General features: G+C 35.2%; 1 protein-coding gene across 1 annotated transcript; it reads left to right on the forward strand.

Annotated features, from left to right (window-relative positions):
• Nucleotides 1-23,611: 23,611 nt before the first annotated feature.
• On the forward strand, nt 23,612-25,743 carry LOC149813211 (protochlorophyllide reductase-like). Its single transcript, XM_089990999.1, has 5 exons — nt 23,612-23,771; nt 23,883-23,978; nt 24,221-24,755; nt 24,861-25,219; nt 25,423-25,743. Exons 1-5 carry the CDS (start codon nt 23,712-23,714, stop codon nt 25,576-25,578), a joined length of 1,206 nt encoding a protein of 401 aa, XP_089847125.1. The 5' UTR covers nt 23,612-23,711; the 3' UTR covers nt 25,579-25,743.
• The last annotated feature ends 46,346 nt before the right edge of the window (nt 25,744-72,089 follow it).

Here is a 72,089-nt window from a genome sequence, read left to right on the forward strand (position 1 = left end):
GCTGATACTGCTTACGTGTTTGCACTATTCATCTGCTTGCATTGCTTACCTGTTTAACTGCATATCTGATTTAAATTGCGTAGCCTATTGAATTAAATATACTTAATTCAGTTCCTTGTAGTCTCTCTTGTGCACCTACTAGTTTTTCGCGAAACTAACCCATTCTATGGGTACAGGTGTTTATTAGGTACACTACGGGCGATGGCACGATTGCAAGATGGCTTCAAGACTTCTTCTTCCTGCTCTTAGCTCGCATCCTGGACGCTTGGGTTCGTATCGGATTTCCCTTAGGATATCCGAATCTTGTCAGTTTTGGTTCTTTTAGCTAACGTGCCCAAAGTTGTCAGCTTGCCTTATGATTTATCACAGACAAATCTTCCGCTGATTTCATAAACAAACTCTGAAGGAAAGAGATATTTCTAGTCTCTTGCCTGTTTTTTGAAAAGGGTTCGCAAGTTTGAAATTTGGGGCGTTACCAAGTAAGGATTCTTGACCATAGAGCATTCGCATCGCGCTGTAAGTATACCATTTTTCTTATTTTATAGATGTTTTTAGCGTTGTTAAGCTAAATGGCTTGACATGTTATGCTTATGTACCAGCATTGCTGGGTTTTTTGTGAACTACTCATGTTACGCATGAATAATACGAATGTTTTTGGCTTCTTTTTCGAGTTTCCTCAGATTTTGATCTTTGGTATCCCTTGTTTACATCAAGGATGGTAAAGAACTCGAACTAAGTTTTGGCTTATGAATAGTCAAACATTGGGGAAAATTACCCTGACTTGTATTTTTACTAATGTAGGTCAAGGTAATTTCGCGGACGAAATTCTTTTAAGGGGGGTAGGATGTAATAACCCGTGAAAAAAAAAATTTAAGTTAGGATTCGGGTCAGATCCGGACACAGACCCGACTCGGACCCAATTGAGGCACCGCCTCCCTCGTGCCTTCTTTAGAAAATAAGGCAAGGGTTTCAAATACGAACCCCCCCCCCCCCCCCCTCGTTGTCTCTCTCCCTCACCACCTCCCGACTCTCCCTCGCTCGTCTGTTGCCGCCACTTGCGACCCCCCCTCCGATGCCGCCGATGCCGGCGACTCCCCAGGTACGCTTCTTTTTCTTCTTCTCTCCTCTTCGTCTCCCCCGACCCTCCTCTTCAAGGGTCGGTGAACCAGAGCCACCAATCGTGGTGGCACTGGGTCTGCCAGGAAGGGAGGTGCTGCGCACCTCCCCTCATTTCCCCCCCCCCCTTTTTTCATTTTCTTCTCCCTTCGTCGACTGACAGGGGCAAAAGCCCCTGCCGTTTGGCCTATCACGGCAGGGGAGGGGCCGAGCCCCTCCTCCCTGCCTCCTGCTACGGCAGAGGAGGGGCTCGCCCCCCTCCTCTCTGCTCCCTCTATCACGACAGGGGAGGGGCCGAGCCCCTCCTCCCTGCCTCCTGTTACGGCAGAGGAGGGGCTCGGCCCCCTCCTCTCTGCTCCCTCTGTCACGGCAGGGGAGGTGCCGAGCCCCTCCTCCCTGCCTCCTGTTACGGCAGAGGAGGGGCTCGACCCCCTCCTCTCTGTGCCCTCTGTCAAGGCAGGGGAGGGGCCGAGCCCCTCCTCCCTGCCTCCTGTTACGGCAGAGGAGGGGTTCGGCCCCCTCCTCTCTGTACCCTCTGTCATGGCAGAGGAGGGGTCGAGCCCCTCCTCTCTGCACCCTTTTAGGCAGGGGAGGGGCTGAGCCCCCTCCTTGCTCTCTGTTATGGCAGGGGAGGGGCTGAGCCCCCTCCCTGCCCTTTCGTTCGGCAGGGGAGGGGCTGAGCCCCCTCTCTGCTTCGTGATACGGTAGGGGAGGGGCTGAGCCCTCTCCGTGCTTTTTGTTTTGACAGGAGAGGGGGTTGAGCCCCTCCCTGCTCTTTGTTACGGCAAGGGAGGGGGCTGAGCCCTCCCTGTGTTTCTTTTCTCGTTAGGCAGGGGCATCGCCCCTGCCTTCGCTGTTTTTCGGCAGGCCGGGGCAAGCCCCCTTGCCTCGCTTTTCATTGGCATCGGGCGGGCCTCCGTTCGTTGTTGAAAGGCAACGTGCGGCCTCTTGCTTCCCCCTTAGTGGCTCGCAGGGAAGGGCCTCGCTTCCTTGCTCTCATGGCTGGCAGGGCGAAGCCTCCCTCGTTGGCTTCTTCGGGCAAGGGTGCGACCCTCTGCCTCCCCGTTGTTCGCTGACAGCATGTCAGCAGGGGCTCGTGGCCCTGCCCCTGCTTCTTGCGCTTATAGCAGGTGCACATGTGCACAATGCCCCTGCTTTTGCTTCCCTTACGTCAGGACGGTGATAGTGCCCCTGACTTTCTATTTTGGTATTAGCTTGCTAAGATCGTTACTTTTGCAGCTCGTACGACGGATCCTGCTCGCGCTCTGCGACCAGAGCCGCCAATCGCGTACACCCGCGGACGACAGCAAGCTTGCAACTCTCAAAGGTAGGGGAAGATTGCACAGAAGACTTGGACAATTGAATTGAGTTCAATTAACTAAAAAGGACAATTAAATATATATATATGTATATATATATCACATATATTTATACGAGTACACATTTAACTCAAGGACGCGGTTTCGCGATCCTTGTCCTTTACTTTGCCGTTGCGCATCGCGCACAGGTTTTGTGTTGCACTCCTGTTTATAGTTCATTTACTTTGCCGTTGCGCATCGTGCAAAGGTTCTGCGTTTCACTTCTGCTTATCGCCTTTACTTTGCCGTTGCGCCTAGGCTCTTGCTTTTGCATATGTGTTGGTATTGCATTACTTTTGCAGATGACGTGCAGGTTCTTGCTCTTTGCGTATGCCTTAAGGGCATCCTCGTGGAGGATGCAAGAGACATCTATCACTCACTCTTGCGACAAGAGTTCACTTGGGAGCTGACGATACACCTCCGTTTAAGGAGAGGGATACCTCGCAAGGATCTTGGCTCTTCGTGTGCGCAGTCCTGCAGAGTCAACTTGAGATTTTAGGGAGCTGCGCAAAAGCATCAAAGACTACTCCAAATCGAAGCATTTGGAAGGATGTGACTGGCTGGCTTTGCTCGCCTTCTTGGCTTATCTCGGGTGATCCCGAATTGGGGGTTCGAGCGAACTTCTTAGCGGGTGTTCTGTTGAGAAACCTGTATCCCGTCTATCGAGGCCGGTATCGAGTCATGCGAGACATGTAGATACCCCGATAGCGGATGTGATTCAAGATAATCACATGCATAATGTTGGCACAAGGTACTGTTGTTTCAAAAGATAGGGTAAAGTTGATAAACTTTACATCTTTGTGAAACACTCCTGTTGGGGCTTCTATTAAGGAGCTACACCCCCTTCATCCTAGAGTACTTGTAGTCGTGCATGACACGTCTAGTACTGCGATGATTGGATGAGACGGTCATGCGACCTCGAACAACGCTAAATGCAAAATGTTGTAATCACATAAATGGCCTCACATTCGCTTTCACAGGCAAGATGCTCGAGTGTTTTAAATACCACAGCATAAAATGGGTCGTTAGTTAAGCAACCCCTAACGCACCCATTCGCTTCTAGTTGTCTGTCAAGGGAGAGGACAGATCGGTACAAAAACTCCAATGGACAGGTTGTTGACAACCACCTTACGGGCAAAGATCCGGCCTCCCCAGTCATTGGAGTTAGGGGATAGGGGCTACACAAGTTAGCTCAACACTTCTGCAGAAGTTGGATGCATCCGTGGCACTGCTTTTCAGCCTCTGGGGAATCCTCTCTCGGCTAATGCCATCCCTTTTGGAGCGGACTCAACTGTTGAGAAACTCGGTTTTGATGTCACATAATATGATACACTGTCTTATTTAATTTTGTATGATATGATAATATGTTCTCTTGAAATAATGTTATATTATGACTAAATATGTTTTGCCTTAAATCTAACGAGTATTTGATGCAAGGATATCTCACCCAATAAGGATGGAGACTTCCTGTTCAAGTACAACTATGGTGCAATCATACTCCTTGAAGAAAAAGCTTGATGAGCCATGCTTTCCTAAAGTTCAAATGAAGAAATCGGCTACCTCAAGTTGAAGATTTTTTCTTCTTTAGAGTCATATGTAACAGAACCTTCAGGAACTTGCATATTGCATATTACATACTCATTCATACATACTATATCATAAAAGTATACGATAGTTTCAAAAAGGTTCTTTTTTGAAAACCAACAAGTGTACCTTCTTACAACCTTTTTATGAAAAAGATATTTTGTCATATAATAATTGTACCTTCTTACAACCTTTTATGAAAAAGATATTTTGTCATATAATAATTGTACCTTCTTACAACCTTTTATGAAAAAGACATTTTATCATTATACCTTACACTATATACAAGACAACATAAAATCGGCTACATAAGAAGAACAAATAAAATATGTTTTTTTGAAAAGACTTAAGTTATCTTCTTTAATGAAATGTTTCTTAATACAAGAAGAAGACAAAAACATAAATCGGCTACACAAAAGATAAACAAATAAAATATGTTTTTTAAAGGACTCTAGTTACTTTTTCTCATAACCATAGAATGTCGACTTACTTGAAGTCATCATTCTCTTTACAAAGCATTAAATGCCTTCTGTAACAAATCCCTTCTAAATATCCTTCCCAAAGAATGTCGACCTTCTTTTTGGGTCCTCATTCTCTCTGGAGACTTTAAAATACACTACATAAAGAACATACTTGACATGACTATGTACAAATGAATATCTCAAAGCACTCATAGTACTTACACTCATTTAAAGTAAAGAAGTACTAATGTACCTCAAATCATTAATTAGAATAAAGACAAAACTACAACCCAACGTTCAAATGTACTATTGTAAGAAATAGACTTTCTTACATAAAATATGTATTACCTAAAACACTACAACGACTAGTGTACCCTCTATCTTACTCTTCTGGAAAAAGGCATTCTCGATCTTCTCTAAAAGATATTTTTGAAAAGACATAATATTTCATATTTCAAAAAGTTACAATTCCAAAATGTAACGACTACTTTTTATAAGCTATATAAACACACACACATAAACTATTCAAACAAGAGGAATAAAATAGACGTGTGAGCTTACAAAGAGAAAAATATTCTATTCGTGATTTGAAAAGAGAGCCTTGAAAAAGAAAGAGAAAAAGAAAAAGAAAGAAAAGAGAAAAAGTCAAGTCCAGCTCTTTGACAAAGAGTATCTTCTGAGTGACAAACAGAACATTCTTAGAATCCTTCATTTGTGCATTCATATCATTCTGAAGGTTCTATAGGAAGTATTGTAACTCTGTTTATTCACTGTACTCCTTCTTTGTTTAAAGAAGTAGACCTCTGTGAAAGAGGGTGTTGCCCTTCTCTGTTGAGAGAAGAAGACCTCTTGGGAAGAGGGTGTGCCCCTTCTCTGTTGAGAGAAGAAGACCTCTTGGGAAGAGGGTGTTGTACTATTTATCCGGTAACTCGGATGTTATAGTGGAATCTCAAGTGGTTTGCTTGGGGACTGAATGTAGGTCTGGAAATTGACCGAACCAGTATAACTTCTGTGTTTTATGTGTTGTGCCTTATTGCTTAATTATTTTATTTTATCGATCATAATCATATTTCACTATTCACCCCCCCCCCTCTAGTGGAGTTTCATTTGGTATCAGAGCAGGTTTGCTGGTTTCGACGTAACAAGTCTTCCAGCACAAATGGCATCTACCTCTTATGCTCGTGATATTGAAGGTCAACACGCATCTCGTCCTCCCTTCTTCAATGGCTCCAACTATGGATATTGGAAGTGCAGAATGGCTATCTTTCTCAAATCCATAGACTTTGCTGTATGGAAAATTGTTGAGCATCCATACACATCTCCATCCGCAGACTATAACTTATGGTCTGATGAAGAAAAGAAAATGGCAAACTTAAATGCAAAGGCTATGAATGCCTTATATTGTGCCATTGATCAAAATGAATTCAACAGAATATCTATATGTGAATCTGCATATGACATTTGGCATTCTTTGGAGGTGATTCATGAAGGAACCAACAAAGTTAAATAAGCCAAAATATCATCTCTTGTTAGAAAATATGAGTTGTTCAAAATGAACAAAGATGAACTCATCACAGAGATGTTTACCAGATTCACCAACATCACCAACGATCTGAAATCTCTGGGTGTAACATATTCCCAGACTGAAAAGGTGAAGAAAATCTTGAGATCTCTCACAACTGATTGGGAGAGAAAGACCACTGCTATTGAAGAAGCTCAAGATTTATCTAAGCTTACATTGGACGACTTAATAGGCAATCTTATGGCCTATGAAGTCCACATGAAAGAAAGAAGGGAAGAAGAGCAACCAGTAAAGAAAACTCTAGCTTTCCCAGCCCTATCTGAGAATGAAGACTCAGATAAAGAATCAGAAATTGCGCTACTTACCAGAAAATTCCAGCGCTTCATGAGAAGGAACCGGCTTCCAAACAGGCACAAGGAAAGAAAAGATCTTAAAGAAGATCCCATGTGCTTTCAGTGTAATAAGCCAGGGCACTTAAAACGTGACTGTCCCCTTCTCAAAAGAAAGTCCAAGACTGAGGAACCAAAGAAGAGGTTCTTCAAGAAAAAGGCTCTGCATGCTCAATGGGATGATTCAGAACCATCCACTAGTGAAGAGTCAAGTGATGATGAAGCCGAAACTGCAAATATGTGCTTCATGGCAAACGAAAGTTCGGTAAGTGAAATCTCTGATTTTTCCTTTGAAGAACTTCTAGATGCTTTTCAAGAACTATTTGAAGAATCTAGAAAATTGAGTTTCAAAAATAAAGCTTTAAAATCTGAAAATTTAGAGCTTTCTCAAGAGAATGAAAAACTCAGCAGTGAAAACTCTGAGTTGAAAAAGAAAAATCTTTTGCTTATATCTGAAATTTCTTCTACTAGCTCCAAAACTAAAGATATGCAAGTAGAAGTTTCAGAGCTAAAAAGTAAAACTGAGAACCTCATGAAAACGGTTTTCAAGTTTACTAAAGGTAAAGAGAACTTGGATAAACTCTTATCCTCTCAGAAGGTCTCCTTTTACAAAAATGGGATTGGCTATTCTCATTTCAAAAAACCTTCTTGTATAAATCAAAAGACCACATTTGTGAAAAGTTCATCTGAACCAAATAAGGAGTATTATATTGATAATCTTTTTAACTCCTCTAAAGAGATAGACAAACCCAAATCCAAATGGATATGGGTTCCAAAGTCTAACAAAAAAGGACCCGATTGGGTACCAAAAAGAAGATTTACTTAATGTTTTGCAGGCTTCAAAGAAGAACAGATGGATACTAGATAGTGGATGTTCAAAGCACATGACAGGACATCCAGACCTTTTTGTTGTTCTTCATCATAAAGAAGGAGGAACCGTCACCTTTGGAGATAACAACAAAGGTTTGATAATTGGTATTGGAAATATTGGTAACATAGACAAACCTCTTATCAAAGACGTTCTCCTTGTTAAAGGCTTAAAACATAACCTACTAAGTATCAGTCAAATGTGTGACACAAGTTATAATGTTAGCTTTAATCATGATGCATGCCTCATAGCTGACACAAATGAAAACATCATCTTAAAAGGTATAAGAAAGAATAATATATACGAACTATACCTAGAAAACATCACAGAACATTGTCTTATAGCTAATAATGACACTCAACATCTATGGCACATGAGAATGGGCCATGTCAATTCAAAATACATGTCCAAACTAGCTAAAAATAAATTAGTACGTGGGTTACCCAACATATCTTTTAAAAAGGATTATTTTTGTGATGCATGTCAATTAGGAAAATTGTCAAAATCTCCTTTCAAATCAAAAAATGTCATCTCAAGTAAAAGACCTTTAGAGCTTCTCCACCTGGACCTTTTTGGTCCTTCTAGGGTAGCTAGCCTTAATCATAATAGATATGTTTTTGTCATTATAGATGATTACTCAAGATTTACTTGGGTAATATTTTTGAAAAACAAAAGTGACACGTTTTGTCAGTTTGAAATCTTATGTAAAAAATTACAAAACGAAAAATCATGTTCTATTGTTAAAATCCGTAGTGACCATGGAGGAGAATTTGAAAATGAACTCTTTGAAAATTTTTGTAACTTGCATGGTATTTCTCATAACTTTGCCTTCCCTAGAGCTGCACCTCAAAATGGTGTAGTAGAAAGAAAGAATAGAACCCTTCAGGAATCTGCCAGGACTATGCTCCAACACAATAATCTTGTAAAATCTTTTTGGGCAGAAGCTGTTAATACTGCATGCTACATAACAAATAGAGTTCTCATTAGACCCTTATTAAATAAAACTCCCTATGAACTATTCTATGACAGAACTCCAAGAATAGACTACTTCAAAGTCTTTGGATGTAAATGCTTTATCCTAAACACAAAAGATAGCCTGGATAAGTTTGATGCTAAATCTGTTGAAGGCATATTCTTAGGATATTCAAGTCATAGTAAAGCATACAGAGTTTTCAATAAGTGTCATAATACTATTGAAGAATCTATGCATGTTAGTTTTTGTGAATCTATTGATCAATCTGTTCATATACAAACTAATGATGATGTTGAAAGTACAAATTTATTTTTAGATAACACAGCTAAATCTAATGAAGATGATCACCAAAGAACCTTTGTCGATATCAAAGATCATCCTCAAAAGCAGATTTTGGGAGAACTAACAAAGGGGGTTCAAACTAGAGCTCAGCTAGAACGGATTGCAAACATGGCATTCATTTCTCAACTTGAACCAAAGAAGATTGATGAAGCCATCATTGATGAGTTCTGGATGCTAGCCATGACTGAAGAACTGAATCAATTCCAAAGAAATGACGTTTGGGATCTTGTGCCGAGACCAAAGGATCATCCAATCATTGGGACAAGATGGATCTTCAGAAACAAGCTAGACGAAACAGGTAATGTTATAAGAAACAAGGCCAGACTAGTAGCTCAAGGATACAACCAGGAGGAAGGTATTGACTTTGATGAAACATTTGCTCCTGTTGCTCGACTTGAATCTATTAGAATGCTCTTAGCATATGCAAGCTATATGGATTTCAAATTATTTCAAATGGATGTTAAAAGTGCCTTCTTAAATGGTTTTATAAATGAAGAAGTCTATGTAAAACAACCTCCAGGATTTGAAAATGAACAATACCCAGATCATGTTTTTAAACTCAAACGTGCTTTGTATGGTTTAAAACAAGCACCTCGTGCTTGGTACGAAAGACTTAAAACCTTTTTATTAAAAACTGGTTTTTCTGTTGGCAAAGCAGATTCTACACTATTTGTCAAAGTAGTGGATAATCATACCCTAATTGTTCAAATCTATGTCGACGACATCATCTTTGGATCCTCTAACAACACTCTCTGTGAAGATTTTTCTAAGTCCATGCAGAAGGAATTCGAAATGAGTATGATGGGAGAACTCACCTACTTTCTTGGACTGCATATTAAGCAAACCAAGGATGGAGTTTTCATCAACCAATCTAAGTATGCTCATGAACTTCTGAAAAGGTTCAACATGAACTCAACTGCTTCAAAATCCACTCCTATGAGCACTACTACTGTGTTGGACAAAGATGAAGATGGTAAGACTGTTGATACAAAGGTATACCGAGGTATGATAGGATCACTTCTTTATTTAACTGCTAGCCGTCCAGATATAATGTTTAGTGTTTGCTTGTGTGCTAGATTCCAGTCAAACCCAAAAGAATCACATCTTAAAGCTGTAAAAAGAATAATGAGATATTTAAAAGACACAGTTGATTTTGGATTATTCTATTCAAAATCCTCTACATTTGATCTAATCTCATACAGTGATGCTGACTTTGCTGGAAGTAAATCTGACAGAAAAAGCACAAGTGGAACATGTCACATGCTAGGGCACTCACTGGTATCATGGTTCAGTAAGAAACAGAATTGTGTATCATTATCAACTACTGAAGCCGAATACATTGCTGCTAGCCTAGCTTGTACTCAAGTTATCTGGATGAAACAAACATTAAAAGATCTTGGTTTAAATTTTGAAAATACAACTATTTTTTGTGATAATACAAGTGCTATAAACCTATCTAAGAATCCTATTTTACACTCACGAACTAAGCACATTCAAATAAGACACCACTTCTTAAGAGAACAAGTCTTAAACAACATAATTAAACTAGAATTCATATCCACTAATCAACAGTTAGCAGACATATTCACTAAACCATTAAGACATGAAGACTTCACACGAATTAGAAGAGAACTAGGAATATGTAAACTAAGTGACTTATAAATTAATCTTAATATAATACTTCTTATAAGTTTTGTTAAAATCTTATTTTAAGTCTTTTTCTTCTTATCGATTTTTGTTAGTCAAACTAGGTTTCCATATTCACGTATACTCTAAACTCTTATAAGACACATTCTTTGTGTCTTTCAACTTGTCATCTTTCAAGTACACATCCATAATGACTCCTTGTCCTATCTCCTTTCACTCATATCCATAAGAACTAATTATATTAAAAGCTATCATGACATTGTTCACATCACTCATCTCATATCTCCTTTATTATTTGTTGTCCTTTTGTGAAAACTTCTCTTACGATAAGTTGATTCACCTTCAACATGATAACATATTATTTTATGAAAAATCTTACTTTTCAAATTTTAGTCAAAATCGAATGATTTTTTTTGGTTCTTTTTACCCTCTTCTTCTAAAGATCTAGTTGCTATGTTTTTACGTATAAATTTTACTATATCATTTGTTATATCATATAGTATGTACACTCTATTTTTATCATGTCTTCCTTTCATCCTATCGACACTTCACTAAAACATTAATGCCCTTCATGAAAAATTTAAATGATTATCCTCTCGTACCACCTTTCAAGTTATTATATTTCACATAAATTTTTACTATATCATCTATTATATCATAGCCTAAGAACAATCTATTATCATCTCTTCATGGTTTACATCTTTTACGAAAAAGTATGATAAAATTCTCTTTTCAAAAACTTGTACTCCACTCATTAGTACGTTTTGTATCACCATTTTATCTCTCTCTCTCTCTACATTATACGAAGTTCCTTTTCATCCGTGACCATGACTCTCTCATATATTTTATATCTCTCTCCAATCGAGATTCATTAAAACTTTGTCCTTCACTCCACTTTATGTCATACAATTTCTATCCAACTTCAACTGATTGGTGTCCTTTATGACCACTCTCATTTCTTTTACATATCCGTATCACCCTCCTTTATATCTATTCACACTCCTTTCACGTATATCAAAATATACACTTCTTAAATAAGAAATTATTGCATTTCCTTATACTCTCATGTTTGTCCTATTCCAAACTCCCTCTTCACGATTTTGGAATGCTTTCACATAAAGTAAATTCTTGAAAAAAGTTGTTTGTTCTTATTAGGCCATTATTCACTCTCTATTTTTCATGATCTTCACGAAAAACTTTAAAAACTCTTGAATCATTCTTTCTCTTACGTTTAATATGACACTCCATACTCAATTCATGACTATTCTCACTATCCAACAAGATTGACCATAGTAAATTTGTTACATATATATAGAAAAATTATTTCGAAACTATGTCCTTCTTAATATCTATGCTAATATAATACACTTTCTTCCAAAATTGATTTGATTTGTCATTCACAAGTCTCTTATTTTACAACTCACGCATTTCCTCATTTCATATCAACAATTATTTTCTTCCTTCTATTTAATCAATTGGTTCATCTCCTACCATTCCATTCGATCTTTTCTATCCTTATACAAATTTTCTCTCGGTTCTAGCTCCTTTCTCTCCTACTGCTTTATTTTCAAGACACTCGAAAATGGCTTCCTCTTCTACCAATGTGATCACCTCCGCCGATCTAAGGTATCCTGATTTGTTTCACACCTACACCTCACTCTGCTCTCGCCCCATTCATGAAGGAAAATTGATCAACTTTGACGACTTCATGTTCTTCGATTTAGACACCTATCTCCCCGAACTCAAACCTCTCATAGGATCTTCATCCCCAGCCGCCTATTATCCTGAACTAGTTCGACTGTTTTATACCAACTTCTCTTCTGATCATGAACAAACCTCAATCACCAGCAAAGTCCGAGGACAGTTGATGATTTTCAATGCTTCCGACCTAGGTAGAATTCTAAATCTACCTTCCACCGGTACCGACCTTAACGCCATAGTACCAATCGACCGATCGGTACTTCGAAAAATACTTCTTTGCACCAACTGCTACCAACTTCCGTGGCACATGAGGAATCTCCAACCTCAAGCTCAGCTACTTGCCCAGATTCTTCTCCACAACCTCTATCCCAAGCATCCCCGCCAGGGATTAGTTCCTCGAAAAATCTCTCTTCTTATCTACGCAATCCTTTCTTCTCTTTCGATAAATTGGTCATCCATTATTTTCGACCTTTTTATTCGTTATCAGAAATTTGAGCCTCTTCTTTTTGGGTGTTTTATAACTTCCATTCTCAAATACTTCCAAGTACCACTTCACAACGAAGTCATCCTCCGACCCCCTCACGTCCTCGATGCTACCACCTTCAATCTAAGGTCCCTGCACATGCCCGGCTCTGATGAAGTAGATCCACTATCCTCCTTCAATTACTTTTCTGCTATGATGGATATCGAGCAAACTCAAGATCGAATCCTTCGTAATCAAGCCCTGTTGCAGCAGACTCGCAAGCGGAATCGTGCCAACCGGACAACTTCACCTTCTCCACCTTCGAGATAGACTCATTTTTTATTATTATATTTGGTCTGTAATAACTTATTAAATACTTTCGGTCTGTAATAATTTTTTATTACTCTGATCCCTCCTTTTTGTCCATGACAAAGGGGGAGAAAACCTGTCTCTTTAAACATTATTTCACCTTTTTTTATCATATTATTATTTCTATGCATAATGTCTTTTTGACAGGGGGAGCATATTTTGTCATCATCAAAAAGGGGGAGAATGTTGAGAAACTCGGTTTTGATGTCACATAATATGATACACTGTCTTATTTAATTTTGTATGATATGATAATATGTTCTCTTGAAATAATGTTATATTATGACTAAATATGTTTTGCCTTAAATCTAACGAGTATTTGATGCAAGGATATCTCACCCAATAAGGATGGAGACTTCCTGTTCAAGTACAACTATGGTGCAATCATACTACTTGAAGAAAAAGCTTGATGAGCCATGCTTTCCTAAAGTTCAAATGAAGAAATCGGCTACCTCAAGTTGAAGATTTTTTCTTCTTTAGAGTCATATGTAACAGAACCTTCAGGAACTTGCATATTGCATATTACATACTCATTCATACATACTATATCATAAAAGTATACGATAGTTTCAAAAAGGTTCTTTTTTGAAAACCAACAAGTGTACCTTCTTACAACCTTTTTATGAAAAAGATATTTTGTCATATAATAATTGTACCTTCTTACAACCTTTTATGAAAAAGATATTTTGTCATATAATAATTGTACCTTCTTACAACCTTTTATGAAAAAGACATTTTGTCATTATACCTTACACTATATACAAGACAACATAAAATCGGCTACATAAGAAGAACAAATAAAATATGTTTTTTTGAAAAGACTTAAGTTATCTTCTTTAATGAAATGTTTCTTAATACAAGAAGAAGACAAAAACATAAATCGGCTACATAAGAAGAACAAATAAAATATGTTTTTTTGAAAAGACTTAAGTTATCTTCTTTAATGAAATGTTTCTTAATACAAGAAGAAGACAAAAACATAAATCGGCTACACAAAAGATAAACAAATAAAATATGTTTTTTAAAGGACTCTAGTTACTTTTTCTCATAACCATAGAATGTCGACTTACTTGAAGTCATCATTCTCTTTACAAAGCATTAAATGCCTTCTGTAACAAATCCCTTCTAAATATCCTTCCCAAAGAATGTCGACCTTCTTTTTGGGTCCTCATTCTCTCTGGAGACTTTAAAATACACTACATAAAGAACATACTTGACATGACTATGTACAAATGAATATCTCAAAGCACTCATAGTACTTACACTCATTTAAAGTAAAGAAGTACTAATGTACCTCAAATCATTAATTAGAATAAAGACAAAACTACAACCCAACGTTCAAATGTACTATTGTAAGAAATAGACTTTCTTACATAAAATATGTATTACCTAAAACACTACAACGACTAGTGTACCCTCTATCTTACTCTTCTGGAAAAAGGCATTCTCGATCTTCTCTAAAAGATATTTTTGAAAAGACATAATATTTCATATTTCAAAAAGTTACAATTCCAAAATGTAACGACTACTTTTTATAAGCTATATAAACACACACACATAAACTATTCAAACAAGAGGAATGAAATAGACGTGTGAGCTTACAAAGAGAAAAATATTCTATTCGTGATTTGAAAAGAGAGCCTTGAAAAAGAAAGAGAAAAAGAAAAAGAAAGAAAAGAGAAAAAGTCAAGTCCAGCTCTTTGACAAAGAGTATCTTCTGAGTGACAAACAGAACATTCTTAGAATCCTTCATTTGTGCATTCATATCATTCTGAAGGTTCTATAGGAAGTATTGTAACTCTATTTATTCACTGTACTCCTTCTTTGTTTAAAGAAGTAGACCTCTGTGAAAGAGGGTGTTGCCCTTCTCTGTTGAGAGAAGAAGACCTCTTGGGAAGAGGGTGTGCCCCTTCTCTGTTGAGAGAAGAAGACCTCTTGGGAAGAGGGTGTTGTACTATTTATCCGGTAACTCGGATGTTATAGTGGAATCTCAAGTGGTTTGCTTGGGGACTGGATGTAGGTCTGGAAATTGACCGAACCAGTATAACTTCTGTGTTTTATGTGTTGTGCCTTATTGCTTAATTATTTTATTTTATCGATCATAATCATATTTCACTATTCACCCCCCCTCTAGTGGAATTTCATCAACTAGCTATTCGGGTTATCGAAAATACATAGAATAACAGACGCCCGAACTAGTCTCAGTTGTTTCTATGTTTTGCCTGCGCGTACCCGCAGGCCAGTAATTATCAAAACATAAGGTCTGTTCACATTGGTCATGGGTCGTGAGATTCGCTTGCACTACTGATTCACTTGCACTACTGCTTCACTTGCACTACTGTTTCGCTTGCACTACTAATTCGCTTGCTTGCTCGATAGTTCGGTATGCTACTCGTTGAACTGTGCACGCCTGTGAAGGCGTTACTCTAGTTGGTTAAACTGCTTACGCAGTTCTTTACGGAGTAATAAGGAGTTTCTCATACTAGTTAAATGCTTATAATAATAGCATTATACCAGTTGCTACATATTAGCATGTGACTTGCTTTATCCTTTGGACGAACTGTTTGGTGCTTATTGTAGCGTAACACTTGTTGACTTGCATCTCTTATGATTGATGTGATTGCATACAGCTTGTAATCTACGAACTGGTGGCAACTAGGATTGATGTGGCCGCTTGTCTTATAAGCTGCTTACATATTGTGATGTAATTGTTGCCGTATGATTGCTTATGAATGGCTTGTGATGTAATGGTTTATGCCTTACGATTAATTTAATTACTTGTTCATGGACTGAGCCATTTTATGGTAATTATATGTTTTACGAGCATTGTTATGAGTGCTTGTCTTATTCAGTTGTTTTATTTGGCTGACGAGTAGAGTTAGTTACCCTTCGCCCATAGAATCAACTGAATTGCCATATCTGCGCGTTCTCATGTGTCGGTTACACATGCTTTGAGGGCCTATTTGAGGATTGCAATATTCCTCGGGGCAATTATACGATGCGTAGGATTATATGCTTCTGCGCGGAGTGATACAATGCATATTGCTGATATACATGCTTGTGCCCATATTGTGGATACTGACCTCGAGAGCAGTCAACTGTTCGGAGCAGTCAATTGTATAGATACGTGTATCACCGAGTAGGGTGTCTGACGAGCACCTGATCTCCAAAGGATTATCTGCGAGGGCGTATATGATCAAGACCAGGTACCCGACTAGAGTGGTAGATTCTCTGTGAGGAAGTGTATGGTCCAAGATCAGGTATACCATCTAAGGCGGAATTCCTTGTGAGGTTATACATTTCCCAGACCAGGTGATCCGGCGTTGATCTTGTTGTTTGTATTAGTAGCTATCGACCCCAAGAGCGGTCTTTTGTTTTGATGCGTGTATCACAATGATTTTCATTGGATATGGCATATGTTGGGGGATCGGTTTCCCAAAGGTTTCACTGTGAGGTTATACATTTCCCAGATCGGGTGACCCGGCTAGAGTGGGAGATCTCTATGAGAATGTACACTGTCCATGAACGGGTAGCTGCAAAGACGGTGAACTTCTGTGAGGAAGTGTAGGGTCCAAGATCAAGTATACCCTCTAGGGCAGTAATTCCTTGTCCGGTCGTATATCTCTTGGACCGAACGATCTGACGTGGATCTTGTGTTTTCGCTTAGCATAAAAAGTTATGGTGAGCTGTGACGATCTTCTGAGATTGTTTGTGATAGCCAACTATGAATTCATAGTTTCGGCTTTCTGTTTTAGCATGATTACGTGCATAACTCAGGTGTGAGAATCAGATCGTTAGTGATTTGAGTTAGTGATCATGTTTTGGACCTTCTACGGAAGGGTGAGCTTCTCTGAGAAAGTATGACGCCTTAGTGCGTCATAACCGGTGACGGTTAGCCGCGTAAGACTTTGAGAGATGAGGATAGATTAAGGTTGTTCAGGACAATGCGTTTGTTAGAAATAGTGAGCGACAAACGATGTCCTAATGGTGATTAGATGCAGAGACCTCGTTCTAGGAACGAGGACAAGCTTGTTGCATAGTAGTTCTCAACTTACGATCAAATGGATCGTATGCTGCGTTGGTCAGTTGCACTGCTTACTTGCTTTGCACTGCTTACTTGCTTTGAACTGCTTACTTGCTTTGAACTGCTTACTGTTTGTACTACTTACGCATTTGCACTACTTACTCGCTCGCACGCCTTATTCGCTGATACTGCTTACGTGTTTGCACTATTCACCTGCTTGCATTGCTTACCTGTTTAACTGCATATCTGCTTTAAATTGCATAGCCTACTGAATTAAATGTACTTAATTCAGTTCCTTGTAGTCTCTCTTGTGCACCTACTAGTTTTTCGCGAAACTAACCCATTCTATGGGTACAGGTGTTTATTAGGTACACTATGGGCGATGGCGCGATTGCAAGATGGCTTCAAGACTTCTTCTTTCTGCTCTTAGCTCACGTCCTGGACGCTTGGGTTCGTATCAGATTTCCCTTAGGATATCTGAATCTTGTCAGTTTTGGTTCTTTTAGCTAACGTGCCCAAAGTTGTCAGCTTGCCTTATGATTTATCACAGACAAATCTTCCGCTGATTTCATAAACAAACTCTGAAGGAAAGAGATATTTCTAGTCTCTTGCCTGTTTTTTGAAAAAGGGTTCGCAAGTTTGAAATTTGGGGCGTTACATAAAATATATTTATTGTTATAGTTCGACACGATTTTAACTGATCTGATGTTATGACAAGTATAATGACCATTAGATTAGTTTTAACGTACATCTATAGCAGATGATGTTTGACATAATTTTGACTAATATTCTGATGCTATGACTAGTACAATGGCAATTAGATATTGATGTTAAAATTAAGTAAATCTATTGCCAACATTGTCCAACTCAATTTTTGTTGATGATGTGATGGTACAAGTTATTGATATTGCTTAGTTGTTGAAAGGCAACGTGTAGATGGACGACCGATTAGATTTCTAAGCAACATAGAAGAAGGATATTTAAGAGCCTTTCAAGTGTCATAACCTTGTACAAATCCAAGAAAATATAATACAACACAATTGTGCGTGATGATATTTCCAAACTTGGCAAACTTTTCAGAAAATGATACTTAAGATTATTCCAAACAACTTAATTTTGTATATGAAACTAGTTTAAACGACCAATTATATTATAGAAAAAAATTGTTAATTGGTTGGTGATAAATTGCACTGTGTTGGGCAGACACCATAGCTGTTGCACCTGGGTAGGTGTTGTAGATTGGGATGAGTCTGACCTCAGCTCGTCAACTAGACCTAGGTGACCAGCAAGGTGCGACCTTGCTGGCACACCACGGTCGGACTACAACAAGCTACAGGTGCCCAATGCCTACCACAACTCAGATGCAATCCTCACGTAATGTTTTAATTGTTGTTATGGAATCTGCATAATAACCGAAAAGAAAAGAAAAAGAAAACAAATATTATGTTGGTTGATACTTACCTATTTGATTAACACTACCTACGTGAATGCGGTAACCGACTTGACATATGTTTGGTAATTTATTTATACCTTCTTTGTTTGAAGGAATTTTTATGAACAGTTTGCTGTGTTGGAAAGCTAACAAAATTTTACATAATCTATAAAATCTTGGGCTATGTTCTCAAACTGTGCATAGAACTGTGACAGTTAAAATAGAAAAGCATAAGTGAACACTAAATATGTTGTATCTCTCTCGTTTAGAGGAATTTTTATGAGCAGGTTATGGCATCGGAAAGCTGACAAAATTTTTTACATTCTGTAAAAGACTGAGCTTTGTTCTTAGAGCATATACAATATTGTGATAGTTGTAACAACAGGTGAGTTTGAGGACCCAACGAGTCTCGAACCGACTAAGGACCATAATAACAAGGAATGCAATGCATTAATGGTTTCCAAATTTTTGTTTGATATGGAATTATTGAAATTGTAAATGCAATTCTAACACTGATTTTATGTAGATGTTGAGTTCCCAAATAGAGGCATGAATTGAATAAGGTGCTCATTACACAAATTAGTTTTTATTGCATATTGTGATCGAATTGAATGAAACATGCATTGAATGAACATGTGTATGGATGCATCTAATTGTATATAGTCAATGCCTATTAATGAATGAATGTTTAAAAGTTGAACTGTTAAAAATATGCAATTGTTTATGACTATTGATTGACATTTCAACTGTGCATTCATGAGCCTGGAAGGGGTCTGAATCTTTAATTAGATTTGTATTATGAACTGCATGGACTTAATGAATTAAAAAGGTTAATCATGCAACATTAAATTAATGATGCTTACAAGAAGAGGGTAAGCAATATAATTGGCTTTGTGAATATTATTTTTGAGCACCGAAGGTTGCTCCTCCCTAGCTATGAAGATATGAGAAGCCTTCACAGTAGACTGCATGGTAAATGGTTTGAAACTTATGAGTGAAAAACTGATGCATCAGGATGATGGTGTTGGGAGCGCTCTCTCGATACGATTGTCCCTCACCCGTAGGACTGGTAAAAGGTGCTCAACCAAGTTCAAAGCCATAAATTGTATGAATACACTACTTGAATCATAGCCATGATCTAGGTTAATTCATATGTCGTACCTATAGGACTAAGAAGTGAGAACTTAAATTGATTGTACATTTAGCTAGTCATGACATGCATCATTTAAAAAGATAATCTAATTAAAGACAATTAAGCCATTTATATATAAATGGTCGCCCGTTTTATAATAGTAAGTGCATGCATCCTTAATTGCTCATTCATAAGATTTTAATTGCTTATTAATGATGTTCTTGCGATCAAATATGATGATATGCATATTTGAATGGATAATTATTTGGATCATTGCATGAGTTTATTAAAATATGATCATACATATTGCTTTGGATTTACCTGAGATGGATGTTTACCTATTTGAATACATGATAGTATGTTTTATGTATATTGGTTTCAGTTTACCTGTATTGGTAATCCCTACCAGGCTTTCACGAGTCTGATTCGTCTTATGGGGTTTCAGGTGAAGTATGATGTATAACTGCAAAGCGGATGTAGAATGCTTGGGCGGTGTCGAGAGCCCGTCTTTTCCTTTCCTAAGGATAGTTTTGGAGAAACAATTATTGTATTTTGGATTGAAAACACTCTTATATAAATTTTAAATTATTAAAACTAAATTAAATTTTAATATTGAATGTTATTCACATTTTAATTCAGTTATGATGATTGATTGTATTGTAACCCGCCCAGAATGTTTAACCCAAAGAAAAAGGTTGTTTTCGTTGTTTTAAAAAGAAAAAAAATCTCTAAAATTTTATGGTTAAAATTTTAGGGCGTTACAGGTGAGGCCAGTTCTTGATGCTCGATTATAGGAATTAGCAAAATGTGATGATCATCATTATCTAGGGGGTCATGACCTTGAAAAGAAAAAATAATTTCATAAAATTTCTCATTTCGACTGGAAAAAGTTTGATGAGTGTTAAGATCGTAGACATGATATCCAACTTGACCATATGGATATCATATGAACACACATGTTTTAGCACGTTTGTCAAATTTGTGAGTATAATTTATATTAAATGCATAACAAAGGGACCTAAAGATCCGAGGATGATCATATTTGGATTTTTTGTTATAGAGAACCTTATAAGGCATCTTTTCATTTATCGATTTTGAGGGGAGGCGATTTATCAAGTAATTCGTGGTGAGAATGCGCTTGCTCCAAAATTTAATGGGTAGATTAGCTTGAAACCAAATGGCTCGAGCAACTTTTAATAAGTCCCGATGATTGCGTTTGACTACCTCATTTTGTTGAGGGATAGCAACGCAACTATGTTGATGATAAATTTCTTTTTTACAAAGATATGAAGTCATATCATTAGAAAAAAATCTGGTACCCTTATCAGAACGAATATGTAAAATGGTGGTACCAAATTGGGTTTGAATCAATGTAAAAAAAAAAATAATGAGATCATGAGTCTCATACTTACGTCGCATGAGGTAAACCCATGTGCATCAGCTATAGTCATCAACTATGATCAAAAAATATTTTGTCCCTGACAATGATGGGGTTTGATAAGGCCCCGGGATGTCATAATGGATTAATTCAAAAGGTTTGGAGGTTTAAATAAAACTGTTTGTAAATGGTAGTCTGATCTGTTTGGCCATATGACATATTGAACAATGATCATAAGGAATGCATTCATTCATTTTATTGGAATTAATAAGAATTTGAAGTCTAGAATTTGATAAATGTCCAAGTCTAGAAAGACAAAAAAATAAAGTGGAGGAAACATCAAATGCACTTTTATTATTGATCTCAAGGATGTAAAGGTTACTCTGCAACCTACCCATTCCAATCTTCGTCTTTGAGAGTGGGTTTTGAAAAAAATAGTGATCCTTTCTAAAAACAATTTTATAATTAAGATCTTGGATCAATTTATTGACATATATGAGATTAAATTGAAATTGATGTCATACAAAACATTGGACAATTTATTTTTTGGAGATAGAATAACATTGCCAATGTGGGTAACATGGGTGAAAGATCCATTGGGTAACCCGATAGGCAAATATGAAACGGTTTTGAGAGCAGTTATGTTATGCAAGGAATTGGTCATATGATCTGTAGCTCCATAATCAATTATCCATGTTTGAGACATGGATAAACAAACATAAGGTTTTGATAAGTTACCTCCGAGGTTGGCTATGGGTGGTGAAATTTGGTTACCTAAGTTAGTGATAGTCATAAGTTTGTCATAGTGTTCTTGGGTGTGTTGAGGAACTGGAGGGCTAGAATTTGATGTCTCTCGAGAGGTTGGCATTTGCATGGCTATTGTAATGAGCATTGCAGGAGCCTATTGGTCGGTTGGGAAAACCGTGGAGATAATAGCATTTTGCTTTTACATGGCCCAAGCGGCCACAATGGTCACATTTCAGTTGTGGTTGGCCTTAGAATGATTTGGGTTGGTATGCTTTCGCTACAGTGGCCACCGGTTCATGAGTAGTAGTGGTTCGTAGATCGCGTTGTCGATCCTCCTGAATGATCAATGCAAAGGATTTGGAAAGATTCAGCACAGGAGTCACAAGAAGCAATTGATTGTGGATGACACTATAATTATCTTTGAGTCCTATGAGAAGTTGCATATGCCCCTCTTGTTGAAATTACTCAATAATTTTCATTACTCTGCACGAACATGAAGGGATGGTGACTTATATAGAGATTTGTTCTCACATCCCTTTCAGTTTGGTATAGTATGTAACTACGGATGACTGATCTTGCTTGAGATTGATTATCTCTTGCTTGATTTGATATATTCTTGAGGCGTTGGATTATGAAAAAATGCTCTTGAAGTTCTGCCCAAACTCCGATAGCAGTATATGCATAAATGACACTGGATGTGAGGTCTTTGTTTATCAAATTGAGAATCCATGATAATACCATGTTGTTACAATGTTTCTGGGCAGCTATAATGGATTCAGGTGAACTAGGTTTAAGAATTGTCCTATCGACGAAACCTAGTTTATTTTTGGCACTTAAAGCCATGGACGATGTCATGTAGAGTAATTATCTCCAATGAGTGGCTAAGATATGAGAGATATTATGGGATTATCAGAATGATGAAGAAAAAATGAGTGTAAGAATAACTTCACTGCTCTCATACCATATCAGAAGATGATGAGGATAGAGAAAATTGAGTACACATTTTTGTTATTCTATACAATATTTATCTTTACATGGAGAACACGATATCTTTGGATGATATTGATCCCTTGAAATATGCTGAGATGATAACAGCATTTGGTGCCTATAACGATAGACCTTTCTGAGTTACACGAGAGGTGAAAACAAATGTATCAGTAAATTACAAACATTATGGTAATTTACATGAAAAAAATTACATAGTTTCCGTGACATTTCTAATACTTACCGTCACTGGTTTGATACTTACATGGATAAGAGCCTAACCTATGTTTGGATTGTCATTGGCCCTCAGGGCATTCCAACCAATGTTGTCAGCATTGGTGCGTATCGGCCTGTATTGTTCAATATGCATCCTATCGGACTGTATTGGCTGATACATATCGTATAGGCAGAAAATGATACGCATCACTCCTGAATTAAACTTTTTTTTAATAAATATAAAAATACTAAAAATTAATTTTTTATTAATTTTGAATATTATTTTAATGGTTATAACATGTGTCACGTTTTGATTGGTGCAATATCTTTTTTATTATGTTTTGGCCGATACAAAAATGATTCACTTGAGTATGGGTACCGAACGATACAGTTGAATATCGGCCCGATACCGATACTGACAACACTGATTTCAACTACTAAGATTCAGATTCAAGGACCATCTACTGACCCTGATAACAATGGGGTAAATTAAGTTCCAGGGTCGATCCGGGTTGGGAGCAAAAGAAGCCCATTTTAAAGGAGAGAGAGAGAGAGACAGACTCGCTGGGGTGAAAGTTTGGAGAGAGAGAGCGTCGCAGGGTGAATGTTTGGATTTTGCGAGGGCCTGCTGCTCTAAATTAAGAATCAGGGACAGGGACAGGGATAGGGACAGAGAGCAGAGACCCACTTTCTGGGGTACAGTTTGGAACTTAGAGAGGGTCTACTGCTCCAAATCAAGAATCAAGTAGGAGTGAAACCTTCACGCGCGGAAATCCCATAAGCGAACACCCATTGGACGATTTCGTTTTAGGTGGCAGCTTCTTTATCCACAACTTAGGATCACATACCCACCACTCAAGTCGGACACCCCCTCCCCACTCCTCCCTTTCCCTCTATTTATAGGCATCGCCGAGCTAAATATCTCCTCAAACACCCCTCTCCCTATCCATTCCACTCTCTCTCTCTGTCTCTATATCAAGTGGCCCCATCCATCCAACAGCAGCAATGGCGTTTCAAGCACACATTGGCTCTGTCATCCCTTCCACTCTCTCACTTCACAAGGAGGTTGCTGCTAACAAATCCCCATTCTGCTTCTTTCTTCTTTAGTCTGTCTCAGTTCCTTTTTTCTTCTCCATGAGTTAAATTGAGGCGTTTTGATGTTGTGTTTCATGGCAGACGAGGACAAGCACCAGCAAGGACGCCGCCTTCTTCGGGGTTTCACTCTCTGAACATCACAAATCCGATTTCAACCCTCCCATTCTCAGAACCAAGGTTGGTTTTATCTACCATCCATCTTAAGGAGCATTTGATTGCGCGGACAGGACTGTGTAGAACAGGGCTGTCTGGACACTGCTGGCCAGGGGTGCGATGAACTTTAAAACTCAAAACTTCGCGTACCCGATTCTTCGTGAAATGCGGATACACTTTGGCCAAAGAATGCGGATACACTTTGGCCAAAGAATTGCATGCGTGCATGCATCTCTAATTGGCCTTCTCTATTGTTGTTGTTGCAGAGAGATGCGAAGCAGAGGGTATTGGTGGGCAGCGCAAGGGCACAAACAGCAGTAACCACTCCATCGATCAACAGGGCAACTACTGATGGGAAGAAAACCCTGAGGAAGGGGAACGTCATAATCACCGGTGCTTCGTCCGGTCTAGGCCTGGCCACTGCGAAGGCGGTAGCAGAGAGCGGGAAATTCCATGTGATCATGGCCTGCAGAGACTTCCTCAAGGCCGAGCGGGCAGCCAAGTCCGCCGGCATGTCCAAAGACAGCTACACAATCATGCATCTCGACTTGGCCTCTCTCGACAGCGTGAGGCAGTTCGTCGACAACTTCAGGCGGTCGGAGAGGCCGCTGGATGTGCTCATTTGCAATGGCGCCGTCTATCTCCCCACTGCCAAGGAACCTACCTTCACTGCTGAAGGCTTCGAATTGAGCGTGGGGACAAACCACCTAGGCCATTTCCTCCTCTCTCGCTTGCTCCTCGATGACCTGCAGAAGTCGGACTACCCATCGAAGCGCCTCATCATAGTGGGATCTATCACAGGTAACAACAAGAATTCTTCTTGCACTTTTTTATTCGGTTCTTCCGCGAGCTGCTGTTGATTTTGCTGTGTTTTTTTTTTTTTTTGGGGGGGGGGGATTGGAGCAGGAAATACCAACACAGTGGCCGGAAATGTGCCGCCAAAGGCAAACCTCGGCGACCTTCGGGGCCTAGCAGGAGGCTTGAATGGGCTCAACACATCAGCCATGATCGACGGAGGGCAATTCGATGGAGCCAAGGCATACAAGGACAGCAAGGTCTGCAACATGCTCATGATGCAAGAATTCCACAGGCGCTTCCATGAGGAGACAGGGATAACCTTCGCCTCATTGTACCCGGGATGCATCGCCACAACCGGATTGTTCAGGGAGCACATCCCATTGTTCAGGCTCCTCTTCCCTCCCTTTCAGAAGTACATCACAAAGGGCTTCGTCTCTGAGGAAGAGTCCGGCAAAAGACTGGCTCAGGTATCCATTGCTACTCTAGTTAGTGTCATCAAGTATATACTTAACTACACACGCAGTGGGCCTGTAGGGGAACCACATTTGACAATCTGCTTCTGGTTCTTAAGTCTCTTCAGTTCCTGTTTTCTTTGCGACAGAGAGTCCCTCCAATTGACAAATGATTTGTATTCTCAAAGCTATTTTGTTTCTGTGTTTTTGGTTTCAAGGTGGTGAGCGATCCAAGCCTGAGCAAGTCAGGCGTGTACTGGAGCTGGAACAAGGACTCTGCTTCGTTCGAGAATCAGTTGTCTCAGGAAGCGAGCGACGTGGAGAAAGCTAAGAAGGTGTGGGAGATTAGTGAGAAGCTAGTGGGCCTTGCTTGAATGAAGGAAATGAGAGAGAGAGAGAGAGAGAGAGAGAGAGAGAGAGAGAGAGAGAGAGAGGTGTTATTGGAGTGACTGTTTCCCCTGCGACTGTAACTGCTCCGTTTGTATTCATGGAAACTTTTTGAGTTGGAGACAAGAAATTGGGGATTTCTCAGATTGCAATACTCCAAAGTCCATGCAAGGTTGAAGCTGGGTGCAGAGTTTTACCAACTGGAGGCCAGCCAATGTGCTGTTGGGGAGGTTTTGAGAGCAGATCAAGTGATCTGCCAAATCACTCTTAGAAAAGTGATTTGGCATCCTCACCGTCCTCAATGTACACAATAACCGTGAAGCAATGGACGGTGAAGATATCAAATCACTTAAAGTGATTTGACAGATCACCTTATCTGCTCTCATAGTTTTTTCTTGGCCCAAAAAAACAAAAAGTCTATACAACCCCCACCCCACACACATGATAATGAGAGACATGCTGGCTCGGACTTGAACAATCACTTATTGCTCTTGAATGGTTCAGGCCTTCTTCTAATTAAGCTTTGTTTGGGAGCTGGTGTTGGAGACGAAATGAGAGGAGTGATGGGAATGGAGAAGAAAATGAGAGGTGAGGATGAACTTGTCAACTATATCCTTGTGACCATGTAGTTGAAAATGACCCATCTCTAATCCTTTCTCCACCCTCAACGCCCTTCTCCTCTCTCAAAACAGGGTTCTCAAACACCTTAGTGGTAGATGGTATTAATTAATACCCTCATTAAATACCATCTCCTCTCCCATCTCTGGTTACCAAACATAGCCTTAGTAATTTTTCACGAGTTGGGAGAGTCGAATCTGGCAATGTCTAAATAAACCTGAGAAATGGCAGCAGCCTCCGCACTTTCAAGGGTGAAAAGATCAGGTGCAATATGATTGCACAAATATTTGTGCATTAAGCACCTGATCACCCTGTTGCACCCACCTTTCACCTTGTTTACAGAGCAAAGTAACGAGAGATCTCTTATTTAAACATATTGTGCACCTCAAATTCACATCATTTTTAACACTTCTTTGTTACCATCACAAACATCATTTCGGTCAAGTGAGAAGTCCTAGTATTTAAGCTCTTCCCAGAATCAGCCAAGAACAACCACTCCCTTAGAAAATCTAACCGCTCCATGGCTGCAAAAGATTCATTGGACCCAACTTCAAGCAAGACCCATCCTTCTCTGCGCAGGTTTAAGAACACGATATTATGTTTCTTTTGATTAGGCACAAACGAGGTTGGTTCCACACTTCTACTTGATCCGACAATCATTGGCATATTAGAAGCTCACCATGGCTCCCTAAATATAATGTAGAACATCTTTCCTCCACATAAAAATGACAAACAAAAACGTCACAATAAACAGAAAATCTTTATATTCTACCACCTGCAAAGTTGGCCCTCACAAAAGAAAATGACGCCTCTTACAGGCTTTTTTGGATCTTCTTCGGTACAAACTCAAGCATGTCAAAAATGACGTACAACCATTGAATATAATATATACCACCATCCAAGAAATATTCAGGGGCCACTCAGCTCCATCCCAGGATGTCATTTAGGCTGTTTGGGACAATACCTAATACATGTATATATATATATACTAATAATAACAACATAAATTTAATAATTTATTGTAATATGTATGTAATTGTAAACACCATGACATGTATAAAGGGGGAAGTGAATGTATCTTGTGCTGTTGGTGTAGTGAATAATGGGGTGAATGATGCTGGATCCACAAGAAATTGGGAAAGAGGAGGGAAGCATGAGATGCCCTATCGTAAGGCTCAGGTTATAGTGTCATGGTAGACCTTGTTATGAAGTAGTTAGTTATGGGTGGATGATAGAGGTGCAATTTTGATTGATGCAGTGGTTATGTGTTTTCTTTAAATGTTAAGCCATTGGAATGGAAATTACTGATTAAAGTGCTATATGAATTGAATTCAAATTTATCTATGATAGTCTGTGGGAATTATAGATTAAACAAAACATCAACATTTTCTGCCTTAAATGGGTTTTCTTTAAAGGTATGTATCTGGGAAAAATATAAAATATTATTGCACAGCAAGGGAATTGGATGGTCGCATGGTCGATTCTCAATCATTAAGACTCTATTGGGAGCCTTGGATTGAGATGAAAGTACCATTTACATGTGTTGCCAAAATGTGGTGTTGAGGATGGAGTTGCCAAAAACATCTTGTGAGTGGTGTTGTGGCTGCCAACTTCATTCCCAAAATGCGGTGTTTTCACAATGCTGCTGCCCCCAAACAGCAGAGGAGCATGAAAGCACTGAGGCAAACTGCAACACACCTCTGATTCAAGGTTCCCAAACAGCCTAAATGACATCCTGGGATGGAGCTGAGTGGCCCTCTAGAGACAATTTTGTCTTTTTATATACATGTATTAGGTCTTGTTTTTTTTCTTCTTTTTTATTTTGAGCATGGGCTTTTTGGTCTTTTGTCCATAGAGCTGTCGAGAGCTCCTCATAGGATCTCTGGGGCCTTCTAATGCCCTTGTAAAGCCTTTATGGGTGCAGGTGACGAGTAGGTTCTCCTTACAGTCGGTGGCATGGTGCAACATGGATTGAGGCCTCACTCTTCTTTCTGGTGTTCTGGCTGCTTGTTTTGGGCTTTGTACTTTTGCTCTCAGGGGAAGAAAACCCCTAATTTTGTACAGACTAAAATGTTTATCAATAAAATATACTTTTTGCTCACTAACTGTTTTGCTACAAATGTTTTCGCTGGATTTTTGTGCTAAAGCGCCCAGAAGTATCAATTTGTTTTCTTTTAAAAGAAAATTTGCTTTCACTAAAATTTTAGATTTGAAAACTTTGAATTTCGAAAGGATTTCACCAAATATTTTTCGTAATTATAAGTTAAAATTTTGGGGCGTTACAACTTTTGGGCTTTTGCCCCTTTTTTGTGTATGCTTAGCTTTAGCATTTTATGAATAAATTTTTATTTATTTTTTACTTGTGAACTCTTTTTTGTGTATGCCTTTGTGGCTCTTTGTATTAGCTCATTAGTGGCTTTTGTATTTGCCTTGTGTGACTTTGTAATTGTGCACACTTTTTACTATTGTAGCCCTTAAGTGACATTTCCTTGTGCACACTCTAGTTTCATTACATGGTATTAGAGCCTTTTGGTTTTTGACCCTTGGACCTTGTTGCTTGTGGTGATTGTGGCAAAGAGTGCTTGCAATGAGCTTGGTTAGTGTGCTCATGAACATTTTCATGCCTCCTCTTCTTTTCTCTCTCTTCTTCACCATAGAGCATGATTCCAAAATTGAACTCTCCTTCAAGTTCAATGGAACCGACTACTTGATATGGTCTGCCACGTTGGAGAACCACCTCAAGAAAAAAAGACTTTAAGGTTATGTTAATGGCACAACTCCCGAGTCTAACTCATGAAGAAAGAAAGAGACCAAGAGAAGAATCTTGAATAAGATCAGAATCAAGGCAATTCTATAATACCAAATGAAGATAGAAGATTGGGAGAATAACCATGCCAAGATTTTGCCGTGGTTCATGAATAATGTAGAAATTAAAATATAAAAAATGGTTGTATTGTCTTTGTAAAATGGCTCTTTCCTTAATGCCTACCGATTTGACGAAATCACTCACATATCCAAAATCTTTGATTCTTAACTTTTTAAGGATATTTTTGCCCTTCGCACAAGCAAAAATGTGAATCTCTCTATGTTTTTATGAATCTCTGTACGAGCATTAAATGCAATGCTTTATTTTTTCAAAAACAATGGCTCATATTTTATGGCTTTTTTGCATAACAAGGATTTTTCTAGTCCCCAATGTGTTTCCCCTGATAAAACTTTTTGATGACTATTTTTAGCAAAATTCTTCGGTGATATTGCTTGCTCTTTGTTGCGTTGTGGCACTTTATCGATGACTTTTTGAGCATCCAAGACATCATCGATGGTGAGATATTTCGGTAAGTACATTTTAATAGCTAAATCAGTTATTTTGTGAAAGAATTGTATGGTTCTCAAGTTATCATTTCATGTTTAATAGCTTATTTTATTTTTTTGTTTGTTTAATTCATTTTCATGTGAGTCTCTATTTCTCACTTTGTTTTCTTAATTTGATATACCTTTATTTTCATGTGGTTGTTTATCTAATGTGCTAATGAGCTTTACACAATAAAAAATCTATATTTATTATATTTTTTGCCCTTGATCATTAATTTTTTTTAATATAATTCTTTCTAATAAGTGACTGATGGATTCTGAACATCTTCATGCTTATGAACCTATACTTTTTTGATAGAATTCTTTATGAGAAAATTTATATGAAGAAGAGTTTCTAAAAGTTAGCAAAATGTTCATGGTCCTATCCTGTTTTACGTAATTAAATCCATAGTGAACCAATCAATGCCATGATCTTTTTTGTTTTTCATTATTTATTACTCTTTGCTTTTTTGTTTAGTATAATTTTTTTTAACCCTATATTTTCATAATTTTTAGATGTCATACATATTTTGTTGGATCTCTTTTATGTCCTTTTTAAGATCGATCTCTTGTTTAGATGTTTATATTATATCTAAAAAGAAAAATGAAAAAGTATAAAAGTGAATCTTTTGTCTCAATTTTAATGTATCTATTTGTTGCTTAATCTTCTTTGTGAGCCTTCATTTTCTTCTAGCATTTTCATCTTGTGAACAAAAGAAGAAAAATAAACTAAAAAAACATATTCTTGGTATGCATATGATTAGGCATATACAATATTTTATTGAAAGAAAAATAAAGAATAACTCTTATAATCTTTATCATTTTTATTTAAGTCCATAGTTTTAACTTTTCTCTAAACAAATATTTAAGTCCATAGTTGAATTTCCCTAGTATGAGATCACCTGTTGAATATCAGACATTAATAATGATAGGAAAGTAAGAATGTATTAAAGGTTATTGGAAAGAGAATCTTTCTTAGTTATTTTGTGAAAGCATTGCATGGTTCACAAGTTATCTTTTCATGTTTAATAGCCTAATTCATTTTTTTTGTTTAATTCAGTTTCATGTGAGTCTTTGTTTCTCACTTTATTTCTTCAATTTGGTATGCATTTATTTTCATGTGAATATTTATCTGATGTAGTCATGAGCTTTTGTAACACCCCAATTTTTAAATCTAAAAAATGGTAGATTTTTTTAAAAATTTCTTTAAATTTTTTTAACAAAATAACAATAAAAAAATATATCGGAACTAAAACTTTGTGTGATACTTCTCGTATACATTCATAACCATACAATATTTGAATTAGAAATAAAACATTCATAAATTGAATTAAATATTCAAAATTATCCAAAATTAAATACAAATGTCCAATTATCAATTGAATTAAAATATCAGAGTCTCAATCCAAAACATCAAAGGTTTGGGAAAGGTATGGCTCAGTCTCCGTCGCAAACTCTTGCCATCTAACGTAAGTCTACTCACTTCCTGAAAAACATTAAAATCAAAGGGTCAGACATATAATGTCTCAGTAGGATAAAGCTATGCCGAATAAGTAAAGTGGAAAAAAGAAAGCAAAAATTACATCTAACTTTTCATACACTGAATCAAATTAAATCTAAAATAATTCAACATGCATTTTAATAATTCAAGTAAGCATACTATTTGCAAAAATATGAAATATGCACTATTTATTTCAACTTAAGCAAGTAAAATGCATGAATAATTAAAAATGCATGTACTTACTAATACAGAAGCCATTCATATGCATGAACCGATTCTTATATTTAATTATCTTTTCTTTCTTAGATAATACATACTATGCCTATCTAATGCACATATATTTAGATTTCACTTTTTAGCCTCGTGGGTACAAACAGAGGCAGATACTTGAATCAGGACTATGGCACGAGCAATATTTTCATGCAAGGGTGGCTTTGGCTTAGTCGGGCACCTTTCACCAGTCTAGGTGAAGGACGACAAAAGCGAGAGAGACTCTCAACACCACCAATCCGATGCATTAGAATTCCACTCATGAGTTTCTTCCTCCTACGTTGCAGTCTATTGCAAAGGGTTTTTCATATCTTCATGGGTGGGGAGGAGCAACCTTTTGTGCTCAAAACATAATTCTATAAAGTCAGATGTACCATATGCCCTATCTTTGCAAGACTTTGCTTTAGTGTTGCATGCTTCACTTATTTAGTTTAAATGTCTTACATGCAACATCATTTAGAATCCATTAAAGAGATTTTAGCCACTTTAGGGCAATGGATGCATATATTACAATATTCAATTCGATAACATGTTTATTTTTATGCTTTGCAAATACACGTGCATATACATAAGCACTACGATAAACTTTCATAACTTGTATGCTTTCACATATTCACATCATCATCATCATCATTACAAAGATATATATAAACATACAACAAAGATAGCATTAAAATATTTGTCAATAAGTTCATAAGTCAGACCTTTCGGTCCCTTACTTTGCGCATAGCCTCTTAGGTGAACACATTTATTTATTAAACATTCAATCATGCCTCAATATTGGGCATATCATTCCCTTTATAGAATAAAACTTTTGCAAAATATATAAAGTCTGCAGATTATTCATAATGACACACATATCAATGAATAAATTATGCAAGTATTTGGAGATCAGTTCTTAAACTGTTTTAAACCTATGAAAAACTTAACTCTGTTCGACTATTATAGAGGTTACAAAAACTTTCATTTGGTTAATAGAGCTGAATTTTTCATAATTTAAAGAAAATTTTGTCAGCTTTCCAATGCCGTAAACCATTCATAAAAATTCATTCGTATGAGGAAGTTATAAATGTTTTACTACATACCTATATTTTTTTGTTCCGACTATCACAGAATAGTGCTCAATCCATAAACAGAGCCCAAAATTTTGTAGTAGGTGTCAAATTTTATTTGCTTTCCAATGCAATAAACCACTAATTAAAACTCCTCCAGACGAAGAAAATATGAACAATTTACCGATCGAGTGTCAGGCCAAAAATACAAAATACCGAGTATATGCATTCGGGTGGGGCCAAAACGGGTCACCTGAATACATATTTCTGATTTTTTTTTAATGAATTAAACTAGAAAAATTATAAGATTTTAACTATACTAAACTAAAATAATCTAAAATGGACAAATCTATTTTTCTCAACCATTTGGCAGAAAAACAGACCTGTCTCACGTAGGGCTTAATTTCTCAAAAATAACTTTGGTAAATTTCACATTAAAATACGCAAATCACATAATTTTCCTAAAAATAAAAATAAAAAAGTCATATAATAATTTCAAAGTATCAACATACACTATAATTTATAATTAAATTTTGCATGAAACTAATTAATCATATCATAGTTTTTACTAAAATTACTGATTTTTTCTAAGAAACCCGATAAAACCAAATACGTAATATCTAAGGAATTTGCTCATGAAAATCCTTCAAATTTTTATAGGGCATTTATACTAACATGATCTACTAACCTAAATTGAGATTTACAGAAAAATAATCATATAACCTAAGTATTTAAAAATTTTACAGTTTTATTTTCTGAGAAACCAATTTTTAGAAAGAATACAATTTCTAGAGAGGTTTTCTCTCGAAAACCCATTCTATTTTCATACTTTGATAGCCCTAAGCCAAACCCACATGTGGAAGGCATGGTTTAGGGTCTATACTTATGAAAAATTGGTGAAATTCATGCCCACAAATTTTGTTCTACATGTAGAGCATAGAACCCCATACATCTTTGACGAAATTCAGTCCTACAAACCTAAGTTATTCTTTTCGCACGAACTGGCCATTCCACATGAATCATGACTTTGCACACAACCACCTTAAGCTCCCTTCACGCAAGTGGAACACTCTCTTGCTAAGCCAAGGGTGAAACACCAAAGACTTGGTATAGGGAAAAGAAAAGAGAAGAGAAAATTTGAGAGAGAAAGAGATTTGGGAAAAAATAAAAGGGGAACAAATGGAGGGGGGGTGTGAGCCCCTCCTCATTATTTGTAGACTTAGGTCTTTGGGTCAAGGGCTGGAATTAATGCTAGCCCTTGATCCAAATCAAGGCTTCTTTCCTTTTTTTCAAAGCTCACTTCTTTCCTTTCTTTTAAATTCTTTTCCCTTTTTTTTTCTAATTAGCATATAGTATAATATATTATAGTTATCATATAATATAATATATGTACATTATGTACTACATAAAATTAGGGGAAGGGTTGGTCGACCCCCATGGGTTGACCCCCTTTCCTTTTTTAAAAAAAGTTTTTTTTCTTCTTCTTTCTTTCCTTTTTCCTTTGTTTCCTTCTTTCTTACCTTTGCCCAACCCTCTAGAGTTGACGCCCCCCCTTATGGGACCTTGTTTTGAAAAAAAAAAGTTTTGACTTTTCACTCTAACCCTTGTTATTTGGTAAGTTTATTTTAAACATTTATTTTCAAGTTTTATATATATACATATATATTTATTTATTTTAAAGTTTAAATTAGAGTGCCACATAGGATGGGATATGACCCACCTATGGACTCCTACCAATTTATACAATTCAATTAAATTTTGAGTTCCATTCCATTAAATTAATTCTAAATTAATTCAAATTAAATCAAATGAAATTTTAGAAAAATTCAAATGTGAAATTACATGAAATGTCAATAAATAAAATTTAAACTAAGCTTAAACATAATTAAATTCTATTTATAAAATTTTAAACTCTTATATATTTAAATTATTTGTTTTAATTATCCCTTAAGGGTTAATTCAAATTTCTTAAAAATAAATTTTAAAAAATTTGAACTCAATAGGGTCGATGAGACCCTGGGGTGTGTAGGGTATTTTTTTCACACTTATTTTTTTTTTTCTAAATCCCACAAACCCTATAACACAATGCTTAAGTCAAATTATCATTATGAAGTTTCTCTTCTAAAAATATCATTTTTTTAAAAATGCATTTTGAAAATGATTTTCATTAGGGTCGGCAGGACTTATTGTCATTTTGAGTATTTTATTTTAATTTTTATAAATTAGATTTCAACTCATGAAACTAAATTCAAATTTATTGAATTTTTATTACATACATATCAACTTAGATTCGTCTGAAATATTTGACTTTATTTTGATGAAATTAACCAGTTACTTTTTTAAATTCTATCTTTTTCAAAAAATTGATTCTGAATGCGAATTTTACTTAAATCAACTCAAATCAACTTTAATTTTTTATAGGATGTTTTTTTATATTTTATTTTAGAATAATTTATATTTTTATAGTTCTTTCTCATAAAATTCATTATTATTATTATTTTATTTATAAAAAATATCCTAAAAAATTTGCAGGTATTATTTCTAGATTCAATCAAAGGTTCCAAATTCAATTTCAACAAAATATATAAATTATTGTATATTTCAAACTTAAATTAATATTCAATTAAGTCTAAATTTAGACTTGAATCAAACTCAAATCTAATTATAATATTTAAGACATATTTATTAAATCCAAATTAAAATTTAAATCTGATTAAAATTGAAACCCTGATTCAGAATAAATTCTCTACTAAAAATTTATTTTGAATCCTAATAAATTGTCAAATTATAAATTAATTCTCATCTTGATCTCAATTAATATTTTAGCCTTAATTCAATATTATTTCTCATAAAATATCAAAAATTTATGGGTTTTACAACTTTATACTATATAAAATATATATTTAGTGCATTGTTTGTCATTGATCATTAAACTTGTTAAATATAGTTATTTTTTAGAACTGACTGATGGATTCTGAACATCTTCATGCTTATGAGTATGTACTTTTTCATAGGTGATCAAAGAGATTAAGATGAAGACAACAACACCTACACCAACATCTATCGATAGAACAGAGCAAATAGAGGGACAAAGGGATTATCCACTAGTTGATTGGTCCTACTATAGAGTACGGAGGAGGCTTGCCAGTAGATAGAGAGGGAACCTGCTCTATGGTTAAAAGTATAGGCGTTTGATATATTTTATAATAAATGCAACATCATTAAGTAGAAGCCAAAAAGTATGCTCTTAAATAATAAGCAGTTAACACCTTCAGTAGCAGCAAGAACAACTACTGAAGCAAAAGAAAATGTTGAGGAGCTTGTGCCAAAAATCATGTCTCCCATCCCAAAATCATCTAAGGAGGGGGATTCATGTGTGCAGTTAGTGGTGAAGAAGTTGGAGTCATTGACTGGGTATGAGGTTGTTGTTAACCTCAATCATGTCTATAAGAAACAACAGATGTGGTAGTGGTGAAATAGAGATGGACAGTGTGAACACCGTGAGGGTGGGAAGGACAGTTAAGGTACCTCAACAAGGGCAGGATGTCAAGGCTTAGGTAGAAGAGATTGTGGAGAAGATAAAAGGTGGAGATTGATATTGATGCTCTTCAGCCAAAAGAGGAGAGTTAGGGTCCTTTTGTAGTGGAGGATGCTCAAGAGTGAGAATGTGGAAGATCATCCCTTGGAGGAGCAAGTGCACTCTTCAAAGAAGAGGTGAAACAACAAACAAGGTCTAGGAATTATAGACAAGTACACTCTTCATTTGTTATTATGTGCAATATGTTTGTAAGATGTTTGCAATCAATTTCAATATTACATTCAATCATTGATTAAACTGTTATAGATATGTGTTTGTGTTTATTATTATAATTTAATCTTTAAATTGCTATATATTTGTGTGTGTGTGAATCAGGTTTGTAAGATAACTATTTTGAATATTGCAATTCATTGATTAATTTGTCATATGTGTGAAGCATGCTTTTAAGATAATTAGTTTGGATATATACATACATTCATTAAATTATCATATATGTGTATATGAAGCATGTTTGTAAGATAACCAGTTTGAATCTTGCAATTCAATCTTCAAAATATTATATATATATATATATATGTGTGTGTGTGTGTGTGTGTGTGTGTGTGTGAAACATGTTTGTAAGATAACTAGTTTGAATATTGCAATTCATTGATTATTTTTTATAAATATGTAAAACATGTATTTATGATAGCTAGTTTGAATATTACAAATCAATAATTAATTTGTCATATATATGTGTGTGTGAAGCTTGTTTGTAAAATAAATAGTTTTAATAATAAAATTCAATAATTAATTTTTTATATATGTGTTTGCGTGAAGCATGTCTGTAAGATAACTAGTTTGAATATTATAATTCATTGATTAATTTTTTATATATGTGTTTGTGTGAAGCATGTCTGTAAGATAACTAGTTTGAATATTATAATTCATTGATTAATTTTTTATATATGTGTTTGTGTGAAGCATGTTTTTATAATAATTAGTTTGAATATCACAAATTAATGATTAAATTTTTATATATGTGTGAAACAAATTTACAAGATAACTAGTTTGATTCTTGTAATTCAATATTTAAAATATTATATATGTGTCTATGTGAAGCATGCTTGTAAGAAAAATAGTTTGAATATTGTAATTCATTGATTAGTTTTTCATATATGCGTGAAGTATGTTTTTAGGATAAGTAGTTTGAATATTACAAATCAATGATTAATTTGTCATATATATGTATATGTAAAGCATGTTTGTAAGATAAGTAATTTGAATATTGGAATTTAATGATTAATTTTTCATATATGTGTGTAAATTAAATTTTAGTGTTATATTCAATAATTAAATTATGATATTTGATTGATTCTGTACAAATTTTATTGTGATTGCAGGATCTACTACCTAAAAAAGAAGATGATCCAATAAGTCTTATGCATCAGTTCTACTAGTTCCAAGCTCATGAGTGATTCATAACACTATCAAAAGAAGTGAATGATTGGCTAGATGAAATGCATTTTAGAAAATTCTTAGAGCTCACACAATGAAAGATTGGTTACAGTCTTGTAGATTTCATGGCATAGTTATAAAATCTGACAACTAACATATTTAAGTTCTTTGATTGTGAGATAACCATCGCATTATAAGACTTGACACGTATCACCGGACTGAAGTGTCACGGGGAGCTAGTGAATGCATGATGATTTGGAGACTTCAAGTGCCTATGTCAAATTTATTTTGGAGCAATTGAGACTTCAGTCAAAGGTAAAAAGTTGAAGTTGTCATGGTTGATAAACAATTATGACAGCTACAATGTGAGGAGAATGAAGAAAAAGTTAGCTTGTTTTGAAAGGAAGGCTGATCATAGAAAAGACAAGGAGTTAAGGGCATTCTTGCTCTACTTCTTTGGCACATCGACACTACTAATAAGTTGATCCATGCATTATATGTGCAACTGGTGAAAAACTTGGATTGTGTCAATGAATATACACAAAGAGTAGCTTTATTTGCACACCTATATAAAAGTTTGAGTCAAGTGAGGCATGAAAAAAAAATTCGTCAGCATGTTGTTATTGAAGATACGAATATTGATTTGATTTAATTGATATATAAACATGATTTTGTTAGCTTTATATATTAATTTGTGTATTAATCTGTGTATTGATACTTGTAAGTTTGAACATGGGAGCATATATCCATTGAAAGGGCCCTTGAATGTTACCCAATCCCTTAATTTCTATGTATTGCTATGTGGAGTAAGTCATGCACTAGAAAAAACTTAGACATTGAGGAATGATGGAAGAGGGATGGGTACTCATCAAGAAGGGTCATTTGCATTGCAAAGTTGTGTGTACTTACCAAAGCACATGTAAGTATATGTGAAAGAAGTCATCATATTTTTATAAATAATGCATTATAAAACCCTAACTATGAATGAAACTTCATTTTGTAAGTAACGTCGTGCCCCTATTATAATACCTGTAAATTTTTTTACCATCATTTAAATAAATAAAGATGAATTATTATCTTAAAAATGGCTTTTATTTATTTAAATATGCCCATGAATTATAAATTATGTGGTACATTGATTCGAAAGAAAATTCCATGTGAATTAGAATTTTATCCAAAGATAAAATGGATTTTGAATTTAATCTGAAGTTAAAATCATGTAAATTGGAATTTAAATTGAATTTGAATGTCTGTGACACCTATGATTTTTTATAGCATTTTAATAAATAAAATAAAGATTTTTATGAGAAAAAAATTATAAAAATGCAAATTAATCTAGGTTGAATTTTAGAATATATGTTAGGAATAATTAAAGTTGATTTTATATAGATTTTATGAAATAAAAAACTTGAATTAACTAAGTTTAATAAAATTATAAAGGTCCATAGGGTTAGGGCATCCCCCTATGTGGGCCCATCCTGTATGGCACCTCATGCTGGAATTAAATTCAAAAGTTGTAAGTTTCCTAAAAACAAAACAAGTAAAGAGAAAACTAAAAAAAATTCAAAACTTACCAAATAAGTTGTATAGTAGTGTTTAGGCTAAAGGGGTTGGAATTTGGAACCTTTCAAAACAAGAAGAAAAAATTATATAAAGAGGCCAAAGAGGGGCTATGCCCCCCCCCCCCCTATTGGGATTTTCTAGAGTTTTGCCTATTTTCTCTCTCTTTCTATTTTTCTCTTTCTTCTTCTCTCTTCTTCTCCAACCTTGAAGGAGGTTTCAGCAGCCATTAGAGCTTCACATGAAGGTTTCATCCAGTAAAGGAGACATCTAATCCATTAGGTTTCATTGTTGAGGTAGTTACATCTATCGTATAGGCTTGAAAATAAATTTTGGGTACGTAGAGAATGCAAAATCAAGACCAATGGTGATGCATGGTGGATCAACTATAGATCCTGTATTATAGAGGCTATAAATGTCTGTACATGACATACTACATGAGGTAATGTTTCAAAAACATCAAATTTTTTTAAAATACGTGTTGTTTTGGGGGTTTTACCAAAACCGGATTCAAAAAATCGTGTAGTATTGAATGTTAGATGCAAATCAATTTGATACGATTGTTTATAGATTCAAATGCATGATTCAATGTGATATAATGTTAGAATTGATGTGAACAAGGTTTTTATAAATCTAGAATCAAATTTGTTTTATTAGATTTCATAAAAAGTTATGAGAAAGGTGTTTTTCCAAAGATGTGTTTTAGATCATAGTAAAAACATGAATGTGAATAGATTTTAATGCATGATTCAATTTCTAATTTATGTTTCAACATCATGTTTGCTAGATTATGTGTGTACCATGTTTAAAAATCTATGATTAGACATTTTTATACATGATTTTTTATGTAAATAGTTTAATTGAGAAAATAGCTATATGCAGTTTGTGTTTTCTTAACTGAGTAATGTTGATAGGAAAATCATAATATTAAAATGAATTTGAGTTTGACAAAATTATTTTATATGGGTCATGTGAACATGTACATGAATTCCTAGTAAATAAGGTTTGGCCAAAAAGTAGTTTGTTTGAAAGTTATAGCTTTTGTGATATAAACTAGAAAATTTGGCCTGTGTACAGAATTGGATTTGGTATGTTCTACCATGAAAAATCCAATAAATCTTGCTTATGGATTTTTCAACTAATTTTTGGATATATGTTGTTAGATATCTTGTAGATCCTGTCAAAAATAAGAAAAAATCATAACATATTCCAGTTAGTACCAAAGCTTTATCTAAGACAGTAAAAGTCTGTTACTTACAGAAAATCAGAACCTATAAAATTTCCTGACAGGGGTTCGGTCCAGAATATGTTTAAAAACAATGGCATAGAGTTTAATAGCAAAAGTAGACTATACTGAAAGGTAGCAGAAAAGGATTTTATCATATGAATATATAAAATCATAAGCCTTTGGAAAGGATGTTGAATCACTATTTTGCCAAGGAACAGAGTTGTGCATCTATATTTGTGGACAAAAAAACCAGTTTCAGTTCGAGAATTACTACTGTCAAAATATAAGAGGTTTTCTAGATCTATAAATTGAAGATATTAGGAGACACATGTTGGTGTTACTCAGAATTTTTGATTGACTGTTGGTGCTATGTATAAGCCATGGCAGAGCCTGTAACAGTAGCATGATTTCTGTAATTTATTGTTTTGAAGTATGCTTTGTGAACCTATGTGAATCAATGCCTATCATGCTCACATGCACATAGTCAATGTATGAATTCATGTACCATCTATGAAATATTTAAAATTAATATGTGACAGCATGATAAGTGTATACATAGTGATTATGATGACTATGTTTCTTGATGTGACGAAACATGATCAGATAAGCCATGTATAAGGATAATTTGTATGAATGTTGCATAAATGGTTTATGATATAGACATGGGCATCATGCATTGAGTTGAAAGATGTATGTAGAGCATGTTGGATGTGACATAGGTCGTGAGAGGCCATACATGCACATGTCTCATGAGTGAGCCTGGGTTCAGTGGAGCCATTGTGGTGGTCATAAGCACCATATTATGAATAATTGTAATGCATGCACATACATTCTTAAATCTCAAAGAAGGTATGGCTCAAGGGTACTTCCAAGAGAAGTATGTTACTGCGAGTATGGATCAAGGGTATTTCGGAATGGGGATATGTTATCGAAAGCTTGGTTTGAATGGGTATGTCATTTTGTATTTTTGAGAGCGTCCCGAGGAAAGCTCAGGCTAGAGGGCCCTTGGTGCTGAGGCACTTGAATTGATTAGTGAGTCTAATTAATTAACACTAAGTAACTTGTTTAAATTATAGCCTACCTTAGAGAGGGTAGGTGGTACACACGATCGAAGAAAGAGATGTTTGTTTTAAAGAGCAAGGCATCTCCTTGGTTCTCCATCCTCGACGTAGGGAACCAGGACTACATGATAAGGCCTAGGTTGGTAGATTCGCGACTCTGCAGAGTAGGAATTGATTTTCTGGACTAATGAAGTCTCTTGGTTGTGGACCGACCCAGTGAGTGTTTGCAGATTCTTCTGAGTTCATAAGGATAATAAAACATATGAAATAATAAACACCTCATCAGATTTGTTGGATCAAAGTTTGAGTCCCTATGAGTGTATCCTTACAGGGCGAGAAAAGAGAAACAATGCATTATAAATGAGGTTCACCTCATTCACATATTTGCATGTTTTATATTGAGATGTATGAAATGAATGTATGCAATGTTCCATGATTTTGATTACTGATGAACTTGAGTGCAGGTACCAAATTAGAGAGTAAGTAACATGGTTTACTTACCTTTATGTTCATCTGTGTTGAATGTAATCTAAATTTTTGGGTCATGTGTGTATAACATGATCAATTGCATACTTTGCATGTTTTAAATTTATTTTCTATGGCTCTTGGGTGTCCAAGATGTTTAGGATTTTTAATTTATTTGCTAAGATTTTGATTTGTTTAAGATTGAATATTTCAATTAAGGAATTGTTTGTTAAATTTTAGTTCAATCTTGTTCATGTGGTTGGTTCAATTGTAACCCACCCAAGTTTATTCAGGTTTGCGCATGGTGTAATACCCATGATTTTTTGAGGAATTTCTGTGAAGTTTCACAATTCTCTTATTTATGTGACGAATTAAAAATGATTAATTAAGTTAAACATTGTGCTATAGGGTAGGTAGGACTTAGAAAATTTTTTCTAAGTGTATGGAATACACCCACACACTCAAGGGTCTCACTGACCTTAGTGGATTCTCTTTCTTCAGAAATTATTTATGAAAAAATTAAATTATTTTTAGAAAAAATATATATAATAGACAATTAATATATATATTCAAAATTTCCATAGAGGACACATACTTATATTTGAACTTAATTTACATTCATTTAGTGTTATTTCACTTAATCCTAAATTCAAGTTTTTAGAGAGTTGAAATCTAAATTACTATTTAATTAATTAAAAATTAATTAAGTAGAATAAAACTTTGGACTTAATGGAATTTCATAAAACTGTAGGAATCCATAGGTGGGTCGTCCCATCCTATGTGGCACTTCATTTAATCTTTAAAATGTTAAAATGAAAACTTAAACTTTAAAATCAAGTTAAATTAAAAACTTACCAAAATAACAAGATTTATCTTAAAGTCAAAAGTTTTCTTTTTTTCAATCAAGAGAGCTCCTCAGAGAAGGGTGTCCCCTCCTAGATGATTCTAGGAGGGGGATGGCTGAAATAAGGTAGAAAAGAGAAAATATTTTGAAAAAAGAAAAGAAATAAAGGAAAAAAAAAAGAGGCTAGTCAAACTTGCTTGCCAAGCAAGCAAGTTTGACATTTCAAATTTTGAAAGGGTTGGACCATGGGAGCCAACCAACCCACGTCCACCTTTATTCCATGTAGTATATATATTACATAATAGGTAATATACATAACCTAACCTAAGTTAATTAAAATACTAACACAAAAAAAGAGAGAAATTAAAATAAAGAAAAAGAAAAGTAGAAAAAATTAAGGAAAAGGAAAGAGAGCTTGAGAAAGATCAAGGGATGAGATTAACCCAACCTTTGACATCTTAATCAAACCTCTATATAAACATGGGAGGGGCTCACGCCCCCCACTATTTGCAATTTTGAGTTTTTCTTCTCCTTTAACTCTCTCTTTCCCCTTCTTCAACCTTAATTTCCCTTCTTCCCTATGTATCCCTTGTGCTTCCTCTCTTGGCCCAACAAGGAGGATGCCCATGTGTGTGTGAGGAGAAAAAGGAGTTTGTTGGCGTAGTCATCACTCGTGTTGAGCGATCGATTCGTGGTTGAACTTGATTTTGTAAGCTAGGAGTTAGTTTCACAAAAGAAGTATGGGGTTCTATTCTCTACACGTAAATCAGAACTTGTAGGCATGAGTTTCTCTTATTTTTCATAAGTACAGACCTTAAACCATGCTTCTCACATATGGGTTTGGCTTAGGGTTGTCGAAATATAAGATGGAGAGGGTTTTCGAAAGAAAACACCCTCTAAAATCGATTTCTCTAAAATCGGATTTGAAAACTTGATTCAAACTTTGGATAAAAAAATAAAAAAGGTGAATTTAAGTAAGAAATTTATATTGTACTTAATAGAAAGGATTGATTTCAATTTTCCTTAGAAGAAATTGATTCACACTCAAAAGTAGCTGAATTATCGAACTAAAAATAAAAAAGAACTATGCATGCATGCTACCGATTTTGTTAGAAATAAAATCGATAATTTTAGGAAAATAAATATATACCAAATTGTTTTCCTGTAAATTTTAGTTAGAAATAGCAGTTAATGATAATGTGAATGCATTGTAATGATTAGCATAATTTTTCTTGTTTTTGTCTTAGAAAAATACACATTTCATGTTATCGGTTTTCTCAGAAATAAAATTTATAATTTTTGGAAAATATATGTGATACCTATTTGTTTTTCTTTAAATTTAGTTAGCAATTGTAGTTAACATTCATGTAAATGCATTGTGATGATTAACATGATTTTTCTTATTTTTGTCATGTGAAAATTTGTGTCTTATATGTTTTATTGCAAAATTTACCGATACTATTTCTCAAGAAATAGGCTTCAGGGACACAAGTTTGTTTTCTGAACTAACAACTGCAAAAATGAGATTTGTCGAAGGTAAATTAATTAAAAATAGTATAGTGTGATTTTTATGAATTATATCAACATATTTATTTGAAAATATTTCAAAAATATGAATTCGGGTTGCCTGTTTTGGCCCACCTGAATGCATATTCCCGTAAATACGTATTTTCGGCCAGACACCCAACTGGTAAATCACTCGTATCTCCTTCGTCCGGAAAAGTTTTTATGAGTGGTTTATTGGATTGAAAAGCTAACAAAATTTTACAGTTTTTGTGAAATTTTGAGCTCTATTCATGGACTGAGCACTATTGTGTGACAATCAGAACAAAAAAGTATAAGTCTTTACTAAAACGTTCATAACTTCCTCATCTAGATAAAATTTTACGAACGGTTTAGGAAATCAGAAAGCTCAAAAAAATTCTACAAACTAAAAAAATTTGAAATCTGATTGATGACTCCAGAATTTTATGTAACCTCTATAATAGTCAGATCAAGTTAGGTTTTTGCAAGTTTGGACCCGGTTCAAGACTTGACGATCAATTGCTTGCAAATCTTGTTCACTTTCATGTATGCCTGTAAACACTCCAAAATTTCCAATTTTGATTCCAGACATTCTTTCTCTCAGATGCCAAACCTCTGCAAGGCGGTGTCGATTCTCACCCCTAGGTTTATCCCAGTCTAGAGGTCAGTTTACCCCATTTTTGACAATAAAATTATGATTTTACCCCTGAGTCACCCTTAACCTTTCGTTTGTCAGACTTAGCCAAGCTCATTCTAAATTCAGAAGAGTTAGAATATCAGTCATTTCTAGCTCCCTTAGCTCATGATGAGTTGTCAGTTCATTCGAGCTAAATTAAGTTCATTTCAGGCAAAATAAGCTTATTTTAGCTCGAATTTTAGCCAGACAGTCCCCGAGTCAACCAAATCCAGTAGATCCTATCCTCATAAGTCTAACATGAGTACATCAAGAGTTTGAATGATCCAATTTCATTTTAAAGTCATTTTTTCACACTCAAACCTTCATTTTAGCTCATTTCAGTCCAAATTAAGCTAGCCTCAGTCGGTTGAGCTAGCCTCTGCCGGTTGAGCTAGTGTTCTAGCTTTGAATTTAGTTCATCTGAGTATAACTAGTTTCGTATTCAGTTCATTCCAATCCAGTCCAATTCAAATTAGTTCAAACCAGTCTAGTATCATGTTTCTGCCACTGCAGAGCAAAAACAAAAAAAAAAAATTTTTTTCAGAACATTGTTTCCAACAATTTTTGAATTGGGACAAGCCCCAAATTCAGACTCGGATCAATTTCTTCATCTAATATTTCATCAATATTTCATCAATATTCGAGATCCAATTCATTTCAATTCAGATAGTGGATCCAATGATGGATCTGGTGTCCAATTTTCATCCCGAACCTGGATTTTTCATCTGATTCATTCAGAAATCCATATCCAGAGTCTAATTTACCCATTAAACCCAAAATATCCCATCAGATATCCATGATCCAATTAACCATTTCAAATCCATTTCAGTCTGGATCCACCTTTTAATCCATTCAGAAGATTAATTGAATCAATTTCTGAATTCAGATTTATCTAACATCTGAGATTCAATTTCACTTCTTGGATTTTGATTCAGATCCAAGATCCAATTTTATTTTTTGAGCTGGATCCAAGATCCAACTCCAAAAATCCCAATTTTCATTATGAATTTGGGGTTTTTTATTTTTAACTCGTCAGAAATCCATATTCAGGGTTCAATTCCCATTTTCGAACCAATTTTCTTCAAATCGAGTAGATCTAATCTTTTTTAAAAGATTGAATCGAGATCCTTTTTCAAAATTTATTTTTTATTCTAATTTCAAAATTAATTCTCGAATTTCAAAATTCAAATCCATTATTTTGCAAAAATCCTTTGAAAAATACCCTGGATTCAGTTCATAATTCCATTTGGATTTTGAAATATCAAAATGGATTCAGATTCAGTTGTAAAATCCATTTTTTTTTTCGAAATCAATTTGGGGATTTCAAATTCAAAATCAAAATCCAATTTTTATTCCCAATTTCAAAAATAATCTTTGAATTTCAAATCTAAATTCGATATTTTTGCAAAAATTCTAAAAATTCAATCTGGATCCGGTTTTAACCCAATTTGGATTTCGAAAATCAAAATTAGATTCTTGAATCCAATTATTTCCAATTTCTTTTTTTTTCTCATATTTTATTTCACTTTTCATCTTAATTTTAAAATAAAAAATAAAAAATATATTTTCAAAGAAGGGGCACCACTTGGCATTTTAAAAAACAAATCAAAGTTGTTTTAAAATCCACTTTTAAAACCCCTTTTTGCTTTTAAAAACACACATGGGCATCACTTACCAAGTGATGTCATGTGCCAAAATTTTCATCAAATTTCCCTTCTACCCATTTACAAAACTTCAAAAAGACCGACATTGGAACCCACTTGCAAAAGGGGTGCCACATGTGCATTTTTTGCCAAAATCACTCTTTTGCCCATTTGCAAAAAGAAGAAATACCCACATGGGGTTGGCGCCAACTTGGAGGAGATATTTTCCCTATTTTGAATGCCCAAAATGCCCCCAAGTTGGGCTATAAATAGACCCCTTGGGGGTCTCTTTTTCATAAGTTGAAAATTTGAGAAATTAAGAGAATCAAAAGAATTCTCTCTTTCTCCTCTTCTCTCTCTCTCTCTCTCTCTCTCTCCTTTCTTCCTCCTTGAAGTTGATGCCACTTTTGGAGAAGCTTCAAGTCCTCTTCAGCCCAAGGTAGGCTTCCTTCTTCCCTCTTTTGATTTTTTTTTCTCTTTCTTTTTTTTTGCAATTTTCATTTTTTGTAAATTAGATCTTTTCTCAATTTCTTGCTAATTTTAAAAGATAGCAATGTAGATCTATCTTAGTTCCATGTTAATTTCTATTTTATGCTTTTGATCCATTCAATTTGCTATTTGCTTTGTGCATTTTCATTCTAGCCATTTAGAATTGAGATTTGATCTTCAGTAGATCAAATCTCACATTCAATGGGCTAAATCAACTTCAATTTATGCCTCAATGCTTTCAATTTCATTCTTAGATATTTTGATTATGTTTTTGCATCATTTTCATTATCTTCCATGATTTGAAATGATAGATCTCATGTTTGATCTTTGGATCAATTCATTAATGAGGTTTTAATCCACTCAATTATGTTTAGATGCTATTTTCTATTTTGATCAATTTTCATTTCATCAATTCACATATAATTAGGCCTTATTTAAATTTGAATTTTTTACTGAATCTTTATTTATGTGTTATCAATATCTCCACCAAAAATCAGATTATTTTGAGTTGGTTTGATCCCTCAAAAAAATCTGGATTCGGACCCTATCATTTTTGGTCATCTGGATTTTCTCTGAAATTAGATCAACTTGTTAAAGTAATTTCTCCCTAACCAAAGATGATTTCTCAACTCTGTAAAAATGGATGTGTTCAAAATTGAATCTAGTTTGTTCATGATAATTTTTATCAATTTCTATGGTGTTTTCATGCTCAATTTTAGTTAAAAACCATAACTATGTTATACTGTGTCACTTTTATGGTCCAATTTTTAACTCATTTTGTTAGAGTCATATATCCCTAATGGGAGATAAGTTTTTAGATATGTAAAAATGTGTTTCTTTATCTAAATGTCAGGTTCATCTCTATAAATTTTCATCCATTTCTATGAAGAATTCTTATTTCTTTTGTATTTTAAGTCGAGACTTTGTCTGTTTGCAAGCCCAGGCATTGCTCAGACCCAAGACCAAATTGTTGCAATCATATGTCCCTAATGGGAGATTATTTTCTAAATATATAAAAAGGAGTTTATTTCTTAGAATGTCTAGTTTATGCATGCCAATTGTCACAAACTTTCATCAATGTTTCATCTGTCATTCAGATAAAAAACCAGAACCTTGTTGGTTTTCTTTTATAGGCTTTTACAAGTTTTTGGTCAATTGGATTGGATTGGATCTCCCCAATGGACAATCATTTTCTAGATCTGTAAATTAAAGCTTTGTCTTTTTATGTCTAGTTTATATTTATAAATTTTTAGCAATTTCTATAGATTTTTTATATTTGATTCTGATAAAAAATCAGAACCCTGTCATTTAGACCCATTAAGCATTCTTTAAATTTTGTTTCAACTTGTTTAGATTAGCTAACTTTAATGACAACTCATTTTCAAAATCTGTAAAAAGGGTTTTATTCCATTTTGAGTCTAGTTTATCCATATCAAATTTTATAAATTTCTATGATCATTTGACCTTTCATCCATTGCATTTTCCAAAACTAATTTTTTAAAAGGCATTGTCTTGTTAAAATAAAGTTAAATTGGGCATTTTAACTCTTTTAAATTCAATTTTCAAATACAATTCATGTATCTAATGAATTAAAAATATCTTTTATCAACTTAGAATGCCCTAATTTCATTTTAAACTAATTTTTGAAGTTTATTTGTTTTTCATTTTAATCATTTTCAATGTATTTTCATTAGAACCTTAATTTCAAAGATAAATTCATTTTAACTTCAAGTTTTAAAATGAATTTACATGTTTAAAACCCAAATTTCGAAAATTTAAAGCTCTAAAAACATATTTTCAAAATGCTTTTGCAAAGGCCATGCATCATTTACATTTTATTTTGATTTTTCCTTATTTTTTTGGGCATAAAAGGCTAATTTGGATATTTTCTTCAATTTTTCAATAATTAGCGAAAATCCATAAATGCCTACATTTATAACATGTTTGCTCATTTTGTAGGATTTTCTTTCTTTTCAATTATTGCAATTAATTCAAGGGTTGTAATAGTTTCATTAATGAAAATTTTATTTTACGCTTAGTTTAGAATGAATGCGCATGTAGATTAATTTTATAATGGATTTATTGTATTTTATTTTTCTTCAATTTTTAATACACTATAAAAAATATGAATGACACGTGCACCATCTAATAAAGAATAAATAAAACTAAGCAAAGTTCGTATTTGCGGCCTTAGTCGGAATACGAATAATACTTAGAGTTATTATTCTTTATTAAATAAAAATTTGACCTACACTTTTAGGTCATTTTCAAAAATTATCATTTCTTTCAAAATTAATTCTCTTTTCTTCCTTTATTTGAATTAAAATAAAGATTAATTTAAAATATATTTGTGGCCCTAGTCATGAATATATTAAAAAATTAATTTTGTTTTAATTCTATAAAGCCACAAAATCTTTTTCCTTTTTTTTATTAGAATTTTAAATAAAGATTAATTTAAATTATATTTGTGGCCCTAGTCATGAATATTTGGAAATTTTTCTTGTTTTAATTCTATAAAAAATAAAATTCTCTTTAAAACTCAAATAAATTTTCAAAAAATAGCACATTCATCATTTAAAATATAATTGCAACATTTTTGTATTTATTCAAGTTATTTTTAAATTTTCAAGTGATTTTCGAAATGATTTTCCAAAAACAATTCTTATTTCAAAATTAAAATTCATTTTTTATTTCTATTCTCAAATTCAAAGTTATTTTCTAAATTTATTTTCAAAATTCAAAATCATTTACGAATTCAAAGTATTTTCAAAATTATTTCTCAAATTCCAAGTATTTTCAAATATTTTTCAATTTACTTTTTCAAAACGTTTTCCGAAGAAGTAAATTTCAATTCTTAAAATTCTATTTCAATTCTAAATATTAATTTCAATTTTCTATTCAAATTTTAATTTTCTATTTCAATTTTAAATATCAATTTTAACTTTCCATTTTCGAATTTCAAATCTCAACTTTTCATTTCAAATATCAAACTTCAATTTTTCTATTTCCTTTCAATTCCAAATTTCAAATTTTATTTTCATTTCAAATTCAAATATCAATTTTAATTTTTCCATTTTCAAATCCCAATTCTTAATTTTAAATTTCATTTCAATTCTTAATTTTAAATCCAAAGTAAATTTCAAATTTCATTTGAATTCTTAATTCTAAAATCCAATTTCATTTCAATTCTTAATTTTAAATTCAAAGTAAATTTCAAATTTCATTTGAATTCTTAATTCTAAAATCCAATTTCATTTCCAAATTTCAATTTCGATTTTTTTTTAACTTTCAAATTCAATTATATTTTTAATTTCAGATTTCAATTCTTCAATTTCAAATCTAATTCTGATTTTCAATTTCAATTCTAAAATTCCAAATATAATTTCAAAATTCTAGATTTGATTTCTAAATTCAATTCTAAATTCAAAAATCAATTCCAATTTCGATTTTCAATCAATTTAGATTTGAGTTTTCAAAACTTAATTTTAAATTCAATTTCAACTTTCAATTTCATTTTACAAATTTCAAACTCTGATTTCCATTTTGACATTCAATTTCAAAATCAAATTCAATTTCCAAACTCAAATTCAATTCAACTTCAAGTTTTCAATTCAAAATCAAATGCAACTTCAAGTTTTTAATCTGAACTGAATTTCAACTTTCTCACTCAAGTACAAATTCTTTCATTTCCTAAAGGATATTTTTAAATCCATTTCAAAATCACTTGGATTTCTGAAATCTTTCCAAAAGCATACATATTTCAAAGTTCAAAATCATACCACAAGCATGATTCTATGTGCATTTTAGGACTTAGAATAATTTCTTTGGCAAATTCGAGCAAGTTAAAGGCATAAATTTGATCCTTGGTTCAATTATCCCTGGTAAAGGTGCCAAGAACGGTTGAACCTCGTACCGAGCGAGCCCCGTCTCCCCATTTTCTCGCATTTTCTAAAATGAAGGTGAGTAAATTTTCAAAATATTTTCAAAAGATCAAGTGAGACCTTGCGAGAGTTTTCTCTTTCCCTAAAAATAAAAGAATTTTTTTTGCAACGATCACAATTCCCTTACGAAATTTTATTTTATTATTATGGACTATTAAAAATAAGTTTGTTGCAGGGAATTATGTAGCCATCCATGGGGCAAAAACTGAATGATAAGCGAATGCACAAGCATGCCTTTATGACTTCTTGCTAATTAAGGGACCGAAGGCTCTGTTTTGAGAATTAATTGCAAATGTTCATGGACTCTACCTATTATATTTTTTTCATATGATTGTCATGATGATGTGAATGAATGGATGCATGTAATGTTTAAGAAAATTCACTGCTTAGTTTATGCATATGCACATATGATTGAAAAGAAAGAAGTATGAGCAATGTTATCGAATGTAATGTTTTTAAAATATACATCAATTGACCTTGAAGTGGCCGAATCCCCCTAGTGGATTCTGATACAGTGTTGCATGTAAAATGATTAATTTAAAAAGTTAAACATGTAACACTAAAGAATGGTGCTTGCAAGGAGAGGCAAGCGATACTTTCGGCTTCGTGGAAAACGTTTTGAGCACAAAAGGTTGCTCCTCCACAACCATGAAGATAGGGGAAACCTCTATAATAGATTACAATGTAGAGGAAAGAAACTCATGAGTGAAAATCTATTACATCGGGATGACAATGTAGGGAGCACTCTCTCGATACAATCGTCCCTCACTTGTAGAATTGGTGAAAGGTGCTGAGTCAAGCCAAAGCCACCCTTGTTTAAAAATACTGCTTGCGCCATAGTCCTGATCTAGGTTTAAGCCTGTGTTAATACCCATAGTGCTAAGAAGTGAAACTTAAATGATTGTGCATTAGAGAGGCATGGTATGCATAATATAAAAAAGAAAATCTAATTAAAAATAAGAAATGACTTATGTATAAAAATCAGCTTCTGCAATAATAAGTGCATGCATTTTTAACCGTTCATATATTTTTAATTATTTATGTTTAAGTGGATGATTTATTGAATATAACTCCGCAAATGTATGCTTGAATGAGATATTAGAAATTCATGTTTATTTTATGTTGTATTTAATTTTGTCGAAGCATGAAATATCGAAGTAATTCTTGCTTATTTGTTCTAGTTTATGTGTTATGAATAACTCTACTCTACTGAGACATGTTTGTCTCACCCTATTGGTATTAATGTTTTCAGGCAGCGAGTGAACTCATACTCGATGGCGGGAGGTTGCAATGGGGATCGAGCCAAGCCTTTCCTCAACCTTCAAGTGTTTTTGGATTGCGAGCATTTTAGCATGCTCAAAACTCTGATGTTTAATTTAAATTTATAAATGGACTGTTATTAATTAATTTTGAGATGTAATTGGACAATTATTCATTTATATTGTTCATTTCTTATGAATTTATTGCAGGTATAGTTGCCACATATTCCCAGCTAGTATGGTTCCAGATCTCATCCAAAATACAATTTCAAAGTTCGATGCCATATCTTTTTTTGTTCTTTATTTTGGCTTCTCATGACATTTGTTGGCTTGACATTAAACTTTTAGTGCTACTAGCCCAATTTACATAAACTTGGGCCACCATATTACGAGTACACTTTGTTAATAACTGAAGTATTTCTCATGGTAGTAAAACCATTGAAAATACAAGATCATATTGCAACTATTAACACGTCAAGTTTTTGTCCTGTTTAGTTTTTCACTGTAATTTTATAAAAGTAGGCAGGCAGGATCAAAATAAGGCTGGAAATTCGAGATCCAGAGGAACGGAAGGATAGAAAATCACCTGGAGTTTTTAAGAGAAAAACAAAGAAATTTTCTAAAAAATCGTCTAGGGTTTGAGAAAATAAACGGGGATGTATGAAAATAAATGAAAAATATGGTATTTTGAAAAATCGTCCAGTATTTTCAGAAAAATTATGAAAGAATAAAATAAATAAAGGAGAAATAACTAAGATACATTCAATCACATCATGTACAAACAAGTATGCACATACAATATTCCCTAAAAAGCTGACTCTAGATGGACAAGTTTTGAAATAGCTGTAGGACCCTAACCTTAACTCTAAGGCTCAAATCATCTATGTCCAATCATGCTATGCCTATATACTCGAGTTGAGGCTCGATGTACATGGCATAAAAGAATTTCTCTGATTCTAGGCTCATGTTTTCCAACATCCTTGAGTGTCTGCCGATATACTTTGGACTATGGCCCTCGGTACGTGGTGAGGGAAGATCAATCCAAATAGGTGGCCCAGTTATGAGGCTTTGTCCCGAACTATGGCTCTAGAAGAAAGCCCAACAACGTGGAGGCCAGGTAAAAGTAGGTGGGGTTGTTTTTGAAATATGATCAACATACAAGAAAACAGAAGGCTCTAATGACCTAAAGAAGTAGAATTTTAAAAAATTTGTAAGAAGCAAACATTGTTTTCAATCAAATCCTAGATTGAGGAAGATTGTGTTTGACCTAAGTCTACCTGAGCATGAATAATGTCTCCTCAATTGGTCCTACCAAACCATTCCTAAGTCTACATGCAATCCATGTCAGCTGGCTTGATTCTATGCTCCTTGGTTCACATGAAATAGAGCTGACATTGTAGAACATGATTTTGACAAGTTGAATAGAGCAAAGCACTTAGATTTATCAGACGATGACAAGTCCCATCACGATCGCCAAACCTGTTATCATTGCAAAATTTTACTTTTGCAAGTCAAACTGACCTTTGAAAAAGATTTTGAAAATAACTCGCCTCTGTTTTAAAATGCAGGATAATTTTGAAGAATGAGACTTGCCTGTCGGTACAAGGTTCAACCATTCCTGGAGCCATAACCGGGGGTAATCGAACCAAGGATCAATCTGGTGCTTTGCTTTGCTCAACTTGTGTAAATTGATGTTCTATTCCTAAATGCACAAAGAATCAGGCATGTGCTATGAATTTCAAAAAATGCAAATTGAAAATATGATGTTTGCTTGGAATATTAAAAAATTCTTGGAATAGAGAACACCTTGAAAATCATGAATTGCATTGGGAAAATATTTCTGAAGAAAAGGAAAATCGATTTTTGAAGAAAACAACGACAACAACAACTACACCTTCATCCCAAAACAATTGGGGTCAGCGATATGAACCAAAAAAGAAAATCATTCTGGGTCTTCCACATGAATCCTTCTCCTCCAATCATTTCTATCCAATGCCATGTCCTCGGTGAGGTTCAAAGCATTCATATCCTTTCCTATCACCTCCATCCATGTCTTCCTAGGCCTACCTCGACCTATTTTAACTAATATATTTTTGAAGAAAGCCAGAGTAAATTTTAAGAAAATCGATTTGAAGGAAAAACCAGAATGACTTTGAGAAAGTCGATTCTTCTGAATTGAATTTATGATATAGGTCAAAAGGGATGGGAGTGTGGCTTTGTGAAATCCTTTCATAAAATGAATGAATGAATGTAATTTGAGAAAATATTTTTTGAAGAATTTTTAGAAAAGTCTTTGAAAAAGAGATTTTTGTGCCTTATAGAATTTAGATGAAATAAATTCTTTACATATCCCTGACTATGACCACAAATATATATTGAATACATCTCATTTAGTTCTAAAAGGGAAAAATACTTAGAAAACTTTTAAAAATATGCTATGATTTCTGAAAATGCCTAAGAGTGTAGGCTATTTGTGGCTTAAAAGAAGATAAATCTGGGTTTTGTTCGTATTCTTACTATGACCATAAATACGAAACCCACCCAATTTATCAACTCCTTAGAAGCTAGTGCATGTTTCATTCATGTAGACCATGGTGAATTTGAATATGCATGAATCATCATCTATCACACATTGATATTATTTGAAGAAATAAACTATATGCAATGCAATCCTATTCTAAGCATGAAATTAAATTCTTATTCCAAATTTATAATTACATCAATAATAAATTAAAATAAAAAATAAAGAAAATACAATATTGAATGTTTCTACAAAACTAGCAAACTTGTTAGTAAAGATATGTTGGCTTTTCAGGATTTATCTAGCAATATCTGGAAATTGCTAGATTTATCTGGATATAGGCCTTTTTCATATTTTTCTGAGATAAACAAATAAAAGATGATGCAAAATTGAATAAATAATAAAAATAAACAACTTTGAAATTCAGAATTTTGGGAAAAATGACCAAAATACTCATGAAAATAAGACTATGGCCTTGAAATCAGGGTTTTCAGAAAAGATTTTTATAAAACTTTTAATTCAGGAATCAAACAGATTCAAATCAATATCAAATCGGGTGTTGAGCACCCTAGCATGATTTTAAACAAGATCAAACCCTAAAAATATAAAACTTTTCCTACAAAAATTGAAATATCATGAAAATTGTAAATTTTGCCTATGTTTCAGTTGAATCGGGACTTTATGGGCATCCTGTTTTTGTGATTTAATCAAATAGCCCACTAAATAAATTCAAACACTAACAAAAATCAATGTGGACACTTTTAATAACCCTAAAACTAAAATAGAATCGAAAAATAAAAATTTTGACATTATTTTGATATGAAAATAAAATAAAAACTTGAAATACACAATTTGGCCTGCGGGCACGTACCTGTCATAGTGTCAGACACAAATCAGGGATTAAACCACCATAAAAATTCATAAACATTTACATAGAGATACTATACATATAAAGAAAAAATTCCTTTTTACAGATCAGAAAAATTATTTTCGGTTAGGGAGATATCGTTCCGGCAATATACGCTTGATTCTGGTGAATACGTAACGAGTTGAAATAAATATATCCGATTTCAGGTAGAAGGAAATATATAAAACTGTGTTAAAAAATTATAACATTTTAGCAGATGATAGTAAACACACAAATGAGGATACTCTATTTTACGGATCATCAATCAGATTTTTGGTTAGGGAGATACAATCAACACAAGTCGATGCAGGGTTTAGACAATGTATAACGAACTCTGTAAATTTGTTTCTGATTTCTGATAAAGGAAAAATAGCAAACAAATATGTAAAAAATTGAAAATTTTACATAAAATACTAGACATGTTAATGAACATTCTTCAACTTACGGATCATCGATCGAATCTTCGATGAGAGAGATATTGCCTTGGCAAGCCGTTCTTGAATCAACATAGCGTTTTCACGGTTCAAAAAGCATAGTTCGGTTTTTGATTTTTTTAATAGGGTTATAGAACCCAAAATAATCCAATTTTTTATAGGAAATCATTGACAATCGCATAGATCAACCATAAAAAAATTATATTTTTTTGGCAAAAAATCAAATATGAAATAATGTTGTTCCCGCGTGTCCGGGATTGAGATGCACAAATTAACAATAAAGTACAAATAAACCTAATCTAGACATGAAAATAATAAAGAAAAAATAATAAATAATATAAAAAAATTAGATTTGATACTTAGATGAATAAAACAAGTATGAGCATGATAAAATAAAAAAAATCAGGGAGAAACATGAGTGGAATTTGATTTAGCCTCTAAAAGAGGGATTCAACCATCGAACGGTCGAATCTCGATCTTTTTCGGGCGTTTAGCATAATAAGCATTATACCAGCAATTTCAGCGGATTGAAATTGTAAAAATCTTCTCCATGCAGTGTTGGATCGAGTTCTTGAATCACCTTTATGATCCTTGAACAAAAACAAAGCTTGAATCTCACACCCAAAGGGCGGCAATGGCTAAAATATTAAAAAACATGTAATAAAATTAATAAAAAGCATGCAATAAAATAAATAAAGCTTACCTTGGAGGTTGCTGCAACAATGGAGAAAGGAAGGGATGCTGGAGGTGAGAGAGAAAGCAAGAAGGAGAAGAGCTAATGAGAGAAAAAGAGCATGGGTCGAACCCCCCCCCCTCCCCCTTTGGACCCCTTTTTATAGCTTTTCATGCATTAATTTGGGAGAGAGTCTTTGTTGTTTAAAACTTTCTAATTGAATTAATTAGGGGGGGGGGGGTTGGTTTGACTTTTCAACCCTCTTAATTGGATTAATTGAGTCCTAATTGAACTAAACAAAATCCAAATGTGGTGCCACCTATTGTGGGCCCACATTTGATTTTAAAGGGTCTAATTTCAATGTTTTAAAAACAAGGTTTTAAAAAGTGAAAATAAAGGTTATACTTCGAAATCAATTTTTGATTTTTCAAACTCCTAACCTAATCAGAGCACTGACTAATTCTGAACTAACCAAAAGTTTTTCAAATGTGGTGCCACCTATGTGGGCCCCACTTGTTTTTCAGAAAACGATTTTAAAACTTTTAAGACAAAGGGGTTAAAAATAATTTTTCTTTAAAAACTTCAAAAGGAAAACTAACTAATATATTTTTTTTTTGTATTTTTGAAATATGAAAGATGTAAAATGAAATTAAAAATTAGGGTTTTGCACCCCTACAGGGTGGGCCCTGCTTAAAGAAAGTTGAAAACCGATTTGAAAATCAAGTTTTTGAAATAAAGGGTTTTAAGAAGGAAAGTTTTGGAAAGAAAGTTTGAAAATAAAACTGAAGTTCTAAATCAACTAGAGTCCTAAATGGATTAAAACTCTTCCAGATGTGGCACCAACTGTGTGAGATCCACACTAGAATTTTAAAAAAGTTAAAATAAAGACTGAAAAGGGTTTTGAAACAGAGTTGAAATCACTAACTGAAACTTTGAAACAGAGTCCTGAAATTTTGAAACTCTTAAATTTGGGTTTTTAAAAGACAAATAGAGAGATTTTGAAAGACCTTCTAAGAGATTAGTGAAAATGAGCAAAATACAAGACCAGGGTTAGAGTCCTAATCAACTAAGACTCTAGGATAGAGTCCCAGAATTTTGAAACTCTTAGAATTGAATCTGTTTTCAAAAAATAAGTGAAAATAGAGTAAAAAGATGAAATCAGAGTAGAGTTCTGGACCGATTGAAACTCTGGGACAGAGTCCTAAAATTTTGAAACTCTACAATGAAGTCCTAAAATTTAAAATTTGGTTGTTTGAAAGATAAATAAAGAAGTTTTTTGAAAGATTCTCTAAAAAATGAAGTCGGGGTTAGAGTCATAATCCAACTAAGACTCTGGAACAGAGTCTTGATCTGACTAAAACTCTAAAATTTTGGCTTCTTAAAAAAGATTTTGAAGAATTTTCTTGAAAATAGGTGAATATAGCAAAGAAAGATAGAGTCCTGATCTGACTGAAACTCTGAAATAGAGTCTTAGTCCAACTAAAACTCTAAAATTTTGACCCAAATGAAAGATTTTGACAGATTTTATTGAAAACAAGTAAAAATAGAGATGAAAGACAGAGTTCTAGTCTAACTGAAACTCTATGATAGAGTCCTAGTTCGTCTGAAACTCTAAAATTTTTATCCTTTTGAAAGTCAGATGAGAAGGTTTTTGAAAATAACTGAAAAACATGGATAAAAGATGAAATTGGGATAAAGTCCTAATCCGATTGAAACTCTGCGATAGAGTCCTAGTCCGACTGAAACTCTAAGATTTTGGTCAAAATAAAGGAAATGGACTAAGAATAAGACTTCTTCTGGTTTAAAATCAAAATGGAATTTTGAAGAGGTTTAAAAAGATAAAAAGATAGAGTATTGATCTAACTAGGACTCTAAAATTTAAGAAATTTGGATGAAAGAAGGGATCCAGAAGTGACACCACCTAGATGGGTCTCATATGAGAATTGAGATCAGTTAAAATTGAGTTTACAAATGAATCCAGATCACATTCTAAGGAAGATATTTTGAAATATAAGATCCTGGGGGTTGATAAATGGCAAATATTGATCTAAAAACCTAGGTTTTTGGAATTGATTTCGAAAGAAAGGTTTTAAAATCGAATCTGGATTGAAAGATTTTGAAAAACCAGAATGCTGGATCTCGAAAATGATATGCAATAACATGCAATGTGATGAAATGACACGAAATAAAGTAAAATGATATAAAATGAGATGCAAAAGGCAGACCCTGGATGAGAGATTTGAAGTCCTGAACCTCTGGTAGAGATAAAGAATTAAAAAAATTTGTTCGAAGGTAAAAAATGATGATTGAAATCGAGCCAAAATAGATATTAAATCTTGATTGCAAGATGAAGTATTGAAATTTGGTGCAAAATTTGGGCTCTAGATGGCCCTGGCTTGGGTGTCGACCAACTGGTTTCCTAAAGGCTTTAAAGGGTAGGTCCCAGTGGCAAAATAAGGGGGTTTGTGAATGAAAAAGAAAATTTGGGGTGTTTACAGATGCTCCTTTTTGCTGCTAAGCCGGTTGGAAGCCGAGCTTAGTGGCAAAGAAAAATACACCAAATTTAGGCTATAAAAATGCCCCAGTTAGAAGAATCTGACTGGATATGAAAGAATTTTCTCGGGTGATAATAATAGATATGGAATGGAGAATGAAGAAAAAAATTTACCTCATCGAAATGAAGCTCAGGCTTGACCCTTGACCTAAATGGGGGAAAATAGAATGGAGAAGAAAATTCATCTCATCGAAATGAGGCTCAGGCTTATCCTTTAACTTGAATGGGATGAAAAATACCTCATAAAAAAATGAGGTTCAGGCTTGACCCTTAACCTGAACGGGGAAATGGAATCCTCGAAAGAAGAAACCATGATGAAACCTTCGGATTTTGCATAATAAATCCGAGAGGAGTTTACAAAAGAAAGGTAATGGGGGTCTCTAAAGCTTGAAAAGGGGTTGATCTGGGGCGTCTCATTGCTGAGACTGAATAGCTTTTGAAACTGATGACCTTTTACAGAAAAATATAAATGGTGGCTTGACCTCAAACAAAAAATAAACTGTTCATGATGGGACAACAGGACTGTCTATGGTGGGACAGTGGGGAACACAAGGAAGTGTGCAAATCTGAGAGCCTAGACTCTCATATTAAAATAGAAGGGAAGGATCTTGAAAACTCATGTCATCAAGTCCTGAAGAAGGATAAAAACAATGCCAGGATATATCAAAATGGACATCAAGTTCTCACTTCATGTCAGAATAACATAAAAGTATTGTTAATAAGATAAAAATTATAGTTGATTCAAGATAATTGAAATATAAGCATATTTGTTTGAAAGATATTCTCTCTTCTACCTAGAGTATTACCTCTAACTGGGCTAACTCCGTAGAATCTAGAATCAAAAATAAATTTATTGCTGTTGAGTTTCTTCAAGGAAGCTATCAATTTCCTTGATATGAAAAGAAAGGAATTTGTTCTCAGTTTCATAAAAGCAATTGATGAAAAGATATTGATAAAAGAACTTCACATGAATAAAGAGGATTCTTGGCAGTTTGGCAGTTTGATATCTGGGGTTTACCCATGATGATCTTTTTGCACTCTTTTGAGACATAAAGAATGAGCTTCCCTGAGGTTTGGCAAGAATTTCATTGCATCAGCCTTCAACTCGGTTATGTTCTGATTTCCCCCAGAAGGACACGTCACATGCTCCTTCAACTTGGAGATGTTTCGAGTCTTCTTTGGTCCCAAGAATTATATTAATGATGTTATCTCTTTAATTGAAATCTCTTGGTGATCTTTTATACTCTTTTGAGACATGAAAAGTAAGCGCTCTTGGGATTTGACGAGAATTTCATCACATCAGCCTTCATCTTGGCGATGTTCTGATTTTTCCTAGAAGGGCACATCATATACTCCTTCAACTCGGAGATGATTCAAGTCTTCTTTAGTCCCAAGAGTTATATTAATTATATTGTCTCTTGGATTGAGAATCTCTTGATAATAACAGTGATCATATATCTTGTAGGGATTGGCAGGAGGTTCATCACATCAGCCTTCAACTTGGCGATGATTTAAACTTTCTCTAGAAGAACACGTCACATACTCCTTCAACTTTGTGATGATCCGAGTATCTTTTGGCCTCGGGGGTCTAACTCATCCATTAGTCTTCATCTTGACGATGATTGAGAGATCCCTTTTGCATATAGTTGATTGTAGCTTGACTGATTGGAGAGATATTGAAATTGAGCGGATTCTTTTTCGCTTAGGATATTTCCACTGCCTTATTACCAAAAGAATGATCTTTAAAAATGTGCCATAGTTATGATCAATACCGATTCACTTATGGCTTCTCAACATCATTGAATTTTTCCTTACTAGTCATATTGAGGATTTTTCTTCATCCTTTTGGTTGACCAACAGAAAAACTTGAATTTTATTCTTTCTTCGCAAAAGTCTTATCCTTTTGGAGGGAATACTGAAGATAATATGAGGTAAAATTTTGTGCAATAAAGATTTTGAGATCAATAACTGTTTTTTATGATAAATTGGAAAAATATTCTTGGAATTCTTGGTGAAAGAAATCGCTTGTGTTACGACAATGAAGCCGTACATGATACTTCAAGTACAAGGTTTTGATGATGAACAAGTGAATCAACTGCATTTCAGCTATGGCAATGAAGAAAGATGACAAGCATTGAAGAATTCGATGAAGAATATTTGAAGACTAGTGTGCAAATGTTAAATTCATTAAAAGTCTTAGATTCTTGTAAGAGCTTTACTTAGAGTGCATATTTTGGTTGCATTTCACCTAAAAAGTCTTTAGAAAAACTTTTCTAAAAGAACCCTTCACAAAAATCTTTTTAGAAAACTCTTTTATTAATTTTTCGTGTTTATTAGTCGACCAATAGACTCACCAGTCGACTAATCCTTTCGCGCCAAATTTTCTAAAAAAAATATCATTTTTGTCAAATTAGTCGACCGAAGGTTTTATCAGTCTATCGGACAGAATGTCTGTTTTCTGGAAATTTAGCAGCAGTCGACCAATGATTTTATCAGTCGACTGAACAGAACATGTATTTTCAGAAAAGTTTAGCAGTAGTCGACTGAAAGGTTTTTCAGTCTACTGATAATATTATCAATCAACTAACTTTTTCTCTAGTCGACTAAGTTTCAAATCTTCAGATTTTCAAACGGCTCGATAAACACATCAGTCAACCGACGATAACTGTCAGTCTACTAATAGCTAATTATCAGTCGATTAACTATTGTTCCAGTCGACTAATTTTGCCGTTTTTCCTGAAACTTTTAAAAGGCGTGTCTTTTCATTTTTCAAACGTTTTGATTATTCAAAATGGACTGTTTTGACACCCTTTCATACCCTCAACATATAAAATCTTTCAACTATAAATATGAGTGCATTCCACACTCAAAAGCAAATAAAATCCAATCGATTTACATTGAATTACTCTTTGCTTTTCACTCATATTCATTTTCTCACTCACTTGATATTTTTCACTTCAATTTTTCACTCAAATTTGTTTGAGAGATAGTGAATTCGTGAGTTGAGTATTTCAACAACCTCAAAAGCCAATTGCATCTCATTTGCATTCATAAGAAGGGCTCATAGGTTGTTTTGTAAGTTGTTACTTATTTCAATTTTCTGTAAAAAGGATTCCTTGGTTTAAAGGAGTTGTTTGCTTTCAGTAGGTGTGATACTGAAAGTGGGACCGGATTTGGTCTGTATGATCTTGTAGTTACACAAAGTTGATAGTGAAAATCTCAAGTTGGTTTTGCTTGGGGACTGGATGTAGGTCGGGAAAGACCGAACCAGAATAAATTCTTGTGTTCTTTGTGTGATTGCTTTGTGAATTTTCAAAATCCGTCAAAATTCCGAAGACCATATTTAAAAGCACTATTCACCCCCCCTCTAGTGCTCGTTGCCTCGATCCTACTGCACTTTCATTTGGTATCAGAGCATGTTTGCTATTATTTTGATTTGACCATCATCTAGCATGGCAACAACAACATCTCAGCACAAAGAAGGTTGCTCCTTTGTTCGTCCTCTTCTCTTCGATGGAACAAACTATGGATACTAGAAAGTGAGAATGACAATATTCTTACAATCCATGGATCTCGAAATTTGGAGAATTGTTTCAGAAAAGTACCAAATGCCATTAATTGATTTCAGTCAATGGACCAATGAAAAAAAGAAGACTGCTTCACTTAATGCCAAGGCTATGAATGCATTGTATTGTGCCGTTGACAAGGTAGAGTTCAATCACATCTCTCAATGCTCTACAGCAAATGAAATTTGGCATACTCTTCTTGTGACTCACGAAGGTACGTCAAAGGTAAAGGAATCTAAAATTGCTTCTTTAGTTCATAAATTTGAATTGTTTAAAATGAAGCAAAATAAATCTATATCGGACATGGTAACAAGAATGACCGATATCACTAACACTCTGAAATCCCTTGAAAAAGAATATTCACAAGTGGATTTAGTCAAAAAAATTCTAAGGCGTTTAACTCCTGAATGAGAGAGAAAAACCACAGCTATTAAAGAAGCAAATGATTTAAACACTCTCACTCTTGAAGATTTGGTTGGTAACTTAATGGCATATGAAGTCCAACTTCATGACAGACAAGAAGAAGAACCCAAGAAGAAATCTCTTGCTTTTAAGGCTACTTCTGACTCTGAAAATTAAGAAGAAGATGAAGATAAAGATATTGCCCTTATCACAAGGCAATTCAAAAGATTCATAAAAAAAGGAAGATTTTAAAGAAAGGTAAAGAAAGCGGATTCTTCCAATCCTAATGAAGTCAAGTGCTTTAACTGCAAAAATGCAGGACACATCAAGAAAGATTGTCCTCTTTTCAAAATCAAGCCCAAGGACCAATTCAAGAAGAAAAAGGCATTTCAAGCATGTTGGGATGATAGTGACTCCTCTTCCGATAAAGAATCAAATAAAGAAGTCGCCAACATGTGCTTTGTAGCTCAAGAAGACTCGGTAAGTCAGTTTGAGTATGATGATTTATTAGAAGCATTTAATGATTTATATGCTAAATTTAAGAGTCTAAGTTCTAAAAACAAAGAGTTAAAAACTGAAAATTCAACTCTTGACTCTCAAAACAAAGTGTTACTTCAAGAGATAGAAGATCTCAAGAAGGAAAACTCTTGTCAAGCATTTGAGATAAAAGAAATTGGAATTAGAACCAATCTCTTACAAAAAGAAATAACTAGTCTAAAAGAAAAATCAAATGATCTTCTTTCTATAGTGACCAAATTCACTAATGGTCAAGAGAATCTAGAAAGACTTCTTGGTTCTCAAAGATGCTCGGTTAATAAAACCGGATTGAGATATAGCTTCTTTGATAGTCAAAATAGACCAAACTATGTGGTGAAGAATCAAAGACAATATTCTCAACCATTTGTTTAAAGAACTAAATTTTCTAGTTATAATAGAAATGCATCTAATCATGAAACTTATAATGCTTATAAGCCTAGACATGATTACTCTAGAAATGCTAAATCTTTTTATAGAAATAATATTTATTATCAAAGGAAACCAAAATCCAAATGGATATGAGTTCCTAAGACTAACTCTCATGGACCAAAAAATAGAAAGGGGTCAAATGCTTTGTCTTCTAAATTTGTTGTAGGTACACAAAATAAGGAGCAAATGGATATTGGACAACGGTTGTTCCAAACATATGACTGGAAGGCCGAAGTTATTTTCCACCCTCCAAAGTAAGAATAAAGGAGTCTCGTTCCAACGAGATTTCTCGTTTTGACAAGGTGTTTTCTTCCAGTCCCATCATGGCTCTTCCCATCGAGGAGTCCATGCTTTGTATATCCATCTAGGAGAAGATTTTAATTGAGCTTCATCTCACAAGGCATTTTCCAAAAAATATCCCATTAAGGTTCTCATGTATTCCTTTCCTCCTTCAATTCATCTTGATATAGCTTTTTCCTTGTAAACACCCCAAATTTTTCAAAATGTCATAAATATTTCCCTTTTGCCCCTGACCCCATTTTTTGGGTAATGGAGTCAGCTTTAAATCTAAATACCAGTTTATTTCTTAGGTTTTACTAAAATTAAATCATTTTATACATCTGACTCAATTTTGGATCCGGATCCATTGTCAAAACCCAAATCTGAGCTTTGTCATCCAATTTTAAACCAAATTTTCAAAATTATCAAAAGAACCTTTTTGAAAGGGCTCGAACACTTCGTCCGGTATCCGTTTGGATCTATCGTGTTATATTCCTCGATTCGAGGTTTAAAACTCGAATATTTTCTCAAAACTTGGGTCCAAACCCATTTTCTGAAAAAATCTAACCCAAATTTTTAGAAAACCCCTCTTTTTGTAAACATTTCTCAAAGAAAATTATAAAATGATTTTTAAATCCCTTATTTTCTTAGTTTCATAGCTTTATTTCAATATATATATATATATATATATATATAAAAGAAAAAAAATTAGTTTAAAAACCCCCTTTTCGTAAATTTTTGTTAAAACCCTCTTTTGAGAAAAACTCTTTTAAAAATGATCGCCCTTTTGAAAATCTCTTAAAATGGAAACCCCTCCTTTTGATAAAAAGTTGTTTCGCAAAAAGAAAAATTTAGGGTTACTGTAACGCCCCGGATTTCCAAAATAAAGCTAAGTTAAAATTTTCATGAATTTCTTTTTTTTTCTTTACAGCAGAACTTAGAAACGCTTTTAGCAGCGAAATCAGACGATAATGAGTCATCGGTTTTAGAAAACTCTGAGCACGTTGCAGGTATGTGGCCAAGCAACTCATTAACCATCAAAGTGTTCATTTTATCGAAGACCACATGTTTATTACAACATCACTGCTTGAATAAGCAGTATGAGCTCAATAAAAGGAAGCAGTACAACTCTGTCTAGAGAAACCCTGGAACTCGATGCCGCCTTGCTCCGCATATCGCCACGCAGGTACAACACCTGAAATTCCCATTAAACGGGGTCAGAACCACTGATGGTCTGGTAAGCAAGCAATCATACGTCCATTCAACTCAAGTATATACGATGACCACTCAGGGTCGCAATTCGTAATAACGACGCTCAAGCCTCCAAGACTTAGCGTATATCGCAAGAGCCTCCTCAGGGCTATGAGTTGAACATCCACGCAAGTCTTTATGACTTCACATAAGTCTCTCTAGGGCTGTGAGTTGGAATAACAGCTCAAGTCTCTACGACTTAGCCTTGACCTCTTCAGAGTCACGAATGGATGTCTAGCTCAAGCCTTTCTGCTTGGCACATCCGTATCCTACGAATCTAAAGACAACTTTTCGAGCTTCGCTTAGTCGTACGGATATCAATGGGGTTCTTTCCCAATCGGTCCAGTAGTATATCGACCATGACACCTTAACAAAGCTTATGCAGGACTAACTCAACAACGTCCATACACGCATACATTCAAAGTATCGTTTTACCTAAGCTAATGCTTTGTTTCGATAATTGCACCTCCCCCTGGGCTTAGGGGACTCATATTTGGGCGACAACGCGATGATCTGGGGGTTGATTATTCTATGTATTTTAGATACCCTAGAGGCCTGTTGACCCCATCTCTCTAGTAGGACGGTACAACATACCAGAAGAGATGCTTACTAGGTATTCGAATGCATTCTGCCACTGCAGTAGTTGTGTTCAATCCTTAAATATTTAAGGATAACCACGACCTCCATACCTCTGAGTGACAGAGGCCATCAATGAACTCTATCAGGTTCGGGTGAAATATATGTCACTCAAGGTTGCGCCATCACCGTCTTCCTCGGTCAGAAATTCTGAAAGGGGCCTGCCGGTCTTACAATTACTTGACGAACATTGCATGCCTATAGGGTAGCCTTTGAGAAGTATGTACCCGACCCCAAACAATCACACGACTTTCACCGTGGAACAAAGGTTTTATTCATATGCATGCTTATCTCTGCTCTCGGCACTTCGGCCTTGATGAGCACTTCACCTCTTTCGGTGGAAACAACACACTCCGGCTCAGCGGCCCTTACGAGTCTGGTTGTCTGATAATTCTCAATGAGCATGCACATGACTCGATCTCTACGGATCAGCTACTCGGCGTATTTTTACGCAACGAGCTCAGTACCTTGTCGAGGTGCTACCACTACTTCGGCGCAACGGCTCTTACAAGTATAGGGCCCTTACAAGTATCAAGGAGACGAGTCATTCTGACATCGTTCCAACAAATGACATCGTTGTGCCACTTAACTGGTTCTGGCAACTCTTTTGCCAACCATTCTGTCAGCACCTCCCCTGCTCTAGTGGCAGTGGTGTGACGAACCTTTCTATATTGTAGAAGGCGTTCCATGAACTGGGTAGCACTTCTGCTACATTTTTTCTGAGCTATTCTTAGCTCATTCAGGAATTTCAGCAGCACTTCCTCTCTTTAACGGAGAAAGCGTGCATTTCTTTTATCCATTTCAGCGGCATCTCCCCTCTTTGGTAGAGATCGCTACGCTTAACTCGGAAAATGGATGTGCACCGTTGTGTATACTTTGCATCCATCAAGGTTGCAGGAACCCTGAGCCATAGCCAGGCCATACGTAACTGACTTAGTCTTTACGTAAAGAGCATTTTGCCAAAACACCGAAGCCTTTCCAATAGGGGCTTCATTCGTCAAGCAGAATCTTGAACAAGGAGCGGTAAGAGGATCGCATTGGCAATTTGGAGTTGATCTCCATTTGAACGCTCATTTATGCGCCATATAAGTAGTATAAGCAGAAGCCTGTGCTTTATACATCGGCGGCGTAAAGAAATGCATATACTATTGTTCAGGGTGTGTAACTGAACAAAATATTCTACATATATATTTGCAGAAAGCAGGAGCCTTGGTGTCATTCAACACGACGGCGTAAGTAAATGCATAATCAGAAGTGCAGTAATTGGAAATTGCAGAAAGCATGAGCCTTGGCATCATACGATGCGACAACAAAGGTAAATTACATGGCCTGTGCGATATAGGACGCGTCGGCAGAATCAGCAGATATACACCTAGATCCGCATCCAACGATAGTTACGAGGCGAGCGAGGGAACACCGAAGTGTTCTAAAGGGCGCAACCAAGAACTAAAGTGAGATACCATTTTGAAGAACGCATATACCGCGTATTTGAACATATATATCCGACGATAGTTACAAGACGAGCGGGTGAACACCGAAGTGTCCAAAAAGGGCTCAATCAAGAACTAAAGCAAGATACTACCTCAGAAAGTATATGCTATATACAAACAATCAAATACTTGAGAGAGATGGATTAATGAAGCGAACTTACTTCAATTCGTGGAAGAAACGTCTCTGAAATGCTTTGATGCTTCGAACGAGGCTCGACTTCGAAAAGGATCAACTTCGAACTTCGGACGAAAAAGGACTTGGACTTTGACTTTGAACCAAACCAGGTTCAAGTCAAGTCAACTAGGTTTGGACTTTGGTCAGGTAGGTTCAGACCTAGGTTAGGTGGGTTAGGACCAGATCAGGCAAGCTCAGGCTAAGTCAGGCAGGCTCAGACCAGGTCAGGTGGGCTCAGGTGGGCTAGGCTAGGTAGTGGAGGTTTTTCTAGAGAGAGAAGCTAGAGAGAGAAGGGGGGGTGGCGATTTTTAGAGAGAGATGACACCCCTATTTATAGGTTCTGAAACTTGAGCCCCAAGTTTCAGAATTTCCTTATTAGTCCTTAGCTTTTTCAGAAATTACTTTTGATCTTATCCATCTAACTGTTTGATCTTATCCAGAAGGTTTATTCCATGGAATATTCCCTAGAAGGTCATGGAATATTTTAGAATATTTTCTGAGGAATATTTCTGTGAGTCCCACCAATATTTTCGCGGGTCCCGCAAAAAAGTTGAGTTTTCGGCATTTTTTTCCGAAAAATTATGAGTAGGCCATTATCTTTGTATTGATGTAACTAAGAAAGTTGGCTCGTAGAAATCTTTCAGGTTAAGGGATAAACCTGACTCTCATTGTCCGAGGTGTACCCTTTCAGGTTAAGGGAAAAACCTGACCCTCGTTGTCCGAGGTGTTACCCTTTCAGGTTAAGGGAAAAACCTGACAGTCGTTGTTCGAGGTGTTACCCTTTCAGGTTTAGGGATAAACCTGACCCTCATTGTCCGAGGTGTACCCTTTCAGGTTAAGGGAAAAACCTGACCCTCGTTGTCCGAGGTGTTACCCTTTCAGGTTAAGGGATAAACCTGACCCTCGTTGACCGAGGTGTTCCCGCTCAGGTTAAGGGATAAACCTGACCCTCGTTGTCCGAGGTGTACCCTTTCAGGTTAAGGGAAAAACCTGACCCTCGTTGAACAAGGTGTTACCCTTTTAGGTTAAGGGAAAAACCTGACCCTTGTTGTCTGAGATGTTCCCGCTCAGGTTAAGGGATAAACCTGACCCTCGTTGTCCGAGGTGTTCCCATTCAGGATAAGGGATAATCCAGAGACCCCTCGTAGGAGCAATAATGCTACCTATGAGGATTCTATTGTAAATACAAGTTTCGTCAAACTTTATTGATTTCTAAATTTATATCAATTTCTCTTTAAATTCTATTCTTTTTCCCATTCAGGATAAGGGATAATCCTGAAACCCCTCGTAGGAGCAATCATGCTACCTATGAGGATTCTATTTCAAATTTTCTCGATTTTGTAAATATCTATTAATTTCTCTTTATTAATTTTCTTCCAAAATTCTATTCTTTCACATACCCTTTCAGGTTAAGGGATAAATCAGATGCCTCTTTCCCATGAGGTATTCCTTTATTCTTTTACCCTTTCAGGTTAAGGGAAAAACCTGACCCTCGTTGTCCGAGGTGTACCCTCTCAGGTTAAGGGATAAACCTGACCCTCGTTGTCCGAGGTGTTTCCATTCAGGATAAGGGATAATCCTGAGACCCCTCGTAGGAGCAATAACGCTACCTATGAGGATTCTATTGTAAATACAAGTTTCGTCAATCTTTATTGATTTCTAAATTTATATCAATTTCTCTTTAAATTCTATTCTTTTTCCCATTCAGGATAAGGGATAATTCTGAGATCACTCATAAGAACAACAATGCTACTCGTGAGAATTCTTTTTACAAAATAAAACAATTTACTCAAATTCTCTCCATTTTTATCAATTTTCATCAAAATTCTATATCCTTTTGACTTCTCAAATTTTATTCCTTCTATTTTCCCATTCAGGATAAGGGGTTAATCCTGAAAACTGGACCACAAATAGCTAACTGTGCGATCCACCTAAATCCTAGATCATAAATCATAAATCTTGTCATATCCCTTCTAAATTCAAGTCTCAAGTATATCCTCCAAAATCTCCCTCCTCCCTTTTAGGTCGAGGGGCAAAACTGAACCTCGGCCTTCGAGGTATTCTTTTCCTTTTCAGGTTAAGGGATAAACCTGAATCATTCTTTATTATGATTTCCTAAATCCTCATCAAAATATCTATCAATTTCATCAAATGTCTTTCATTATCAAGCCCTAGGGTTACCATTTTATCAAATGTCTACCATCTTCATGCCTTCGGGTAACAATTTTATCAAAGTATATCATTTTCAAGCCTTTGGGTCACAATTTCATCAATATTTTCTCATTTCCAAGCCTTCGGGTTACAATCTCATCAATATCTATCACTGTCAAGCCTTCGGGTTACAATTTCATCAATGTATATCCTTTTCAAGCCTTCGGGTTACAACTTCATCAATATATATCAAGTTCAAGCCTTCGGGTTATAATTTCATCAATGTCCATCATTTCTCCAAGCCTTCGGGTCACAACTCTATCAATGTCAATCATTCTTACTACTTCAAAAAAATCCTGCTTTCGAGCTGGTCGGTCAATCAAATCCTGCTTTCGAGCTGATCGGTCAAACAAATCTTGCTTTCGAGCTGGTCAGTCAATCAAATCCTGCTTTCGAGCTGGTCGGGCAAACAAATCCTGCTTTTGAGCTGGTCGGTCAAATAAATCCTGCTTTCGAGCTGATCGGGCAAACAAATCCTGCTTTCGAGCTGGTCGGGCAAACAAATCTTGCTTTCGAGCTGGTCGGGCAAACAAATCCTGCTTTCGAGCTGGTCGGTCAAACAAATCCTGCTTTCGAGCTGGTCGGTCAAACAAAATCCTGCTTTCGAGCTGGTCGTTCAAAAAAATCCTGTGTTCGAGCTAGTCAGGCAAACAAATCTTGCTTTTGAGCTGGTCGTTCAAAAAAATCCTGCTTTCAAGCTGGTCGGGCAAACAAATCCTGCTTTTGAGCTGGTCGGTCAAACAAATTCTACTTTCGAGCTAGTCGATCAAACAAATCCTGCTTTCGATCTAGTCGATCAAACAAATCCTGCTTTCGAGCTGGTACTTCCATCAAAATCCTACTTTTGAGCTGGTACTTCCATAAAATCCCGCTTTCGAGCTGGTACATCCTTAAAATCCTGCTTGCGAGCTGGTCGGTCAAACAAATCCTGCTTTCGAGCTGGTCGGTCAATCAAAATCCTGCTTTCGAGCTGGTCGGTCAATAAAAATCCTGCTTTCGAGCTAGTCGAACAAAAATCCTGCTTTCGAGCTAGTCGAACAAAAAAGCCTGCTTTCGAGCTGGTCGAGCAAACAAATCCTGCTTTCGAGCTGGTCGGTCAAACAAATCCTGCTTTTGAGCTGGTCGGGCAAACAAATCCTGCTTTCGAGCTGGTCGGTCAAACAAATCCTGCTTTCGAGATGGTCGGTCAAACAAATCCTGCTTTCGAGCTGGTCGGGCAAACAAATCTTGCTTTCGAGCTGGTCGGTCAAACAAAATCCTGCTTTTGAGCTGGACGGTGAATCAAATTCTGCTTTCGAGCTGGTCGGTCAATCAAAATCCTGCTTTCGAGCTGGTCGGTCAATCAAAATCCTACTTTCGAGCTGGTCGATCAACAAAATCCTGCTTTCGAGCTGGTACTTCCACAAATCCTGCTTTCGAGCTGGTCGGTCAACAAAATCCTGCTTTTGAGCTCGTATCTCCATTAAAATCCTGCTTTCGAGTTGGTACTTCCATTCAAAATCCTGCTTTCGAGCTGGTCGGGCAAACAAATCCTGCTTTTGAGCTGGTCGGTTAAACAAAATCCTGCTTTCGAGCTGGTCGGTCAAACAAATCCTGCTTTCGAGCTGGTCGTTCAATCAAATCCTGCTTTCGAGCTGGTCGGTCAATCAAAATCCTGCTTTCGAGCTGGTCGGTCAATCAAAATCCTACTTTCGAGCTGGTCGGTCAACAAAATCCTACTTTCGAGCTGGTACTTCCACAAATCCTGCTTTCGAGCTGGTCGGTCAAACAAATCCTTCTTTCAAGCTGGTCGGTCAATCAAATCCTGCTTTCGAACTGATCGGTCAATCTAAATCCTGCTTTCGAGCTGGTCGGTCAATCAAAATCCTGCTTTCGAGCTGGTCGGTCAACAAAATCCTGCTTTCGAGCTGGTATCTCCATTAAAATCCAACTTTCGAGCTGGTACTTCCATTAAAATCCTGCTTTCAAGCTGGTAC

The sequence above is a fragment of the Nuphar pumila genome, chromosome 16 (genome assembly GCF_984573655.1).
Source record: "Nuphar pumila chromosome 16, dmNupPumi1.hap1.1, whole genome shotgun sequence".
Lineage (NCBI taxonomy): Eukaryota > Viridiplantae > Streptophyta > Magnoliopsida > Nymphaeales > Nymphaeaceae > Nuphar > Nuphar pumila.

Coding starts and splice junctions, on each gene's coding strand:
- LOC149813211 (XM_089990999.1), top strand. CDS start 23,712: ATGGCGTTTCAAGCACACATTGGCTCTGTCATCCCTTCCACTCTCTCA. Junction 23,772..23,882: donor CTCTCTCACTTCACAAGGAG/GTTGCTGCTAAC, acceptor GTTTCATGGCAG/ACGAGGACAAGCACCAGCAA. Junction 24,756..24,860: donor CATAGTGGGATCTATCACAG/GTAACAACAAGA, acceptor GGATTGGAGCAG/GAAATACCAACACAGTGGCC.